The 72,089-nt window shown below is 42.8% G+C and overlaps 1 protein-coding gene across 1 annotated transcript; it reads left to right on the top strand.

Moving 5' to 3' along the window:
• The first annotated feature begins 22,296 nt into the window (after positions 1-22,296).
• Positions 22,297-68,377, top strand: APOB (apolipoprotein B). The gene is made up of 29 exons (XM_080998890.1): positions 22,297-22,428; positions 24,283-24,318; positions 29,004-29,119; positions 29,719-29,864; positions 30,806-30,959; positions 31,147-31,302; positions 32,055-32,179; positions 32,305-32,387; positions 34,130-34,352; positions 35,739-35,966; positions 37,411-37,528; positions 37,655-37,801; positions 38,375-38,586; positions 39,465-39,705; positions 41,120-41,296; positions 41,958-42,149; positions 43,241-43,408; positions 45,068-45,279; positions 45,926-46,108; positions 47,007-47,128; positions 48,123-48,333; positions 48,467-48,642; positions 49,423-49,610; positions 51,920-52,059; positions 53,233-53,606; positions 56,110-63,570; positions 64,446-64,548; positions 65,190-65,373; positions 66,436-68,377. Exons 1-29 carry the CDS (start codon positions 22,374-22,376, stop codon positions 68,191-68,193), a joined length of 13,689 nt encoding a protein of 4,562 aa, XP_080855016.1. The 5' UTR covers positions 22,297-22,373; the 3' UTR covers positions 68,194-68,377.
• The last annotated feature ends 3,712 nt before the right edge of the window (positions 68,378-72,089 follow it).

The following is a 72,089-nucleotide window of genomic DNA, read 5'->3' as shown; positions in this document are numbered from 1 at the left end:
CAAAATACCAAGAATTATATAAATTCTGAAAGAGAGAAGTAAAAAGAAAATGAATGATTATGTCTTACTAGCCACCAAGGCTAGTACCCTCTTAGGTTGCCTCTTATGCTCCAAAACATGCCTCTGTCCTGGGTTGTTAAGAGTGAGCCTGAAGACAGATATATTTTAAATAAATCAAAAGTGGCATAACTGAAGCATTACTACATTTGATGTACTCTTTGTGTGTGTTGTCTTACTGCCACATCGCTGTAGGTTTTAGAAACAATCCCAAACTTCATCAAAGTTGTTTACCAGGTGTGAGATGAGTGTTCAAACCATGAGCACTGATGCCACTCTCATGCAGGGGTGCCAACTTGAATAAAATATCGTTGGGGGCACAGGTAAGCCCTGCCCCACGTAATTGATCACATGGCACGGTGCACACGCAACATTTGAATGGCAATACCCATCAACTTTGTGGGGGCCCAGCCCCCTCAAGTATTTTATTGCGGGGACCAAAGCCTAGGAGTTGGCTCCTACTGTATGTTCTCATGCCACCTTTAATTGTCTATGGTTGGGAAACATTCTATCTAAAACTTGACTATCTTCCTTTTGATCCAGAAGAAATACAGTGAGTATGCAAGCTATACAAGTTGAGCCTCACCACACTTGCTAGGAAATCCCACTGGTTTTAGAAAATGCTTCCTGTTAAGCATGCTTAAGACTGCAACCTTAAAGTTTCACAAAACTCCTCCAGTTGGGATCTTCATTGGGGATTTCCGGCTCACAAAGAGATTTGTGGAGGCAAATGTTTGCTGTTTGCATGGACTTTCATCCGACTGAAGCAAACCCAGAAAAGCCATCACCTTTCCAGAGGCGTATCTTTCATTCTCTATGCCAGAAGTGCAAAATCTTTCCAGCAAGTTCTCCCTTTTAGCTTCAGATTTGGTTGTTTCCTTTGAATTTATCCAATGTCCCTTCATGTATTAGTCACAATGAAAATCCAGTATGTGCAAAAAAAATAACCCAATTGAGTGTATTGACTTAATAATAATAATATTCTTATTGTTTGTACCCCACCCACCTGACTCAGTTGTCGCAGCCACTCTGGGCGGCTTCCAACGTATATAAAACATAATAAAACATTTTATAGTAAAAGGCTTCCCTATACAGGGTTGCCTTCAGACTTTATATAGGTGGTTTAGGGTGACCCTCTGGAGTGCTGCTTTCTATGAAGAATGTTTTCTTCTCGACCCGTGCCCCCTCCCCGAGCAATGATGCATGTGGAAATTCACCTGCTATGATGCAAGTATAAGCTTGTTTTACTGTAAGTTAGTCAGGGCAGGGTGGCTTGGTTTGACTTTCTGGTTACACTCTTCCAAAGTCTCCTTGATCCCCTTACTAACCAAAATTGCCAATGTCAAGTTGTTGCGGCACCTGGAAATGACAGGCCACGTTGACAGTTCTTCAACTCCTTTGCAAGAGGCTGATGAAAAAAAGAATTGGGCCCAGGAAATCAGGGTTGTGTTTATCACGATGAAGCAGAAGTCTCTTGCAGATTTCATAGGGGCACCGTTTTCATGTTTGTGCCCATGTATTACAGTTCCTACTTTTTCACCTGCAGCACCAATAAATTCCAGATGAGCACTGCCTGATCTTAAAAACAGCAACAGTGGCTGTTGTTATTATATTTTAAAAATTAAACTGTAAAATGATCAGATGATAGGATTAGAAATTGATGAGCAGCTGTGAGTATATGATGTTTTGCACACTATCAGAAGCATAGTGGAGGGACTGGGGAGACCATCACCCCGGGCCCAGTTTTTTTTTTTGGGGGGGGGGTATTCCTCATGATGCACTGCCCTGTTGCATCCTTCTCATCTGCCCTCCAGCTGGAGAGTGCTGTGAGAAGGACGTAACAGCTCACGGCGCCCTGCAAGCCCCGTGCCACTTTGAGCCCTGCCTTGTTGCGTCCTTTTAACTTGCCCTCCAGCTGGAGGGCAACTTGTGAAGGATGCAATAGGCATGCACCCTGCCAGCCTTGTGCCGCTTGTGCAAGTGTCGCAAGTAGCGCTGGGATCGCAGGGTGCCGTGAGTGTGCCCCTCAAAGCAGGACGGTGTCGACCACATCAGGTGGCCAGGTCCCTGGCTGCCCGGCTGGGCACGTGGCACAGCGCAACCGTGCTTAGCTCCAGTGGCGCACCATGCACAGCCTGGGTCGCACGTGTGTGCCCCTGGCGCCAGCGATAAACACTCTGCCATTGTGCACTGCAGCTTCAGAAATGCTTCAGACGTCTGAATGATTCCAAATTAAAAGTAGTAATTTTTTATTTATTTTTTACTATTAGTACGGTCCCAGGATAAGTTACAAAAAATAAAATAAAATAAACACAGCATTAAAAAGGTAAAGGGATCCCTGACCATTAGGTCCAGTTGTGGCCAACTCAGGTTGCGGCGCTCATCTCGCTTTATTGGCCAATGGAGCCGGCGTACAGCTTCTGTGTCATGTGGCCAGTATGACTAAGCCGCTTCTGGCGAACCAGAGCAGCGCACGGAAACGCCCTTTACCTTCCCACTGGAGTGGTACCTATTTATCTACTTGCACTTTGATGGGTTTTCGAACTGCTAGGTTGGCAGGAGCAGGGACCGAGCAACAGGAGCCAGTGGCGTAGCGTGGGGGGTGCAGGGGGGGCCGATCGCACCGGGCGCAACATCTGGGGGTTAGGGTTAGGGGGCGCAAATCCACGGGTTAGGGGGCGCAAATCCACGGGTTAGGGGGCACAAATTACTTGCCTTGCCCTGGGTGCTGACAACCCACGCTACGCCACTGACAGGAGCTCACCCCGTCATGGGGATTTGAACCGCCTACCTTCTGATCAGCAAGTCCTAGGCTCTGTGGTTTAACCCACAGCACCACCCACATCCCAACACAGCATTAAAAGCAGTTTAAAACAAATCACAATCAGAAAATAAGGTGGGTCCTAAAAATATACATCTCAGGTGTTGAAAGCCAAGGCAAAGAGGTGAGTCTTCAGCATTTGTCAAAACCTGTAGCAATGGGGCCAGACACCCTCTGTGGGGAGGAAGTTCTGCTATCTAGTGTCTGCCACAGATCATTCTTTCTTGGGACACCACCACTCCAAGCTTCTCAAGAAGACCCCTTCTGCTGATCTTAACTCAAGAGGGTCTGTAGGAAAAGGGAGCAGTCTTTCAGCAGTTACCATGAAGCTGTTACCTATGGAGCTAAGTCCATGTATCCTTTTCTGCCGCCATTATTTGTACTTTATTTGATAGGCTTTATCTGATGGGTGTTGCTACCAACACAGATTTCATCAATACGGCAGACTGAAGGGGTGCTGTTAGACACTTCAATAAACATCTCATGAAAGCGCGACTTTCTGCCAGCCCATTTTTTTCAGAGAATAAGTAGAGGCCGCAGGTTGACGAAGGTGGCTCTACTTTGTTAGCTGTCAGAGAGGAAAAAGCAAATTATAGCAGCAGATCACTCCTGGCATGGTTGGGGAGTTGCCACAAGTCAGAAGAGAACACCAATGTCAGCTGGCCGTAGGATTATTAATGCAAAAAGTGTTGTTTATCCTTGTCATGCCAGAAACAATGGCAAAATGCACAGTTTGTGCACAGAAGCCCACAGAATGATTGAGCTGCACATTAAGGAAAACAAGTAGTTAATGATGAATGCAGCAGTTCGCTCAGTGTGCAAACAGTGTCCACTAAATTAATGTTCAACTAAAATAAATTTGTTCTGGGTTCCCTTCACAGAATTTCCAGGACAATGAAATGTGCACAGAGGTCTTCCCAGTACTCTGTGGTCCCGACATGCTAAACTGAAACTCATGATAATTATACACAAGACCCCATAGCTCCTTGATAAGATTTGTGGTATTGTTGTAGTTGTGGGATGTAAGGTCACAATGTTTATTAATGATATACCTTCACAGAAAGATGGATTAAAAGAGTTGTGATCAGCCACCTGTTAGATCCCTTAAACAAGGGACAGGGTTGTCAGAGAAAAGGAGTGGAAATTACTTATAGTTACTTATGCATCCCATGTCCAGAATGGAAATCAATCCTGTGAATGCAATCTGCATTTGCTGTCTTCGTTTTCTGTCCACGAAAGATACAAAAATGATTATTCCCTATCCCCCCGCTAATTTGCATTGCATTTCCTTTGCACTGCAATGAACGGTTTGGAATTGTAATGCTGATGCAATTTGTTGTTGTTGCTGTTGTTGTTTATTGAATTTATATACCGCCCTATACCCGGGTGTCTCAGGACGGTTCACAGAATAAAATCAAGATATAAAACCACAAAATACCTAATAAAAATAAAAACAACAACCCAATAGCCCCAATAGTTACATAATTAATTACATAACATTCTGCAATCCCAGACAATGCGACCAATAACAAGTTTTGTTGGAAGCGAGACAGCAGCAGAATGGAAACAGTACTGCAAGCAACAAACATGGAGTTGAAACAGAAGTAGATACCTTCTTATATGCCTGACCAAAGATGGAGAAACTGTGCTGTTGGAGATTCTGTTGGAGCACATCCCTGTTTTAAACAATTAATGAATTTGGCCTTTAATCAGGTTTGCCGTACTTTGCTAGCATCTGCAGGAAGCACAGGAAGCACAAAGTGTAGGAAATTTGTTGATGTGTTGGGAAGACATTTCAGTGTAGGGAGCGTTGTGAACAGCAAGGTATGATTGCCCTGACAAAAGTAGATCCTGCTACCAGTGGCGTAGCGTGGGGGGTGCAGGGGGGGCCGGCCGCACCAGGCGCAACATCTGGGGGTTAGGGTTAGGGGGTGCAAATCCACGGGTTAGGGGGCGCAAATCCACGGGTTAGGGGGCACAAATTACTTGCCTTGCCCCAGGTGCTGACAACCCACGCTACGCCACTGCCTGCTACTTAGGCTCAAAGGTCCAGCGCACATACAGAGCTCCTCCAGGAACTGGTTCCTCCATTGACTTCAGAGTGAGGACACAACTTTTGTACTTGGCATAAGGTCTGTATACACTCTACAGCCATGATGCACACATGTGCATGGTGAAGGAGTAAGGTCACCATCTTATGTTTCCATCCTTTATTTAATGTATTTTTAATCTTTTGTTGGAAGCCTCCCAGAGGGAAACCCAACCAGATGGGCGGGGTATAAATAATAAATTATTGTGGTTGTTGTTGTTAGTTCACTTGAATGTATGCATGGAAAAGCAGGGTCTTGGGAGAAGCCAGTGCACTTCTTTGTGCATAGATTCCATGCAAACCTTCAACTGAGCGCAAGTAGCCCCAACCTTCCTTCTGCTCACCACCATATGTTCACTCACCATGGTTATCATGCCATGTGATTAGGGCTACATAAAATGGAAAATTGTAGAATCAAAGAAGTGTAGAGTTGAAATGGACATCAAGGATCATCTAGCTCAACTCCTTGCAATACAGGAATCTTTTGCCCAACAAGGGGCTCAAACTCACAACCCTGAGATTAGGAGTTTCATGCTCTACTGACTGAGCTCCTCTGATGGGGTGGTTCTGTGGTTCTGAAGTTCAGCTGGCCATCACTAAGGATCAAGCTTTTAGTCTGGTGCACCCTGCCCAATGGAGTTTCCTACCAACGGAAACACTCCCTTCCATCTTTCAGATGCCTCTTGGATTTTTTATTTTATTTTTGCTTAGACAAGTCTTTACAACAGGAATTTTCTTTGTACAAGCAACAACTGTTCTGCGCAGGCGTTATGTTCCTGACCCTTGTGTGTGTTGGAAGATGCATAAGCCTGCTCACCTCTCCTGCCCCCTTTTTTGGCCCCTTCTGGGTTGCAGCGATGCGTGTGTGGCTACACATCAACTGGGCAGACGTAAATTGGCCGTTGCCTTTCTGCAACCAGTATTTATTGAAGCTTTTATGTATAGCTTTGTTGGTTTTATTTTTATACGTTGTATCCCACCTTTCTCTATTTACCGTATTTTTTGCTCTATAGGATGCACCCAACCATAGGATGCACCTAGTTTTAGAGGGGGAGAACAAGAAAAAAAATTCTCTCCCTCTCTGTGCAGCGCTCCTTCAGCGAAGCGGCAGGAGAAATGGAGCCACTTCCATTTCTCCTCCCGCTTCACTGAAGGGGCGCTGTGCAGAGAGGGAAAGCTGTGCAGCGCCTCTCCAGCGAAGCGAAGCCAGGAGAGCAAGAGGGATTGGTGTGCACCAACCCCTCTCGCTCTCCAGGCTTCAGCGAAAGCAACGCGAAGCCTCCAGAGTGCAGCGGGAGTCCCGCTACACTTCGGAGGCTTCACGTTGCTTTCGCTGAAGCCATGGAGCCTCTCTCCATAAGCCTCCCTCCATGGAACCATTCACTCCATAAGACGCACACACATTTCCCCTTAATTTTTGAAGGGTAAAAGTGCGTCTTATAGAGTGAAAAATGCGGGGGTTTTTTTAAAACTGTGCATCACAAATCCACAAATAAATAAATATCATTTCTAGGTGCTCACTAGAGCATCGGTGCTCATACAGAGACCATTGATGAAACTGTGTGGTTCTTAATTAATACTTTGATTTGTTGTCGACTATTACGAACAGGATATCTCTGCACATCATTATGTACAAGAGGAATGTGTCCTCAAATCCTGCAGTTTAACTCACACCTCCAACAAAATGAACAAAATTACTTTTTGTTTCACATCCTTCCCAACATCAATCCACAGTTTTTTCCAGACTGCTTACTTAAACTATACAGGGAATAGCTTTTATTTGTTTTATAACCAAAGAGAAGGTTTATTGCTCAGTCATATCTGACAGTCACCGATGGCTCCAGCTGACAAATTTTAGCAAGTCATTAAAAAAAATAATCAATTGAGTAATAATTGGGAGATTGATTGCCTTTTAGCTGAGGGAGGGAAGCCCCTTTAGTGACTCGCCAGGAGAATTTTACTTGACTATCACATCTGAGTTTATGGATTTATTAAAATTAATGTCAAGATAAGTTTTATGTCTCTGTTATCTGCATGCCCGTAGATATCATTTCAATTGCTTTACTTTGTCCTTATTTTTTAGCTCTGCTCCTTATGTATCTGCTTACCTTAACTGAGGTTGGCTGGAGGAGCATATTTATTTATTTATTTAGCAAAATGTATATACTGCTTGATTGTAATAAAACCTATAAGTGGTTTAGCGCTGGGATCTTTTGTTTTATGTGAAGTGTGCTTTCTTAACTGCTGGCAAATGCCCAGCATTGTAGGGCGAGTTTTTGTTTGTTTTTTCTGGAGGGAGGCCATATAAGAGCACACACAGGCCCTTTGAAGTTTCCTGTTAAAGAAGGTGTACACACCATACCTTTAAAGAACCCCTTCCTTTCCCTCAAAGAATTCTGGGCACTATAGTTTACCCCTCACCGAGTTACAATTCCCTGCAATCCTTAACAAACTACAGTGCTCAGAATTCATTGAGGGAAAGAATGTGCTTTGGATGTGCTTCAAAATCTCGGTGTGAACATAGCCAGAGTTGCTTTCACCAGAACAATATCTTCAGGTACTGCACTTTAATTTTTAGCCTAAGAATTAATGGATAATTAATTGGTCAGGGCAGTGCTCTTTTTTCTGGAAAAAAAGGTGGAGGAACTCACCAGAAAGTTTGTTTGTTTGTCTGTTTGTTTGTTTGTTTGTTTGTCTGTTTGTTTGTTTGTTTGTTTGTTGTGGGCCCAGTCAAAGTGCCACACACACACACACACACATGGGCAGTGGCTAAATGTAAGATGTGATTAATAAACTCAAGCAGACAGTGATCTGGATTAGAAATGGCTACAACTTTATTGATTACAGATATAGGCTCAAGCGTTGGGTGTATATCCATTCTAGCTCCAGCCCCAGACCAAAAAAAAATAATTATTTTATTTTTAAAACGTAAGGGAACTCGGTTCCCCCAGGTTCCTGCTCAAAAAATCCCCTGGGTTTGGCTGAGCAGGTGACAACATGTTTTGCAGATACTATCTATTGGGTTGGAATTCTGCTAACCTGTCCTGTCAGTGCAAGGAATGCTGCTAGTGCAACAGCCTCTCTCCTTCCCCGATGTGTGTCCCCCACCCTCCCCAAATCTGCTCCAGAGGGTACAGAGTTAGGGTAGGGGGCACAGAGCAGAGCAAGCAGAATCCTTGCACTTAAGGCCTACTTACTTCACACTATGTTAATCACCACCCTTAGCTTCCTCACACATGGAACTGAGATGGAAGAAAATAATTCGCCCCTCCAAGAATTCAGAACAAGTTAAATGACATAGACATAATTAATGGAGATTTTACTTAAAGACCCTACTCGTATCAAAATGTTATGCAAATGAGAAATCCTCATGTACTAGTTATTATTGTTATTGAATGAATAATAATCTGTTCAGTTCTATCCTATGGTTTTTTGTGCTTGTGTCTTCATAGAAATCACAGAATTGTAGAGTTGGCCTTTTTTGTGGACTTCCCAGAAGTAAAGGCAAAGGACCCCTGGACAGTTAAGCCCAGTCAAAGGCGACTATGGGGTTGCAGTGCTCATCTCGCTTTAAGGCCAAGGGAGCCTGCATTTGTCCACAGACAGCTTTCCGGGTCATGGCCAGCATGATTAAACCGCTTCTGGTGCAACGCAACACTGATGTAAACCAGATCACATGGAAACGCTGTTTACCTTCCTGCTGCAGCGGTACCTATTTGCTTGCACTGGCATGCTTTCAAACTGCTAGGTTGGCAGGAGCTGGGACCAGAGCAACGGGAGCTCACCCTGTCGTGGGGATTTGAACCACCGACCTTCCGATCGGCAAGCCCAAGAGGCTCAGTGGTTTAGACCACTGCACCACCCGTGTCCCAGAAACAGCTGGTTAGCCACTGTGAAAAGAGAATGCTGGACTAGGCAGGTGCTTTCTTTTGTGCTTATGTGAAATACAAGAAGAAGAAGAAGAAGAAGAAGAAGAAGAAGAAGAAGAAGAAGAAGAAATGGATACATTCACTTACATTGGCACACCCAGCCGGTGCCAGCCCAACACATTTTGCTGCCTGAAGCAGAGCCTAACCTGGTCTGCTGGGGCGAACACTTTGTAGGCTTGTTATAATACCATTTGGATGCTAATACATTCAGACAGTGCCACCTAAAGCAGGTCGATTCACCAAGCTTCATGGCAGGGCTGGCTCTCTGCCTCGTTTTGAAAGGATTTCCCAGCATGTGTGCATGACTGAAAGAGCGAGGGAGAGCAAAGAGTGTAAGAGTACTATCACTGGGAAGAACCGAGAGCTCTTGTTGCTTAACAGGACTTGCTGGTCCTTTCGTTCTGGCTTCACGAAGTTTTGCCAACTCTAATTGCTTGTCCTCATTTACAGAACAATATCCAGGTAGCAACCTTATCTTGTTTTCCCACAGGAGAAGGTAGCTTAGGTCCTACCAAGGCGTTACGTATTTTCAGAGAAAACTTATTAAGGTTGGTATCAGTAGGAGTTCAAGGGCCAGGCATAAAAGATGGGCCAATATATAAAGAGCTGATATCGCTGCATGCTATCTCTATTACGTAATAGGAGAAAAGCAGGTTACTGGACTTTATTATAGCCTTGGGACTCCATCAGAAAGAAAGGGTATGTACATTACAAGGAGAAGTAAATCTAATATAAAATAAAAATGGGTGGAGGGGACACACAGAGAATATTTTGGGTCTCTGTTCATGACAGGGTTCCAGTTCTTGGGTTATGCCTCTGAATATCAGAGTTGTGAGTCGAGGACCCGCCACCCACTTGGAGATAAATAAGACACATCTATTTTAGGTTAATGGGCTAAATAAGGTCACAACTTTATTGGTTACAGCATGTGAATGGTATTGGCTTAGGCACTGGATGAAACGATCTCTACATGACTCGACCCCGCTCTGTGGGGGTCATTAGTGGGTTAACAACCAGCGGGAGGAGCTTGTTGATGCAAATACAACTGGAAGCTTCCCCTGATGTCACCGGGGGTCTTGCCATGGCCCTAGCCCCCAGCAGGGCATCGGACAGGATCCACGACCGCCGGATCCCTTTAACGGAATACCCAAAAGGGGAGGGCTAGGTGCTGGCCACAACCTGCCCTCCAACACACAACACATATTCCAATGCCTAACCGCCAATACCCAAAAGTTGTGACGATTTGCTACAAGGTAGGCGAAAAACCAAGAGGCTGGAGCCAATTACCCAAATGGATAAAAATTCCTGCCAGGCTCCTTGGACAACCAAGGCAATCAACCGAGGTCTTGCTGGAATTCACAATTGGAGAGAGAGCTGTTTTCTTCTGCTTTTGGACTTCCTATAGACCAGAGGTTTTCAACTTTTTTGAGTCCATGGCTTCCTTAACCAACTACATCCTTTCTGTGTCACCCCTGTGGGGCTCAGGAGCCCAGTTAGGTCACCCCTTGCCTGCAGAGCTGCCAGCCTCTCACCCTTTTTCAAACACTCCCTTGTGGAGTGTTCCCTCAGCCTCCTCTCCCCTCTCCTTGGGAGTCCTCTGGGCAGCCAATGCTGCTGCTCCCCTGTCCCAAAGAGAGGTGCCTCCTCCCACTGCCCCACAGGGGCCTGGGAAGCACCCTCTGGCCAGCCCCAGAGGCACCATTTGCCTGCGGAGCTTGTAGCTTGTAGTGGAGCTTGCAATAAGCAGGTGTGCAAACCTTTGGGAAGCAGAGACGCAAGAGGGCATCAGAGGATGGTAGAAAGGAAAGAGGGACAGAGGCCAATGTTGCCCTCAGCATCCCTGACCATCTTTCAAGGCACCCCAGGGTGCCATGGCATACTGGTTGAAAACCACTACTATAGACAAAGCCTCTTCTTACATTACTAAGTTCACCTTGTTGTATATAAATTATAGAACTGTAAAGTTGGAAGGGACGCCAAGGGTCATCTAGTCTGCAATGCAGGAATCTCAGCTAAAGCATCCATGACAGATGGCCATCCAACCTCTGTTTAAAAACCTCCGAGGAAGGAGAGTCCACAACCTCCCAAGGGAGACCATTCCACTGTCGAACAGCTCTTACTGTCAGAAAATTGGCTCCAGCATAGTCAGAAGAACCCACAGAAGAACATGTGGGCAGAGGGAGAATTGTTCCATCTGGAAGGCTGATATGCTTGCACATACGGAAGGTTTGCAATAGTGTGGCAGTGAATTTTACCCAGATTATTTCATCCCAGAATAAAGTTGTTGGTTTTTTTTAACATGGAGGAAAAAACCTGTTTTAAAAATGGCCTCTCAGAGTTAACCTAACACATGCACAAGGATCTGGAATTCAATATTATTGCTTTTGCCTATATGCAAGACACACTTTCCAGAGAATATGAAACCATTTTACTTGGGTCAAACCCCTTACTTTATATTTTGTTAAATGTATCCAGTCTTTTCAATCAATCAAACAGATTTTTCAATCAATCAGACAAACAAACAGATTTCTGCATTGGATGCAGAATTCCCTGAGACTTTTGACATTCATAATGAATTCTCCCTCTGTTATTTCATGCGGAAATGTTTAGGTTGGAAAGACCTTACTATGCATTTCAGCAAAGCAAACATACTCTGAGTCTAGTTCTCTGGAGAAGTAGATGGAGAGGTCAACCTGTTTCATGGCCTCACCTGAGGGCTCACATGATTTAAAATCCCTGCATATAGAAAGCAAAATGCCCAGGAGAAAAGTTCTAGTTTACCCTCCTTGCTGACAGGCTAGTTTTCTAGATGCAGGAATACTATTATTATTTTACAACAAGCTTTCACCTGCAGCATGTGGTGATATGGTCATATAAACAGATTTATTTCCTAATAGAATAATAGACTTATAGAGTTGGAAGGGACTGTGAGGGTCATCTAGTCCAACCCCCTGCAATGCAGGAATCATTTGCCCAATGTGGGGCTCAAACCCACAACCCTCAGATTAAGAGTCGCATGCTCTATCAGGAACCAGGTATATGTTGTGAACTAAAGGAACTGCATAACAGCAATTTAATAAAAGCAATTATTCTACATTAGTACAATTGATGGACCATGTAGTAAAGTAGGTTGTGTGTGTGTGTGTGTAAAAAACATGTACTACCTTACTACATGTTCCATCATTTGTAGTAGTGTAGAATAATTGCTTTTATTAAATATATTATTTATAGATATATATATATATATATATTATGTGGGACGCGGGTGGCGCTGTGGGTTAAACCACAGAGCCTAGGACTTGCCAATCAGAAGGTTGGCGGTTCGAATCCCCATGACGGGGGAAGCTCCCGTTGCTCGGTCCCTGCTCCTGCCAACCTAGCAGTTCGAAAGCACGTCAAAGTGCAAGTAGATAAATAGGTACTGCTCTGGCAGGTTCACCAGAAGCGACTTAGTCATGCTGGCCACATGACCTGGAAGCTGTACGCTGGCTCCCTCGGCCAATAAAGTGAGATGAGTGCCACAACCCCAGAGTCGGTCATGACTGGACCTAATGGTCAGGGGTCCCTTTACCTTTACTATACACACACACACACCGCTGTATCATAAAAAAATCACAGCGATTTACAGCAATATAAAAACACAAAACCAAACAATACCATCATAAAAAATTAAAAACAAGTTGAAAGCAAGAAGAAATGTTAAAAAAACACACACCCATAGACCATTGTGAGGGATGTACACTTAATTGCTTGCATAGGCCTGGCAAGCATTGGCAGAGAAGGTGCCTGCCAGCAGTTATCACATGATAACTGAGTGTCTATATTCATAGCACAATTCTTTATATGTCTGCTCAGAAGGAAGCCTGATTACAGATTGGTTATTGGAATCAGCTACATAATACAGTCATACCACAGGGTTACAGAGGCTTCAAGTTGCGTTTTTTCGAGTTACAGACCCACCGAAACCCGGAAGTACTGGAACAGGTTACTTCCGGGTTTTGGAGGTCGCGCATGCACAGAAGCACTAAATCGTGCTTTGCGCATGCACAGAAGTGCTGAATCACAACCCGCACGTGTGCAGACGTGTCGCTGGAGGTTGCAAACGCTGCAGGTTGCGAACGTGCATCCAGCACGGATCACGTTCGCAACCTGAGCGTGCACTGTACATTAAAAGCTGCAGATAGCCTTGGTATTTGGTGGGATTCCTACCTAAAACAGGTACAGTGGTACCTCGGGTTACATACGCTTCAGGTTACAGACTCCGCTAACCCAGAAATATTACCTCGGGTTAAGAACTTTGCTTCAGGATGAGAACAGAAATTGTGCAGCGGTGGCGCAGCGGCAGCAGGAGGCCCCATTAGCTAAAGTGGTGCTTCAGATTAAGAACAGTTTCGGGTTAAGAACGGGCCTCCAGAACGAATTACGTTCTTAACCCGAGGTACCACTGTATTGGGCTTGAGATAAAGTGGGGAGATGACCTATCCTTCCCTAAAAAAATAAAAATAAAAATAAAATACATTCATGTATAAGTTACCTGAAATTCAGTGGTTGAGAACATGGTTTGCAGGCAAATGGTTCCAGTTCAGTTCTTGTTGAGAGATTTCAGAAAATGGGTTATGGAAATATGTTGGAGAGCTGGAGAAAAGTAGACAATTCTGGGCCTAATGGACCAATGGCCTAGTTAAATCAAAACACCTTCACATTATTCATGTGTTTGTTTGTTAGTTGCAATAGTTTCATTATCTGGGGGGAGGGGATGTGATAAGAGAACTCAAAGTACATTCATTTTTACTTATTGAGAAACTCCCTTGCATTAGTCAAGTGAAAATATGCAGAATGACTCAGGGGGGGTATTCCTTGGGCACAGCACCAAAGTCAATAAACCCTTTACAGTATTACACAGTGAGGGCCTCTGTTCTGGTGTACGTTTCTGTGAGCATGTACAAAATGAAATACAAGAAGTTTAGGACATCTACACAGGCAAAGGCAGAATAATCACTGAACTCTTTTCAGCACCTGCTAAAAACATTTTTGCTTCAGACAGCCTACCCAGACATGTATGTTTTAATCTGTCTTTCATTAATTGCTAGCTTTTTCTTCTGAATGTTTTAATGTTTTACTTTTTTTACTGGTAATTTTGTTTTATTCTCTTTGTGAACTTTTTTTTTACATCCAAGAGGTGTATAAATCTTAAGAAATAATAATCAATAATATTGTTTATTGTTTGCCTGTGCTTTGAAGGAGGGAGATAAACTTCTCTAGGCTCCAATCTAGAGTTGAGCCAAAGTATTCTGCCCAGCAATTTTCACAGGTTTTGGGGCAGAGTCACTGGAATGAGGAGGGGGGGAAATGCTATTTTAATTTAATTTTGGCAAACCTTTGTGATCTTGAACAAGTTCATTTGGCTGAAGAGTTCTGCTCTGAAACATCTGACGGGCGTCAAGTAGGGGGAGGGCGACTTAAGGAAAAGCCTTTCAAAACAAAAATGGAAGATTATAATAAGAAGTGAATCAAGCATCCTGTATATATAATATTTTTATTAAATTTTCGACAAAAAACACAATAACAAATACAATAACAACCACAAACAAAGAAAATTGTACACAAAAACAATGTCAAATCCATAAAACAGGATTATCCGAACCTCGTGACTTCCCTCCCCGTGGGGAGTTTTCTTTTCAGCTGCATATCATTTCTACTCCAAATTATTATTATTATTTTACCTCAGATTTCCTGTACTATTTCTAAAAAGTGTTTTTAAAACCCTGCCAATGTATTAACCTGTTTACAATACTTTTGCAAATACATAATAAACATTTCCCATTCTTTTTAAAATTTCTCGTCATCTTGATTTCTGAGCTTTCCAGTTAGTTTTGCCATTTCAGCATAGTCCATTAACTTGGTTTGCCAATCTTCTTTGATCCGGACTTCTTCTTTCCACCTTTGGGCTACCAGTATCCGGGCGAACGTTGTAGCATACATAAACCATTTTTTCTGGTCTTTTGGAATCTCCGCTCCTACAATACCTAATGAAAGGCTTCTGGTTTTTTTTAGCAAAGGTTACTCTAAACATTTTTTCCCCCATTTCATTATAAATAATTTCTCAGTTTTTTAAGCCTCCCTACATTCCCACCATGTATGATAGAACGTACCCTCTGTTTCTTTACATTTCCAACACTCACTAGATCTTGCTCCACTGAATTGAAATTTCAGCCTTCACGACATAGGAAAACAGCCAAGTAAACAACTGTTTTTGTGGAGGAGGGTCAAGATATTAACTGATATGCATGAAATTTCAGATATAGCTATATAATCCCAAGCGTAGTAAAATAAGACCTTTGGAGCAGGCATTTTCAAAAAAAAGGTTTTTTATGAAACGACCTAGTAGGGCAATAATTGTTCCTTGATAATTTGTCAAACCCACACCCCCCCCCATGATGGCACCTGGGGTGGGCTCCCCCGCCCCCCCTTTCCTACGCCCCTGAATGTGAGCCCTGAAAGATAATCTACCAAAGCTATTCCAGACAGGCTTTGCTTGAGGAAGGTATTCTGCTTACCTTCACTAAACTTGTTTCCTAAAGAACAGGGGGTGGAATGAACTGCTAGAAGATTTCCTCCTGTTACTAAATAACATTTGTTTCCTTCACTTCCTTGACACCTGCTGTTATCAGCAGATAATCTCTAACCCAAACTTGCAATCTGGGGATTATCTAAATAATAAAAGAGAGTTGGGACTAACAAAGAAAAACAATTGCGACAAGTCTCTCTGTGTGGACACAAACCAAGAGGCTAACTGCATCTTTGCTCCACTGCCACCACCAGGAATGAAGGCATGAGACATTCATAGTTTCCAGATGACTTGATCACTGAGCATTCATCCTGCTAAACCAACCTAATTTATGCAACTTGAATCCCACCTGAATGCAGCAACGGTCTGGAAGTGGGTGGGAATTACAGCTTTATTACCTTCAACAAGTAGAAAGTCCGTGGATTAGTCCTAAGAATCATTCAGTTCAGGCCCCTGAACTTCAGTTGTATCCAATATTTACAAATTACAGTCGTACCTTGGTTATCAAATGGCTTAATTGCTGAAGAAATCAGTTCCCAAACGCCACAAACCCAGAAGTAAGTGTTCCGGTTTGCAAACTTTTTCGGAAGCTGAACTTCCAATGCGGCTTCTGCTTGAGTGCAAGAAGCTCCACAGACAATCAGAAGCCACACCTTGGTTTTCGAACGTTTCGGGAATCGAACAGACTCCCAGAACAGATTACGTTTGATAACCATGGTACAACTGTACTAATAAGCAATCAATAATTAGTTAGAGAGGATAGAGATTAATTTTGGATGGTGTTCTAAGTTGTTTTTTATTTTTAAAAAATTGTCAGTTGAAGCCAAATCATACAACTACTGCTTAGTAATACTAAATTAAAGTAATTAAAGGTAAAAGACCCCTGGACGGTTAAGTCCAGTCAGAGGCGACTATAGGGTTATGGCACTCATCTTTCTTTTAGGCTGAGGGAGCCGGTGTTTGTCCACAGACAGCTTTCCGGGTCATGTGACCAGCATGACTAAACCGCTTCTGGCAGAATGGAACACGCATGGAAACGCCATTTACTTTCCTGCCTCAGCGGTACCTATTTATTTACTTGCACTGGTGTGCTTTCGAACTGCTGGTTGGCAGGAGCTGGGACAGAGCAACAGGAGGTCACCCCATTGTGGGGATTCGAATTGCTGACCTTCTGATCGGCAAGCCCAAGAGGCTCAGTGGTTTAGACCACAGTGCCACCCATATCCCAAATCAATTATGAGTTCAGTGATACACACACACACTAGTACAGAGGTCGGCAAACTACAGTCCGCAGGCCGGATATGGCCCATGGGGGTCGTTAAACCGGCCCCCAGCCCTTGCCGCCCACTCGGTCAGTCCCCACACGGAGCTAAACTGGTGGGGGAAGAGCAGCTTTTGGAGCCATGGGGGGGTGGTGTCTGCGGCTTCTTATTGGCTGCAGGAGCTTCCTGAAGCCAATAGGAAGCCGTGGCTGTGTCCCAGCAGTCAGTCTCCACACAGAGCAACCAGCACGGTGCGCCGGTTTAGCTCCACGCGGGGACTGACCGAGCAGGCAGAAATGGCTTCCTGTCTTCCGGGATGCAGCCATAGCTTCCTATTGCCTGCAGGAAGCTCCTGCAGCCAATAGGAAGCCACAGACGCCTCCCCCCCCCCATGGCTCCGAAAGCCAGCGGGGAAAGAGCGGCGGGTGTGTGCATATGCGCACGGGTGCGCATGCTCCTACAAGCGTGCAGGCGATCCGGCCCGCTGGTGGAAAAGTTTGCCTACCCCGGCACTAGTAGGTGAGTTTAAGGTTGCAGACTTGGGATATGTGCCAAGTTCATTTCCTCCCGTCCGCTGCATTTCAAGCCACATTTGCACAGTACACATCACAGAGGAGGCGGAGATGTGTTCGCCCAATATGCATGGCCTTTGTGGTTTCCTTGCCCCTGCAGCCACCAATACCCCACACCTTTTCATGAAACTGCCATCTGTGTATGCGCAACCATCTGCACGTGTGTGACAGCTGTCTCAAATGTATGAACTGTTCTTCAGTACAACATGAACACAGCGTAAGTTTGCTAGTCAGATTGAAGCTGCTTTGAAAAACAATGCATCAATCAGCAGGGTTTGCCAAGACACTGTAGGATCAATATGGATTGTGGCTAACATCGTATGAATGTGGCTTCAAAAACCAGAAGTGAAACTGCACTGGATGTGGAGTAAGTGGTAACATGAACAAACACTTAGAAAAGGAAGGGTAAACTGGAGTGGAACAAACGATTAAAAACACACACACACACACACACACACACACACACACACACAATCTGCTTGTCTAAAATGAAACCCAGTTCTGAGCTCTAATGTGTGCATTTGCAAGTAACATGCACAGTCATATCTCGGGTTGAATGTGCTTCGGGATGAGCATGTTCGAGTTGTGCTCCGCAGCAACCCGGAAGTTACGGAGCACATTACTTCCGGGTTTTGCCACTTGCGCATGCACAGACGCTCAAAATGACGTCACACGCATGCGCAGAAGCAGCGAAAAGCGACGTGCGCGTGCGCAGATGTGCCGTCGCTGGTTACGTTTGCTTCTAGATGCGAACGGGGCTCCGGAACGGATCCCGTTCGCATCTAGAGGTACCACTGTAGTTAGCTGCTGAAATTTCTCCCTTTTCTTTGAAAATACAACCACTTGCAAATTAGGTTAGCTGAACACAAAGTTGCCTTTATAAGTCAAGCATTACGATCAAATTTTAAAATAAACAAAGCTTAGTGCTCCACAATTGTGGATAGGTTTTTATTAAGACTTCAGGAATGAGTTTGAAAATCTGGTATTGTATTTTAAATGTTCAAAGTATGTGCTGAATTCTTTTAAAAACTGAAACTGTACCAAACAGTACATCAATCTCTCTTCCACACACACATTTTATATTTTGCTTTCTTCATGTTCTCAAAGTATAATGGAGCATTCATATAGAGAGGAGAGAGCAGGAAAGAGATTAATAATATATATGCTCACAAGCTGCTTTTCTTCAAAAATAAAGCTTTGAGCTACCTGCAATAAACCAAAGCAAAAATGAAATCACAACAAAGGCCCAACACTGTAAAGGTAAAGGGACCCCTGCTATCATTCTCGACAGATGGCAGAAATTACAAGAACTATGGCCTGTGAATAATACTTGTTAGGCTAACAAGTAGATAGAGGGCTGACATGCTCATGTCTAGCTTGTGGACTTCCTCCAAGCATCTTGTTGGCCACCATGAAAACAGGAAGTTGGAGAAGATAGGCCTTTGGCCATTATCACCAGGACTCTACTTATGTGTTCTTAAAGGTAAAGGGACCCCTGACCATTAGGTCCAGTCGCGGACGACTCTGGGGTTGCGGCGCTCATCTCGCTTTATTGGCCGAGGGACCCAGCGTACAGCTTCCGGGTCATGTGGCCAGCATGACTAAGCCACTTCTGGCAAACCAGAGAAGTGCACGGAAACGCCGTTTAACTTCCTGCTGGAGCGGTACCTATTTATCTACTTGCACTTTGATGTGCTTTCGAACTGCTAGGATGGCAGGATCAGGGACCGAGCAATGGGAGCTCACCCCGTCGCAGGGATTCGAACCGCCGACCTTCTAATCGGCAAGTCCTAGGCTCTGTGGTTTAACCTACAGTGCCCACACTGTTGTATATGGTAAACATAAAATAAAGCAGAATAAATATAACTAAAATGACATGAAAACATTCTCATGTAGCAGCATTAGGGTATAACTAATGATGAATTAGTTAATAGGGACACGGGTGGCACTGTGGTCTAAAACACTGAGCCTAGGGCTTGCCGATCGGAAGGTTGGCGGTTTGAATCCCCGCGACGGGGTGACCTCCCTTTGCTCTGTTCCAGCTCCTGCCAACCTAGCAGTTTCAAAGCATGTCAAAGTGCAAGTATATAAATAGGTACCGCTCTGGTGGGAAGGTAAACAGCGTTTCCATGTGCTGCTCTGGTTTTGCCAGAAGCGGCTTAGTCATGCTGGCCACATGACCCAGAAAAACTCTGCAGACAAACGTCAGCTCCCTTGGCCAGGAAAGCAAAATGAGTGCCACAACCCCAGAGTCTTTCGCAACTGGACTTAACTCTCAGGGGTCCTTTACCTTTACGTGTTTAATGATGAATTGTTGTTTCAAATTGATATGTGATTTTTTTTTTTAATAGGATACCCTTAGGTCTGAAATATGGAATAAACATGTATTGAATGAATGAATGAATGGACAAGCCAGCTGAAAATGCCACCAGCAACTTTTAAGAGGCTTCATCTGACAACCAAGGAAACTAAGGCCAAACCAGAGACAATGTTGATCTGTGAGTGCATGTAGGATCTCGCTCCCTCCCCGAAAGCAGACCGGAGGGCAATTTGTGTCAGGCTATGGTGCAAGTGGGAAGCATACAGATCAACCACTCAAGCTGCTATTAACCACAAAGAGAAAAACTTGCAGGGACCCACAGGATGGATCTTTCTCTCCTCCCCCCAGCCTCATGTTTCAATCTATATGTGAACATTCCTAATCCACATCTCTGTTTCTGGTTATCACAAAAACTAAAAATGTAACTGCAACAAATGCTCTTAAAGTACACTGTTTTACTATATATTTTTCAATGTACAGAAACAGACACACACACACAATCTCTTTTTTTGCTCAAAACTGGACATGTGCTTCCACAAAGTCAGACGTGTGAATGTTCAGATTCTTGTCTCTATTAGAAGAAATACTGAGAGCAGTTCAGATGGTTTCAGGGACTGAAAATGCTGTGGAAAAACAACAGAACAAATAGCTGGCTGCAAGGACTGATAAATGCCCAGCGTTTTAAAAGCACATCTTTAACATCATTACAGTGGTACCTCGGGTTAAGTACTTAATTCGTTCTGGAGGTCCGTTCTTAACCTGAAACTGTTCTTAACCTGAAGCACCACTTTAGCTAATGGGGCCTCCTGCTGCCACCGCGCCACCGGAGCACGATTTCTGTTCTCATCCTGAAGCAAAGTTCTTAACCCGAGGTACTATTTATGGGTTAGCAGAGTCTGTAACCTGAAGCGTATGTAATACGACGTACCACTGTATAACCTTACAATCAATCATGTTTCTCTTGGCTGATATGAGATGATGCACTGAACCAGGCCTCGCATGCAACAAGTCACACAATCGTTGCCATGAAAGTGTGATATCTTGATTGTTTGCAATGCATGTGTATTCTAGTCTTATGCAAGGCTGGCACAGGGACTGGTGGTGGGAGGAGAAACAGAGGGAGAAGCTAAGGAAGAGGAACATAGCAGGGACCACAGCCTCCAAAACAGAACATGAGAGCACAAAGAAGATGCCAAGTAGTGCACAGAATATATGACGCTTGCAAAGAGTAGCATCTTCCAGACCATCCAAGTGTCCCTGTTTTCCCGGGACGTCCTTGATTTAGAGAAACCGTCCCAGTTTCTAATTTGTTCCCAGAATGTCCCGCTATTCCTTAGGCTGTCCCTACTTTCACTGGAGAATTGTTAGAGGGTATGGAGTTATCTGACCCCCGAGCCATCTGAAGGCAATTCTGTACAGTGGTAACTCGGGTTAAGAACTGAATTCATTCCGGAGGTCCGTTCTTAACCTGAAACTGTTCTTAACCTGAGGTACCACTTTAGCTAATGGGCCTCCCGCCGCCGCCGTGCCGCCGCCGTGCGATTTCTGTTCTCATCCTGAGGTAAAGTTCTTATCTCAAGGTACTATTTCTGGGTTAGTGGAGTCTGTAACCTGAAGTGTTTGTAACCTGAAGCGTCTGTAACCTGAGGTACCACTGTATAGGGATTTTTTTTAAAAAATGTTTAATGTGTTTTTTATTATGTTTTTATATATGTTGGAAGCTGCTCAGAGTGCTGGGGCAACCCAATAAGATGTGTGGGATATAAATAGTAAAATTATCATTATGGAATGGGACATCCCTAATTTTGTTGGCGAAATGTTGAAGGGTATGAACTTCCTTGAATTCTGTTGAGCACTGATCTCAATTGCAATTCTAAAGTGTTGGCCCAAACAATCTACATTGGCCTAAGGATACCTACACCTGTGATTGTTTGTAGATCAGTTAGGGATAGAAAATGCTTAGCCCTCTAATATTAATCCCAGCCAGTTCAGAGTTTTAGTAGGTGAGGATAATAATAATTTAATAATTATTATATTATTTATATGCCACCCAGACACTCTGGGTGGCTCCCAACCAAATGTTAAAAACACATTAAAACATCAAACATTAAAAAACTTCCCTATACATGGCTGCCTTCAGATGTTTCCTAAAAGTCAAGGATCCTAATTCCTCAAATGTAGTTCTCCACTCGGTTAAGTGGGAAAGGCATAGCTGTCAACCTTCCCTTTTTTTGTGGGAAATTCCCTTATTCCAGCGCCGTTTCCCGCTGCTATCCCGGATTGTTAGATATCCCGTAGACTGTCACCGGGACAGGTAAGGCTGCTGATCCCTTATTTTCAAATCTGAAAGTTGACAGCTATGGGGGAAAGTCCTTTGGGATGCCTAACGCTATCATATTGTCTGTAAAAGATACCCAACATTGTATGCAAAAGATACCCAGGTAAACAGGTGCATTTGTAAGATGGCATATGAATGAACCAGGAAGCTCAGGGGACTGTTTTGCCCTTTCATGCCTTTTGCACACTTCTGCTGCCTGAACCAGCCCAGATGAGCCTCCCACAGCTCTTGCGGAGAGGATCCAGGACTCTAACCTTTGGACCTTTTGTAATTTGCTCTGAACTTCTAAACCGTTTGGCTCAGCTGCTTTCCCACGGACTATTTAAAGGCAGGTCCAAGTGGGGACGCTCAGACTCTCTTTTGACGCTGGACTGGGAGAAGAAGGAGAGGAGAGGGCAGAGCAGCCACAGGGTCAACATGGGACCCCCACAGCTCTGGCTGCTTCTGCTGCTCAGCAGTGCTGCCTTGGCACGTAAGTAGCTTCTGCCATTTAGCGTGGAGGTGGAGCGGAAGGGTCTTCCCTTTTGAAGACAGTCCCTAGATATTGCATTTAATAGAGAAGTGGTGAATAGACTGCAATGGCCCGTTGCTCCCATAAGGGAGGGTTATCTATTGATGAGACTGTGGATCTATGAAAATCTGATCTAGACATGCTCACTTTGCTGGTAAATGCCTGGTTCATTCCACATACCAGGCACTCTGTGTTTTCTGCTTACTTAGCTTTTTACCGCTTTAAGGAGGAGGTTGAGGTTTTGTCAGCTGTGGTGTGACAAGTTAGATGGCATTTGGTGACAGAAATACATGTCTGTTGAAAGTTTCCTTTGTGTCTTCATTAGAGTGCATTCTGCTGTTGTTGTTTTTAAACCAGAGTCTCCAATGTGGCTTATGACATTTATCAAAAAAAGTAAATGGAAAGGAATATGTGTTGGACCATAATAAAAAGCCCGTAATTAATTGGAAAATACCTTTATTTGAAACAACCAAATAGTGAATGAGCTTTCCAAGTTCTACAGTTTAAGAATTAAACCAGCGGTGTAACTCACTGTGTAGAGCATTTGATGAAATATGAAGCTACAATCTTGTCCCAAGGACACACACTGAGGCAACAGTCCTATGCACACTTTCTGAGAAGAGTATGCCCCCTTTGGACCTTTCAGGACCTGTTCCAGAATTAAACATGCATGGGACTGGGCCATCAGGCTGTTGCAATCCTAAACACATTTACCAAGGTGCAAGACCCACTAGGATCAGAACAAACACAGAAAGACTTGGGCTTCAGTCCTAACAAGGGTATTGCCCAACCGTTGCTTTTGGAGAGCTTTCCCCTTGAATGAACTAACACTGCTACCTTTGCTTTTTAAAGTCCCATTTAAGTCAGTGGCTTCAAACAAATGGAACTGGGTTCAGGACTGCAGGCTGGCATCCTGATCCCAAACACATTTTTCCAGATGAAACCTCTGTGGATTTCAGTTGACCTCAAAGTAAGGCTATGACCAATCACCTGGGAATTTCGAACACACACAATGTACTCAGTGGGGCTTACTTCTGAGCAGGATTGCTCTGTCAGCATGCTTCAGACTGGGATGTAAAGTTGCTTCAGTAGTCCCATTGTTTGGAGGAAAACAGTGATGTTCTTGCCTCTGGGTTCAGTTTCCCTTTCTGCTTGGTGGACCTGCATTCTTCAGAAAGTGGGACTGCATCTAATACCTTTGCATTCTTCTTCACTCACTAAAGAAAATAGCACTTTAGCAGGATCAGGTTCTCCACTGGGTTTGGGTGCTCAGTGTAACTCAATGCTTTCTCTGGATCAACAACGGGGATTCATCAGCTATTTGATATGCATGTTACGCTACACAAATGGATCTTTTCAACATTTCAGACAGAGAAGCATATGGCAAATCACATACTCATTCTCATAGCAAAACAGCCTTTGGAAAGGAAGCATATTTTAGCAGCACTTACCCTTTCAAAGCTGACAGTTGTCTAAGCAGCCTGAGGCAGAATGTATATTTTGATGGAGAACAGTTATTGACGAGGACAATTTGCAATAAATTCATTTACCAGCCATGTTGCTCTTGAAGGTCTGTATTTTTCAGACTGAAGTATTATCCCTCACCAGCACACTAAATTGTCTACTTGTTAGCAAAGACAAAAATCAGAGTCAACACAGCTTTATCATTCAATCCACAAACTGCTTGAGTGAACATTTCTGCTCAAGTGGGTCAACAGCAATAAACAGCATGTTTATAAGGCGACTGTACTGTATTTTGTTCCTCTGGTATATAATTGGAACTGAAGTTGTCCTTTGTTTAAATTTATTTTACAGAAGATGGGCCAGAAAATTCAAATCCAGGCTGTTCAAGTAAGCAATTTTTATCTGGTCTTTTATGCTCTTCTTCTCTTCCTGGTTTCTTAAAACTTCTGCCCAATGAATTCTTGGGTTTGGGTTTCATATGATGCAAACAAACTGGCTAGAAAGGGATGATAGCAGTGGCTACTAACCATTCACCTCCCCAAAGCAGTATTTCTAGCTTTAATTGATACTGGGGTTTGGGGGTCAGGAAGTGGGGAGGATGACAAATATAGACAAAATGCATAAATGTGTGTGATGTGCTTCCAAAATTGTAAAGATCGACAGCCTATCCGAAACATGAAATGGGGGTCAATAGAGACAATCGAATCAGGCTGTTATTGGGTGGTGGTTGTTTTTATTTTGATTATGTATTTTGTGGTTTTATATTCTGATTGTATTCTGTGAACCACCCTGAGAGCTGTGGGTATATAAATTCAATAAAATCAATCAATATTTTTTCTTTGCTGGCTCTTATACCTGCCAAATATGTTGTGAAACGGGTTTGTGTGCATGGAGGGGGGATTACATGCGTGCCTATATGCCTTCCTGATCCCTTCCTCTAAAACAGCGGTCACCAGCATGGTGCCTGCAGGCACACATATGATCTCAGAGGCTTTCTGTGGCTCTTCAATGCCTCCTTCCACTGCTGAAGTTAGCTTGAAAGAAGCACTTTTCTGTAGCCTACAGAACAGGTTGTTCTGTGTTCTTGGTTGTGGCGAGTGTGTGGTATATCTACAACAGTTTCTCTGCTTTGCAAGTGGGCTCATGGGACCCCTGCTGTAAAACATGACCCCAAAATGATACCATTATATTACGGGATCCTTACTTGTGCAAAACTCTTTTGCATTTAGAAACTGTAAAGGAGAAATAGCTTCCAAAATGGTTGTGAAAGGCAGCAGTTTTTGTTCTGACTTTTAAACATGGGTTCCCTTTGTCTTGCCTTGCTTCTTGTCAGCTGACTTTTCATTTCTTTATGTTGGAGTGGGGGTTACAGGTGTGGATCTGAGAAATTATGTCTATATTATCCAAGATATACAAATGACGGAACTCTTTGTCTACTTCTTAGCTAGCGTTACCTCAAATATCAGAATGTACCAACGTGTCTTGGCGAATGTCTGAAATGAGATGTGTTTTTGACATTCATATGCAAATTCCATCAATCTCAGACAACATTTCTGAATGCCTGAAAACTCAGTGAATGTTGGCAGTCAGTAGCCTTCCTTTGACTGTCACCATTGCCTTGCAAATGTCCCAAATCACAGACACTCCTTAAAATGTATATAGTGTTTGCTGAAAAATAAAACATTGGCGTGGGTAGCCTGAAAATGACAGGGTCAAGGGATCAGGAAGTGTTTATGAGCAACCTTTGTAAAGTACTTTGTTTGTCCTGAACTCCTTGGCTAGATACTTGATGTTCATTTTGAGGGTCAAAGTATCTGATGAGTTGGTGTTTTTCTCGCTGTCCCTTGATAAGCTCTGCTTTCCTAATGTGGTATTTTAGCACCGTCTGCAGAGACTCATGACTTAGGCTGCAATCATAACCCCACTTACCTGGAAATAGGCCCCATGGAATCCAGTAGGCCCTACCGGGGTGAACTTTGGTAATCTTTCATAATGGGGGCCCTGTGCTAGGCCAAAAATTGATGCCCCCAAATGGATCTTCTCAATTATGGATCTTCACAATTTTGTGTCCTCTGGGCTTGGTGCCCTGTGCAGGAGAGCTGTCCACACTCCCTAAATCTGGTGCCGGGACAAACTTCTGGATAGACCTAGTTAGGATTGCTGCCAAACTTACTTTTTCAACCCAGCTAAGAAACTGTTACGCATTTTGCAGCATTTCTCAGTTTTATCTTGTTTTGTGTATATACCTTCATAAAAACAAAGTTTTTACAGGTGTTGTATCTAAATTTAATAGTACATAGGAATTAGTAAAGTAAATACTAATTCTCTCCTGAATAGCTCAGTGGTTTAGTGAGCATAGGAAAAAGTTGTTCTTGGGTGGCGATCAACTATGTTTTACTCAGAGTAAGCCCACTGACATTAATGGACATGATTAAGTTAGGTCCATTGATTTTAATAGGTTTACTCTGAGTAAAATTTAGCTGTGCTTGTGTAAAATGTAGGGCTCATTTAGATTTTGTTTTGTGCTGTGCTTCCCAGTGTTTTTGAGTGGGTTTTGGGGTTCTTTTGGTCTTGGTTCTTTCCCCCAGGAAAGCTCGCATATTACCACTGAATTGGAGCAAACTCCAATCTGCAGAAACCTAATTGCCATTTGCTCCAATTCAGTGGTAATACCTGGGTTTTCCCAGGGAAAGTACTGGGACAAAACCCCCCACAAACACTCAGACATGGACATTTGAAGCTCAGACTTCAGCACAAAAGGCAGTCTGGATGAGCCAGTTGAGCAAGAGTACAGGAGTAGATATGGTTAAATGTCAGTTTGTGGCTGAAACACTAATAGTTGATTGGTTTCACTTAGTCATCCATATGTACCAAGTGGTTTGTTGGCAGAGGCCTGGAATCAGAGATCCTCTTACTTAACTGCAGTGGGCTGCAAAGTAATTGCAATGAACAAAAATCTGTGCAGATGAACAAACGGTTGGAGCTGTTAGCACCGATCGCTTGTTGCAGAGAAAGGGATTGTCTGGAATGAGTTTTCCCCAACAATTCAGCTGCACTTTTAGAACTCAGTGTGCTGGCCATCTTTTCAATATTGTGTTCATGCAGCAAACGTCCAGTGCTCACAGGTCTGGGTGCAGTAGGTACTCTATTTTTGACCCATCCCTCGGGATCCAGACCTCAGGACCCCTGTTCATGTGAGAGCACATTCAGGACCCCAGTTAACATGCAGGTGTTTGTATCTCTCTTGCTTGAAAATACTGGTTCTGTTTTGTATTATGCTAGCATGTTAACAAATTTAAAAAACACACCTCAGCAAATTCCAAAAGTTCAATGGGGGGGGGCAGTTACATTTATTCACTCTGAAGGGATACCTTCACTTTGCTGTCCTTGTCTCTGTATAATCATAGTGAAATGGTGTTGAATTTTGTCTGGTTTCCATTTCTCGACTGATAGGGAAAGAAAGGTGCCCTGAAAGTTGTGAAGAGCCCAGAACAGTGGTTTGAAATCTATTTCTGGATGATGTGGTATATGCTGTCTGTGGTGTTGAGGGTGGATGGATGAGACAGTCCAAAACCAGTTACACAAAGGTTGTTCTGTGCCACCTACTACAGTGGTGTCTTGGTTCTCAAATTTAGTCTGTTCCAGAAGTGTGTTCCAAATCCAAGGCATGCTTTCCCAGCAAAAGTAATGCAAAACAGATTAATCCGTTCCAGACTTTAAAAACAACAACCCCTAAAACAGCCATTTAACATGAATTTTACTAACTAACGAGACCATTGATGCATAAAATGAAAGCAATAATCAATGTACTATACTATAAAGTAAATAAGACAGTATTGTAGGTGATAAAAATTTAAATTATTATTTTTTCTTACCTGCACTGATGACAGCCATTGTTTGGATGTGGGGCTTTTATCCATTTTCGCAGTCACACAATCAATCAATCAGTAGCTGAACTGGGTTCCACACAGTAACAAAAACAAATTAACCGAAAAAGCCTCAAAAACAAAAACACAAATTAAATAGCAAAAACAAAAGCGCCAAACGTAATCCGTTCCGGAAGTCCTTTTGACTTCTGAAATGTTTGAAAACCAAGGCACAGCTTCTGATTAGTGCAGGTGCCCTGGAAACAATAGCCGACAGCCACATCGGATGTTCAGCTTCCCAAAAACGTTCGAAAACCACAACACTTACTTCTGGGTTTTTGGCATTTGAGAACCAAGGCGTTTGAGAACCAAGGTACTACTGTATCTATATAATGCAGTTGTTCCAAAATAAAAAATAAAAAATTGGGGATGTGCAATAAATTTCAATCACAGAACATGAATTGGTTGCAGCATTCCAAAGCGTGATTCACTTTATAAACTGGCACAAGCAGCAAAAAGGACTGCATTTATGAAGCTTACTTGTTATCGCTTGCAGTTTCTCTAAGGAGATTGGAGACAATATACATAGATCTTCTTCCATTTTATCACAACAGTCCTGTGAGGTAGTTTAGGTAAAGGGGTGTTCACCGGTCCAAAGTTAGCCAGTGAGTTTCACAGCTGCATAGGATTTGAACCAGTGTCTCTCCAGTACTAATCCGACCCAGCAACCACAACACTACACTTGACTATCTTTCAGTCTAATCCACCTCAGAAGGTTGTTGTGAGATTAAAAGAGACAAGAAAGGTTAAATCGGTCACACAGTGAAAGTTCTATGGAAATTCTTATAATACTAATACTGTTGATACCTTGCTTGTTAAATTTGTCATTTCTCTGCCATATACTCTAGTTTCTGGACAATCCATCAATTAATTAAAACACTTTCACATCACTCCTAAAAGTTCATTGCATTTTACCACACCACCCAGAGCCATTTAACTAATTCATAACAAATACTGAAGTGTGATACAAATAGATAGATTGTTTCCTATATCGAGCACTGATAATTTATTTCCATTTCCTCATTCAAGTTTCTGACTGCAGTCAAAGGAACTTTCAGTGTGAAAGAGAATACCTCAGTGTTTTTACACCTATGTAGATGTATGCAAAAATTAATAAAAATCTACTTCCTCATGTACGCCTTGTAGGAGACACAACCAGATTTAAGCACTTGAGGCAATATGTCTATAACTATGAAGCGGACACAGCAAGCGGAGTAACAGGAACGGCAGATTCACACACTGGCTCCAAAATTCAGTGTAAGGTAAGAAGGAAGAAGGAACAATGCCAATTAGAAATATTTAAGAAAGACACATGAACAATGACAAGGGTCTCTGTGGCAAAGTACGTACAAATAGTACTGTGGTTAGTGGAAATTTAATATTTGGAGGTGAAGACAGTTGCTCCCCAAAATCTGCTTGGGAAGATGGCTGGCTGCAGTTATTGACTCTAGGCCTCGACTGCATTTTTAGACAAAAACAAGCAGGTTATGTTCTTTGGTAACAAGCTTTACTTATTGGTAGAAGCCTGAGAATACTTCTGAATCTCTATTACATCAATCTCTATTATTTATTTTCTTGACCCCAGGCCCTTGAATATATAGCCCCTAACACCAGCCTCTCTCATTTCCACCATCTGGGAATGACAAGCTTGCCCATTTGATTTGGATTCCAAACCATTCCTGCTTATATGCTAGTTTATTTGCCCCAAGCCACCTGCATCATTTCTGCTGACACTGCATAGCCATTCACCCGAAACTAAGAGAACATTATCACTGGTTAATAAGAATCCCTCAACCTGCAGTTCATTTACTTGGTTGCAGAAATTCTTGTGTCGGATTATATCGCACTCTTTCTGTTTCAGGTTGAGCTGGAAGTCCCACAACTATGCAATTTCATACTCAGGACAAGCCACTGTTCCCTCCGGGAGGTGTCGGGAATTGACCCTGAGGGAAGGCCTATACTGAAGAAGTCAAGGAACTTGGATAAGTTTGCTGCTGACATGTCCCAGTAAGAAAAACTGCCTTAAATGATATTTAATGAGCCCTAAGAACACATTAAATGATATTTAATGAGCCCTAAGAACACATTAAATGATATTTAATGAGCCCTAAGATGCGGGTGGCGCTGTGGGTTAAACCACAGAGCCTAGGACTTGCCAATCAGAAGGCTGGCGGTTCGAATCCCCGTGACAGGGTGAACTCCCATTGCTCGGTCCCAGCTCCTACCAACCTAGCAGTTCGAAAGCACGTAAAGTGCAAGTAGATAAATAGGTACCGCTCCGGCGGGAAGGTAAACGGTGTTTCCGTGCACTGCTCTGGTCCGCCAGAAGCGGCTTAGTCATGCTGGCCACATGACCCGGAAGCTGTATGCCGGCTCCCTCGGCCAATAAAGCGAGATGAGCGCCGCAACCCCAGAGTCGGCCACGACTGGACCTAATGGTCAGGGGTCCCTTTACCTTTAAGAACACATAAGTAGAGTCCTGGTGATAATGGCCAAAGGCCTATCTTCTCCAACTTCCTGTTTTCATGGTGGCCAACAAGATGCTTGGAGGAAGTCCACAAGCTAGACATGAGCATGTCAGCCCTCTATCTACTTGTTAGCCTAACAAGTATTATTCAGAGGCCATAGTTCTTGTAATTTCTGCCATCTGTCGAGAATGATAGCAGCTACACAGAGCAGTGGTGTCTCCAAGATGCAACTAGAGAGTGAATTGTTAATTTTAAAACACAAGATACTGGAGCAAATCTAAATGCTCACCTCTTAGTTATCTCTTTAGGATTTTTGAAATCATATTTTTGGACACAATCACAGAGCTGTCAGGAGGGGAGAGGAAATGGAATGGAGTAGAATAGAGTGTCCCAAAGTGCCACCACAATTGAAAAGAATATTGACAAGCTGGAACATCTGCATTTCTTCCCCTAAAGGTTGTTTTTATTTGTTTTGCACAGGTATGCGCTGAAATTCAGTGTTCAAGATGGGAAGAATTTCCAGCTGTACCCTGAGGACAATGAACCTATGCACATACTCAACATCAAGAGAGGAATAATCTCGGCTCTCATGGCACCCATGGAGACAGACGCCAATTCCCAAACACTCTCTATGGTAAATTTCATAGTCATGCATCACTTTATTTTCCTTTCATCTATGTAGTGAAACCTAGCTGAATGGCCAAGACGAAAGGACCTTCTCCCAATGGAAAAGCCAACCTTGGATCATCAGGGAAGTCTCTCAGTTAGGCCTCAAATGATGTTGGAGACAGCAAACAATATGTATATTTCCCTCCCCTTAGGATACTGTATATGGGAAATGCGACAGCGACATTGAAATAAGAAGCAGAAAAGGCAGCAACGCGGCAGACATTGCAGTCAGAAGAAACCTGAAATCCTGTGAAAACTTCAGCCCCATCAGAAATTATGTCAGCCCACTTGCCCTCGTTAAAGGCTTGGTAAGGAGCATGAAATGAGAATTAGACTAGCCTGTATTTCTGATACTACCAGCATCCGGATATTATTATCATCACAGGCAAAGCTTGACTTCCAGCTTATCAATATACTGGAAACCAGTCTTTCCCAACCCTAGAGTGGTAAAACAATTTTATTATATGACCAAGATTCACAATGCGAAAGCATGTTTGTAAGTTACCAATAACTCTCCCTCAGGCTGGATATTAAATTAAAAAGAAAAGAAGGAAAGTATTTTTATGATGTTAAATCCTCTCTGTAGGTTGCTTCATTCTTAGGTAGGAGAAATGGCCCTCACCGAAATAATGAGGTGAGCCTAAGCCTTATGCAGAAAAACACAGGTTAAACTGAGGCATGATGGGTTGGGGGCAAGGAGGAGAAGAAATAGAGGCCCTCCATTTGGAAAAAGAAAATCCAACCATTAGATGATTCTGCCTCTGGAATTAGATTGTGTATGTGTTATTGACACCTGGACATTTGTAAAGTGTTAACTTATTACATTGTACATTTAACTGCTTGGCTAGCATGATCCTGCCATGCAATGAGGAGCATTTTTACCTGATCAGAGACGCACCTGATCAGAAATACAGGGAAGCAGACAAGTGGCCAGTCCCCCTTGCCACACTTAGCAGGCCAATATAGGTGACAGTACAGCTGGGGGAGGGGAATGGCTACAGTGCAATTTGTTTTGTTAGGGCAAACAGTAAGTTAACTCTACCACCCTTGTGTTTTGCAGAATACGCCAATGTCCACCCTGATAAGCAGCAAACAGCACTGTGAGTACACCATCGATGCAGTGAAGAAGCATGTAGCTGAGGCAACCTGCACGGAAGAGCACTTATTCCTCCCTTCATCGTACAAGTAGGTTCCATGTCGTGTCTCTCTTGACCCCTTCCCGATTAGGGTTATAGGCTGTGGTTGAAACATGCGTGTTGTATACAACTTTGCATTTTAAAATGTTTCTTTTCCCCCTTATTGCCCACTAGACAACAGTATGGCATGTTGTCCAAAGTCAAACAGTTTCTGAAACTTGAAAACACCGTGCAAACCAACAACAGAGACATAGATGGTAAGGCTTACGAAATCTCTCTCGGATTGATCTGTTTCCTATGGGGCTTATGTAATGCAAGGAATTTTAAGTGTTCAAACTCACAGATGTAGAGAAAGGCTAAGCACCGGCTACATGCAATTTCCCAATATATAAAGAAAAAAGGAGAAACCTATGCTATGTTTGTGGTGTGTACAGCTGGGTGTGACGAAGGCATGTTCCTGGATCCGTCTATGTTTAAAATCCCAACCTATCAGGCAAAGGGGTTTCACATAACAGTGATAATATGAATGAACTGAGACCGTACCCATCAGATGAGCACCACACAATGTAGGGCTTCTGAAAAGACAACCAGGGAACTTCATGCTAACTCAAAGTTTCCATTTTTTGTAAGGTTGTTTTGAAGGGCTCGGAAGGCCAGAAATTACTTGACATTTTGTCACAATGAGGCTATTTTTTACTGGGGAGCATGAAGGTTTTGCTGTTTCACAACCTGATAATTTGAACTCTTTGAAAATGGTAGTTATATAAAAAAATAACCCCCATAACCAATACAAGCTGATTTCATCACAGAAACACTGAGAATGTATGGATGAGTTGTTTATTCAAAAATGATCATAGAATCATAGAACTGTAGAGTTGGAAACGGATCACGAGGGTCATCTAGTCCAACCCCCAGCAATGCAGGAATCTTTTGCCCAACATGGGGCTTGAACCCGCAGCCCTCAGATTAACAGTCTCATGCTCTCTTGACAGAGCTATCCCAGGGGTGTATGTAAGATCAAGATGAAAGGTTGTATCCAATGGTGACTTTTCTCCAGTAGAAAGCAATGCCACTGGCACAAGAAAAAGCATATAATTTTTGCCAGTGGTCTCTACCTACGCCCACCCTCCATGCCATTGCCTGTAGTGATTGAGAGGGTCTCTCAACTCTGAAAAGCAGAGCCCATGTATGGATGAGTTGTTTATTCAAAAATGATCATAGAATCATAGAACTGTAGAGTTGGAAACGGATAGGTTGGTCAACAAAAACAGATTATCCCATGCCAGTGTTTTCCATTGGCACTAAGTCACTGTGGAATACAGCCTAGGGCAGCATGTTCATATTTTGGAAGGCATTATGTTTTGGGGGGTGTAGAGGGTGTCCCAGAAATGCAAACATACAGCATCCTTCTGATAACATGCATTTCTTGGGATATGATTTACAATGAATTGAAAAAAACTGTTCAAATATACTTTCCCAAAAAAACCAGAAGCCTTTTTGCTGGGGTTGATAGGAGATGAAATAAGAAAAGCAGATCAGAGATTATTCATGTACGCTACGACTGCTGCCAGAATCTTAGTAGCCCCAAAATGGAAAACTCAGGAAATACCAACATTAATGGAATGGCAGACAAAAAATGGTTGAATATATGGAATTAGCAAAACTGACCCACAGAATCCGTAACCAAGAGGAAGCACAGTTCAGAAGTGAAGGGAGTAAATTTGTGGAGTATATACGTAATAATTGCAGAAGTTTAAAGACTGTAGTAGGATTAAAATAAATCTTATGACATGGACAGGAGGATGTGAAGAATCTGTGAAAAAAGGAAAGATTAATATGAAAACCTCTGAAGGGAGGGAGGGAAGTCCGGGCTAGATAGTGAGTTGAAAAATAAGTATACATAAGATTGTAGAACATTAGTGTATTTCTTTTGTTTTGTTTGTGTTAAAGAAAACTCAATATTTTTTTTAAAAAATATATAACATGCATTTCTTTATAGTCAATGGTCTGGTAAAGAGAGGCTTGTCCTCAGAGAGTGTGGAGGCCAAATCCCACAGGCATGGCGATGCTGTTCTGAGAGTCCTTCAAGAACTGCAGAAACTGTCCGTCTCCCAGCAGAACCAGAAAAGAGCCAGCCTCTTCTACAGATTTGTGACCGGACTGAGAGGCTTGCACAATGCTACTCTGGGTCCTCTGGTGCCAAAGATGATGGAAACTTCCAGGTATTTTATCAACAGGAACTGAGTAAATATGGAAGAAGTCACAGTGAAAGCAGCTCTCTAGTTGTTTGGTCAAAAGCTTTGTTGCAATAGTCCACTGTTCAGGTGTTGCAATGGGAAGACAGAAGTCGAGAGTATGCACCATGGAAAAGTGTGGGAGAAAGAATATTGGCCAACATGGTTTTGCAGAGGTCCCAAGGACAACAATTAAACATTTACCTTCCATCCGATAGTCTAATTTACTCATTGTCCTATTCGTTGGCAAAATCTATTCGTTAGCAGCTATACACCCATGATCCAGAATGAAACCTTTCTTCTCGGTATCAAAATTCAAGAGGCCACTGAGTTCATGACAGAGGTGAAAATAAAATTAGGGACTTCCTGATTTGGGTCAGATACCACTTATAAAACATCTTTAATATAGTCTCCTTAATCAAACAGCAAGCCGAAAAAATTATCATTCTATTCCGTAACTTCTCCCAAGCCGAGAATTAAATATTATGTCCAATATCTGATGACCAGTGTATAATCACAGCCTTAGCTAGCTCATCTTTAGTTTCCCATTCTAACAAGATTTTATATAATTTCGATATTAATTTTTTGTTATTCCCCAATATGGCTTTCCCCCTCCAAATTCTGACCACCACCCCTTGATACATCCTCTCTCTTTGTCCTTCATGAAAATCTCATTCACTTGAAAACACTGAAACTGATCTGTAACTATTCTTCACCTTTTAAAAGTCTTATAATTAAATTAAAAGTCTTCGAATTCAAGGAGATCTTTGGGTGTTCCCCAATTTCACCCCCATGTTTAATTTTTTAACTGCCTCCACTGGGCATAGCCAACATGGCGGTCTTCCTTTCTCAAAGTTCTTCATATCTTGCCCAAACATTATAGAGGCTCTTCCTGATCACATGATTAAAGACTCCCTTGTGCACTTTAGTCTTATTGTAGTACAGGTAGCTATGCCATCCAAATGCTTGGTTGTATCCTTCTAAGTCCCAAACTCCTGCATCTTTCCATTCTACCTACTCCTTCATCCATCCCAAACACGCTGCCTCCACCAAACCCCATTTCCATTAGGCTGGGGAGGGTTGGTTGGAGGCAAAATGTCACACAACACTGGCGCAGCATTCCCCATTCTACCCACCAAATGTATTGGCAGGCATCTGCTGTGTTTTGATAATTTAGTGTGTGTACACAAATGGTCATTGTTTTTCATTTATCGGCACATTTCCATAGAGTGGTGGGTACATATAAAAGTTAACAGGAGCAGAAGTACCAGAAATAACAATAAATGGCTGTGAATGGATGACGTAACGATGGTGCCATGATGGTGTCAAATCCTTTACGTCGGGTTTGAAATTTGTTGGTTTGTTTCCCTTCAGTTCGATCACAATACAGGCTCTGACTCAGTGCGGTACCCCAGAGTGCTTTGGTGCGATCCTCCAAGTCCTGCGGACAGGCAACGTCGATTCACTTGTACTGGATGCTGTCACATACAGCCTGGCGCTGCTGCCTTCACCCTGCACGAAAAGGATACGGGAGATCCTCAACACAGCCCAGTATCGCCCAAGCCGAGCTTCTTTTTATGCCTTGAGTCACGCCGTCAACAGGTATGTGGCACCTGGGTGCGTTTATGACCTGAAATTGATTTTTTAAGGAATGTAATGTGGTTGCAGCATTGTCTAAAAGACCTTTAGCCAACTAGCTGGTTGGTAAAGCTAAAGGTACCCCTGACCGTTAGGTCTAGTCGTGGACAACTCTGGGGTTGCGCGCTCATCTCGCTCTATAGGCCGAAGGAGCTGGCATTTGTCTGCAGACAGCTTCCAGGTCATGTGGCCAGCATGACTAAACCGCTTCTGGCGAACCGGAGAAGCGCACAGAAATGCTGCTTACCTTTCCGCTGAAGGGATACCTATTTATTTACTTGCACTTTGACGTGCTTTCAAACTGCTAGGTGGGCAGGAGCAGGGACCGAACAATGGGAGCTCACCCCATCATGGGGATTTGAACCGTGACCTTCTGATCAGAAAGCCCTAGGCTCTGTGGTTTAACCCACAGCACCACCCGCGTCCCTACTAGCTGGTTGACAGCAGTGCTATTGTCAGGGACCGTGCTGAGGTGGGCTGCACTGAGGAGGAATGGGGGGAGCCCCCCCCTGCTCCAGATCCGGATCCTGAGTCTTCCCAGGAGCAGGAGGACAGTATAGATTTGGATCAGTGGTTTGCAGAGGGGCATAGTTCAGAAGGCAGAAGCTGGGAAATACTGGATGGGGAACAGCTAGGAGAAGAAGCACTGGGAGAGAGAGAGTTAACAGATTCACTGTCTCTGGAAAGCATTCATCCGCTTTCTCCAAAATCAAGAAGAGCTGAGAAAGTGGCAGAACAGAAAGCACAGAGGGTACAAACTCAGGTTACAAGACGTAGGAGTGACGTGGGTGACTAGGGACGTAAGGGGGTGTGATCCTTAATTGGGAGCACCACCATTCCTAGGAAATGGGTTCTTTGTTCTCTCGCTGTGATCATTAAAGTTTCTAACTGGTAAGAAGACTCCTTTTCCTTTGTTCTGCTTATCTACTGCCAAGGCAGGGGCTGGGGGGCTGGGGTGGGGGAGGAAGCCAATTCCTGAAGCATGACAGCTATGGTTGCTGTGAGGAAATTCCATGGCAGAGCTACCACTCTTTCTAAGCCCTACCAGCTTGGTGCAATGGCTTTTCCTTGCTCTTTTTTTTGGGGGGGGGGTATTTATCCCTCTCCCCTTGCAGTCAATGGAATGGAATACACCAGCTCCATAATCACTCACTGTGTAAAAATAAAGAATATGTGCTTTTCCCATGAAAGCTATTGTTCATATGCAAGTTTCAGTGTATAGGTTGAATTGATTAATTTTACTGAATTACTGATAGGCTGTCAGCCATATAAATACAGTTTGTATTTAATAGCACATATTTAACCAGATACGGCAGAAGAAAAATAATAATTGTGATCTACAAAATCGGGGAGAAATCTGAGGCTTAGCAGCTTTAAAAATATTTGATACAATTTCCCTTTCTTCCAGATTCTATGACAGCAACAGGATAGTGACAGAAGAAATAAATGATGTTGCTAATTTTATGGTGTCACAGATCAGCAATGAATGCTCTGGAGATGAGGAACTCACCTACCTGACCCTGAGGGTATTTTTTTTTTTTTTTTTGTATTTTAGTTTAAAAATGCATCATTTGCCCTTGTTTGCATGCTAATATTCCCTGGCTGGGAGAGGGAAGCCCCTATATTCACCTTTTTTTTAATGTGATCCACAGGCCATTGGCAATATGGGAAAAGTGATAGAAGAAGCCAATCCCAATGTGAAACAGTCTCTGAAAATGTGTATTAGAAGTAATGTAGCATCACCTGCAGTCCAGAAAGCAGCCATTCAGGCACTGAGAAAAATGAGCATCACTGCTGAGGTAAACAGAATGTATTGCATGTTCCCCGCCCTTCCATAAAATTATGCTTTAAGCAATCAAACAAACCACATTTTGTTTCTTAGTAACTGGGCAGACCTTGTGTAAATTAGCACCAGTGGAATCTAATTATATATTAAATGTAGCGATGTCAGAGATTATTATTATTATTATTATTATTATTATTATTATTACAGTGGTACCTCTGGTTACGAACATAATTTGTTCCGGAGGTCCGTTCTTAACCTGAAACCGTTCTTAACCTGAGGTACCACTTTAGCTAATGGGGCCTCATGCTGCCACCGTGCAATTTCTGTTCTCATCCAGAGGTAAAGTTCTTAACCTGAGGTACACTCCTAATTAAAAGTAGGAAGCTCATTGAATCATACTGGTGATCATATTGCAGATAACCTTCACAGCTGTGATCGACCTCAAACAGTGTCACTCATTATTAAAATAAACGTTGTGTGCGGAAACGAGGAGAACCGAAACTCAAATGTTTCCTAAACCAGAAGTTAAGCCATTTCTAGTTGCCATTTTTTGTTCTTTAACTTTACTTTGTTCATCTTGTTACAGGACCAAGGGGTTCTAGTCAAGGTCTTCCAGGAGGCTTCTTCACCAGTTGAGAAACGTCTGTCAGCTTATCTCATGCTGATGAGAAACCCTTCCTCATCTGACATTTCCAAGGTCATTAAAAGTCTTCAAAAGGACAAGAATGAACAAGTGAAAAGCTTTGTAGCCTCCCACATTGCCAACATCTTAGACTCAACAGACCCTTACACTGAATTGTAAGTAATTGTTTTGGAATCTGTTGATGTAGCTTCAAATTTTTACCTACGATTAATGGAATAATCGTATTAAATCAGGACTCCATAAGGCAGATATTTACATAGGCTAGTAAGAGCCAGCTTCTTCATCTTGGGGGACCAGGCTATCCCTGACTAAGGTGCAGGGCTTTTTTCCAGCCAGAGCTAACTGGAGCTCAGCTCTGGCACCTCTCAGGTAGGCGCCATTGCCATGACCCATGATATTAAGAGACTCATGCTCTACCAACTGAGCTATAGGTTTATAAGAGAACAATGGAGGAGTTCATGGTGAGTTCCGGCACTTCTTTTCCTAGAAAAATAGTACTTCTAAGTGTGTATGAGAGCTAGAATGCCCCCCTCTCCAGCCATGTTGTAATCAAAGGGATAATGGCACAAATTGCTAACAATTTTTGTGGTCTGTGGTGCTGCTGAATTAGAAGTGAATCAGCTATATTGGAAGAAGGAAGACTCTCACTAAATTTCAAGTAAGGGGACCAGATTGGGCTAGTGGGCTGCCATTTTAGCCTTTTTTGAACCATCACCAGAATTGCAATATAATTTGGCTCCCAGCACCAAAACCCCATTTTACATGTGGCAACATGTGAGGGTGCTTTATATTTTGGGTCCTGTGCAGCTGACATTTCAAGCTCTTTGTGAGATTCCTGTTAGTCCCATTGGTTTTTGCTGAGGTCAGGCACCAGAACTCTAAGCCACTAAGTATAATGTTCCCTAAAGAGATGTGAATAAAAAAAATATTAAATGGAGTTTTTCTGCCAGAAACCTACCATAGCTGAATTCTACCTGAATATTGTACAAAATATTGTATTAATAATTTTGCCGCTCTATTTTAATGTCATCAGGCTCAGAGGAAAAATTAATGAGGCCCTTAAAGGAGCCCAGGTTCCACCAGCCAAGGATTTCCGGAGATTTTCACAAAATTATCAGGCTTCCAAGACTCTGTCTCTGCCATGGACCAATGGTCCAATTTCAGGAAAACTGGAAGGAGACCTGCTGTTTGATTCAAGCAGCTATGTACCTAAGGAATCCATGCTAAGAACTACACTGCAGTTGACTGGACTGCATCCTATAGATGTGTTTGAGGTACAACAGTTTTCTTAGCATTTACTTCAGTCTGCTTGCTATTATTGACTTCAGCGTATTCATGTATCTGTACAGTGGTACCTTGGTTTTCTAACGGAATGCGTTCGACACCTGGAACCATTCAGAAACCAAAGTGTGGCTTCTGATTGACTGCAGGAGCATCCTGCAGCCAATTGAAAGCCACGGAAGCCACGCTGGACGTTCAGCTTCTGAAAATCGTTCAAAAACCAGAACACTCACTTCCAGGTTTCAATTGTTTGGGAGCCAATTTGATCGGGAGCCAAGGCATTTGGCTCCTAGGGTACTACTCTATTATATTATGTGCTACTATTTTCTATACGATGCTTTTTCAGCCTTAAAGCAGTGTACAAAGGTTAAAAATTCAAAATAACAGCAACGTGATGAAATTAGAAATCATGTGCACACTCACAAGATCTCAGCTATCAAAAGGTGCAAGAAATGACAGGGTGCCAGTCGTCAATTGGAGCAAGAATAAAAATGAAAAAATATGGCCAATATGCATGATGGCCTATATGTTTACTTGCAGTATGAAAGGCAGTATGTCTCTGAATACAAATCACTGGGGGAAAACAGTGAAGGAGGACTATCACCCTCACAACCACCTTTTGAGCTTCTCACATGCAGCAGATTGGTCAAGTAGAAGGCTAGATGCTGAATTAGATAGACTTTTGCTCTAAGCCTTAAAAGGGAGCTGGTGGCACTGTGGTCTAAACCACTGAGCCTCTTGGGCTTGCCGATCGGAAAGTCGGCAGTTCGAATCCCCGCGATGGGGTGAGCTCCCATTGCTCTGTCCCAGCTCCTGCCAACCTAGCAGATCGAAAGCACGCCAGTGCAAGTAGATAAATAGGTACTGTTGCGGTGGGAAGGTAAACAGCATTTCTGTGCGCTCTGGCGTCTGTCACAGTCCTCCATGCTCCAGTAGCGGTTTAGTCATGCTGGCCACATGACTCAGAAAACTGTCTGTGGACAAACGCCGGCTCCCTCGGCCTGAAAGTGAGATGAGCTCCGCACCCCACAGTCGCCTTTGCCTGGACTTAACCGTCCAGGGGTCCTTTACCTTTTTTACCTTTACCTTGATCTGACCCAGCAAGGCTCCTCTTATGTCTTGCTAACATCTTGATATCAGAAGACAAGGCTCATGAGTGCAACGACCTAGCATAACAGCAGCACATGATTAGTGTTACGTCCAAAAACACACAACTGAGGGGAAGTTAAGTGACAGCATTACCTGCAAGCTAGACCCTTGCTTGCTCATTCAACTCTCTATTTTATGCATTTGCAGCTTGCCTGTAGAATTTCCCCCTTCCAATTAACTTGGAGTTCTCAAGTGAAAAAAAATACTCTTCTATTACTCACTCTGCTTTGTTTTATTTATTTTTTTCATTTCCATCAGATCGGCTTGGATGGGAAAAGCTTTGAGCCAACACTAGAAGCCATGTTCGGACCGAATGGGTTTTTCCCTGACAGTGCCACAAAAGCTTTGTATTGGGTAGATGGCAAGGTGCCAGATGAAGTTTCTCAAGCGCTTTTCAAATATTTTGGATACTCCAAGGATGGAACACAAGATCAGGTATACCACAGTTTTCTAGATGAAATGGTGCTGTTGGCTTTTTAAAACAAACCCTTCAATCCTGTAGCAATGTTTGAATACGTTTTGTGGGGGGCAGTGGTTGAAAACCACATTTTATCCTAAGACAGTACAGTGGACCCTCTAGATACGAATTTAATTTGTTCCGGGGGTCCGTGCGCACCCTGAAAAATCCGTATCCAGAGGCACCGCTTCTGCGCACGCGTACGGCAAGATAGAGCGCTTCTGCGCATGCGCATGGCGCACAGAGCGCTTCTGCACATGCACGAGCGGTGAAACCTGGAAAATTACTTCTGGGTTTGCTGCTTTCACAGCCCAAAGTTTACGTTACTCGAGAGTAACATAACCCGAGGGTCTACTGTACATGGAGCTGCTCTCAAAAATGAAAATGACAAGAAGCACCAAAAGTATATGGAAAACACAAAAAAAAAATAATTATTATTTTTAAAAAGGAAATTTGGTTCCTGCTCAGAGTAAGAAATGTTGCCATCATATTGACGGCCATTTTGGGCAGAGATCCCTCTTTAAGATGAGATCGTCCATTCCACACGGGCTTTGCTAGCCATCAGTACCTCGTGTGATCCTAGAGGGTTATGACAGTGGTTGATGTTTTACTTGTTGCCTTCTTTAAAACATTTTTCAGGATCCCATGAAAGGAATCATGCTTAATTTTGAGAAAATGATCAGAGAAATCACCTCCAAAGAAACACCTGAAGCCAGAGCCTACCTGAGAATGTTTGGGGAAGAGCTTGGCTACTTGAAACTCAGTGACTTCAAGCTACTTGGAAATCTAATTCGGAAAAGCCTCCTCTCGCTTCAGACTGTGCCCGAGAAGGTATATTTTCAAAATGCTGAAAACCACCTTGTGCATGTTTCTGTCTCCTTCATTTAAAAGAGAACGTAACTCTTGGCCTCTCCTACTGAGGTCCTGGTGCAAAGTGGGGGGCCTGGCCTGCTATTTTCATTGGGACACAGACTACCATTGAATGGGAGAATTCTTCCAAAAGCATTGCACCCTGATCTGGATTAGGACTGCAGTGGGGAGAGCACCAAAGAGTTGGAATGTATTCATCCAAACTGTGCTCCCCGAGACACTTTTTTAAAAACAACAACAACATTCGTACGAGACCGCTCACCTTTCTTGGTGGGTGCCATTGTGAACTGGCATTTCCTCATTTCCATAATCTGACAGGGGGAGCCCCTTGGGCAGTTTCTTGGGAAACAAAGGAGGTCCCTGGGCTGAGCTTGCTGCTGGAGAAGTAGATCCCACCTGCTCACTCAATTGGGGGATCAATTGTGAGTGGGCATGGGGACGGGCCATTCTTAAGGGGTGGGTTCAGGTATATAATGAAGGCCTGTGGCTTGCACTGCAGCCACTTCTTCATTAAATCAGATGCTTGAAATAATTTCCCATACATCTTCGAAGCATTATTATTATTATTATTATTATTATTATAATACCAATTCTGTAGCAAAGTGCCACTTGCATGAATATCACAGGACACAGAGACAATGATGATCATCATCTTTTCCCCCTATAATTTTTATTAAATTTTCTGTTTTACATTTTAGAATATTCATTTAAACAACCTTAAAATATCAATGACTTCCCTTCTTCTCTTTCCATGGTTCATTTTGCATGACATAAATCCCTGCATATTTTATATAAACTAAACCATTCAGTATTCAATTATTTCATCCATCAAAACTTATTTACACCGTTGAATTTATCTTAATGCTGCCCATGTTTTCAAATGTACACAATTCCCCCCATATATTCAATAAACATTTTCCAATATTCTTTAAACGTCTGTTCTTTGAAGAACGAAAAAGATGACCATCATCTTTATCATCACCGTCCTCCGAATTACTTTGGGAAAGTATGTGATAATCATTTAACAAATTATTTCATCTTTTTGCCCATAGATCGCCCAAGCCATCTCAGGGGGGATTGATAACGATCTCTTTGTTCACTACATCTTCATGGACAATGAATTTGAGTTGCCTACCGGTGCAGGATTGCCATTAAAGGTTGCTTTCTCTGGAGTAGCCACTCCCGGAGCCAAGGCTAAAGTGAAAATTTTACAGAGGACTGTGAGTCTTAGCTTGCTTACAACTTATTGTAGAAGCTGGCAAGTAACGCATGTGGTGTTCTGAGGCTGTTAAGCTAATACGCAGCAGTGCACCACTTTACAAGTGGTGCAATTTCCTGACTCCCCCCCCCCATTGACCCCTTAGCTAAGGTTTTGGGAAGGGTGTGAGGGTATAGTGTAGGGGTCAGAAAACTTTTTCAGCAGGGGTCCAGTCCACTGTCCCTCAGACCTTGTGGGGGGCAGACTATTTTTTTGGGGGGGGAGAATTCCTATGCCCCACAAATAACCCAGAGATGCATTTTAAATAAAAGCACACATTCTACTCATGTAAAAACACACGGATTCCTGGACTGTCCGCGGGCCAGATTTCAAAGGTGATTGGGCCAGATCTGGCCCCTGGGTCTTAGTTTGCCTACCCATGGTGTAGTAATTTAGATAAAACTGGGGGAGGGAGGTCAGGGCTTGCGGATTTCATCAGATATGCTCATCTCCCCAGTGCCCTGCTAAGAATTCAAGGCCTGTTAAAAAGTTATAAAACATTACTTTAGAATGACAATGAGGATGCAGGTGGGCATTCAGACTTAAATTTATGCAAGAGTTGAGCCTCAAGGTAAATTCTTTTTGTGTGTGTGGTTACCTTAGTTGCAATTCCACATATGAGGATGCACAGCTGCATGTCAAACTGCAGGACACAGTTTGTGAGACAAGCCACACACACACACCCCGTCTGAGACTCGGGAGTTGCCCATCAGGGTAGATGATACTGGGCTGGAGAAGCCAATGGTCTGGTTCCATTTAAGGCTCCCTTGGCTGCAGGGATGGCCACCAACTTGGATTGCTTTAAAAGAGGATTTTATGGAACATATGGCTATTAATGGCTACTAAACATGATGATTCTGCTCTGTCTCCACATTCTTCTGAATACCAGTTGCAGAAAACCACAGGGTGGGAGAGTGCAACTGGAGTTCTATTGTGTACATAGCGCTCAAGTTCCCTCAAAGACTTTATTGGAATGGACCACACAGCGTCCTTTTGCATCTTGCAGAGCTGACCTAGTAGAGCAGTGGTTCTCAACCTTCGGTCCCCAGATGTTTTTGGCCTACATCTCCCATGATCCCTAGTTCACAGGACCAGTGGTCAGGGATGATGGGAGTTGTAGGCCAGAAACATCTGGGGACCCAAGGTTGAGAAAGGCTGTAGTAGAGAATGATACACAGGGGTGTGTGTATGTGTGTGTCACATGGGTGCAGCAAAGCATCTTGGTCTCATGTTTGCTCTGGTTCTTGAAATGTCATCAGAAAGCTGTGTTCCAAACATGTTGATGAACAGATCATATCCACACATCCTTTGGGCGTGTGGTTCCGGGCTCTACCAACACAACTGGCTGAAAAGCCATCCATCTGTGGGGAAGCCTATGTACAGAAGTAGCATGGCATGGCAAAATCAATTTGATAGCCAGTCCCCATCCCCCAGTGCATTGCTGGTTTGGCATTGCGCCCGAGGAGCCAAAGTTTATTTTCTAACCGACCAGTTAGGAGAATGCACTGCCAATCTGCCCATCACCAGGAATAGAAAGGGATTGTTCTCCTATTTACCGTATCAAAAAGAAAACTTCTGTGATAGAAATAAATATTTTTTGTATTTTGTGTCCACCCTCTAGATACAAGCAGAACTGGTTGCAAAACCATCCGTGGCAGTTGAATTTGTGACTCACATAGGAGTGAACATCCCTGTGTTTGCTAGAAACGGCGTGCAGATGAACACCAACATATACCATGAGTCCGGAATCGAAGCCCACATCGGACTGAAAGCTGGGCAGCTGAAGGTCAGCATTCCTGCACCAAAGACTCCAACCAAGCTCCTCAGTATCAGGTACCGTTGGAGGGATTTGAGTTCTGTGAGCATCTCTGCTATTGCCCTCAAACTGTAAAATATGTGCTGCCTTTTCCATGCTCACGAGAAAGGTAACTGGTGGGTAGGCTTGCTATGCAATGCCCAGCAACCATTGCTACAGTTGTGAAGGCTGCAGCCTTCACAAAACAAGCTCCTGGCTGAAAGCATTATCCACTGGTTCAGACATTGTCTTTCTCTGCATGGGAGTATTCCCAAGGCGAAATGCATTACGTGAATCAGTTTAAATATTAGGGTATCTGCCGTGTAATGAACATTTCTAGCACTTTTAAATTTCTCTGGTGCTAAAGCTAAATAGTTGGGATAGTTTGCAGTTTAGGGATGAGATGAGAAGGTGCTTTGAGATCCCATAATAAGCCTGCAATCCTATGCCTACTTAAGGTGGGAGTAAGCCCTACCGAAATCCCTTTCCTCTGCACAGACATACAGGTTTGCACTGTGAAAGTTATTGGGGGTTTTTTCCTTGTAAATAATAAGAATAATTTGCTTATCAGGTGCATTGCTACAGATTTCTGGTTAAATCCAAATGAGCAGTATTCACAGGCTCTTCTTTTCACCCACTGCCTAATCCTAGACCATGAAATAAACATTCCATTTTCTTTTGAAGCAACGTCTTGACCTTGGTCACCCCAACCCGAACAGAAGTGATTCCTCCTCTGATTGAGAACAGAGAGTCCCGGACAACTTGCGCGTCTTTCTTTGCTGGTCTTAGTTACTGTACCCGAGTAGAATACTCCAATGCCAGCTCAACAGAGACAGCACCTTACTACCCACTCACTGGGGAAACCAGGTAAGTTGGTTCTCTGTACATATGCAGCACATATGCCTTTTCTGCTGCCTCAGCCTCAGCCGGATCCTGCACCAAGAGTAGTCAGATTCTGTGACTGTATAAAGCATGCAAATGTTCATATATCTGTTTCTTTCACGTCATTTATTCTGCTTCCAGGAGTTGTGGAAAGCTCTGTCTTTTGACCAGCACCTCCCCTGTGGCTGTGCAGGTTTCAGGCATCACACACACACACTGAGGTTCCTCTTTACCTTCCCGAGGGCTAGAAAGAAAGAAAATGGATATTCTTAGCATATTAAGTTCCTTGTCCAACACTATATCTTATATTTGCATGATGAATTTTTAGAATACAGTGTCCTGACTACAGCTATGTTTATAGGTGTGTGTGTGCGTGCCATCTTCTTTATTTCTGATTTTTTTTCCCAGAAGAAAGTATAATATATATGTGCAACTAACTAGTCCAGGCTTCCTCAAACTCGGCCCTCCAGATGTTTTTGGCCTACAACTCCCATGATCCCTAGCTAGCAGGACCAGTGGTCAGGGATGATGGGAACTGTAGTCTCAAAACATCTGGAGGGCCAAGTTTGAGGAAGCCTGAACTAGTCTCTATGCTTATATGGCTACCATTTTGCTGACTCCTAGCATATTTTTGTAACATGGCCAGAGCCAATGCTAAGGAGTTTGCATGTGAGGAGGTGATTCCATGGTGTTTTTTTGTATTGTGTCAAATACATCTTATTTTTGGGGGGGGGGGGGGGAAACAAAACAAAACTCTTAGAGCTGAACTATTTGGCCCCAATACCTAATTAGTGAAGTGCTTTCCTCTAGTGAACTATGATTGTTTTTCATTATTTACAATTATTTACAATGACAGATGATATTTCCATTTTGACATCATTAGGTATGAAATTGAACTGCAGCCAACAGGGGAAGTAAAGGAATATATAGCAAGTGCTAATTATGAAGTAAGCAAAGAGGAGGAGGACTTGGTTGACACCTTGAAATTCATGGCTCAAGCGGCAGGTAAGAGGCTGTGCAATTAGTGATGCATGTGAAAGTTACAAAGATTTGCAAAAGCGTCCAAGTCTCTTCACTGTCAAAATAAAATAAAATAAAATAAAATAAAAAATCTCTGTCCTAGCTCCCATGCCAATAAATCACCTTGAAAGATCAGAAGGTCAATCTTCACCTGTTTTGATGAAATGAATATGTATAAAACAAGGTGAACTTGAGCTAGACGGCTCTTTCTAGGGTGAATCTCTCCAAGTGATGGTAGATTTAACACCTCAGATAGAACTTTGATATAAGCCATGTTCAGGGCTTTAAAGTTTGTGTCAGCTGTCAGTCATCAAGGATAGAGAGACCGAGTGTTGTACATTCATGAGTGATTTAGCCCAGAGATTGGTTAGAAGGTAAGGGTTGTTTTATAATTAAGAACCACAATCCAGAGAACCACTCAGTTGCTTAGTTGTTTTGGGAGGCCTAATATTTTCAGTTATCACAACTGCTTTACTACTACTACTACTACTACTACTACTAATAATAATAATAACAACAACAATAAATTATTATTTATACCCTGCCCATCTGGCTGGGTTTCCCCAGCCACTCTGGGCAGCTTCCAACTGAATATTAAAAACAATACAGCATCAGAAATTAAAAACTTCCCTAAACAGGGCCGCCTTCAGTTGTCTTTTAAAAGTAAAATAGTTGTTTATTGCCTTGACATCTGCTGGGAGGGCGTTCCACAGGGCAGGCGCCACTACTGAGAAGGCCCTCTGCCTGGTTCCCTGTAACCTCACTTCTTGCAGCAAGGGAACCACCAGAAGGCCCTCAGTGCTGGACCTCAGTGTGCAGGCTGGATGATGGGGGTGGAGATGCTCCTTCAGGTATACAGGACCGAGGCCATTTAGGGCTTTGAAGGTCAGCACCAACACTTTGAATTGTGCTCAGAAACGTACATAGCAATCTATGTTAATTCTGTTTGCAAACTATTTGTTGTCGCTGCTTCTTTCAGGTGCAAAACAATGTGAAGCCACACTGATCTTCAGGTACAATCGAGGCAAAAAGATTTTTACCAGTGACCTCCAGGTTCCCAGTTTCAACGTTGATTTGGGTACCAACTTCAGACTTACTGACTATTCCACTCAGGAAAGGAGCGCTTACAGCTTTATCTTAGACATCAACAACAAGAAAATTCCCGAAGTTACTCTTACGGGACGCATAGGGTAAGCCACAAGCTTTTCTCATTTTTGCAGATATTGTAGTGTTAGTAGGAGATAGTTAGACTTCTGCCCCTCTGGAATTTCTAAGGGTAGATTTTTGCTAAACCAGGAGTCTTTTCGTTGTGTGTTTTTCCAGATACAGCGCTGGGACAGAGTCAGCAGTGGAAGCTTCCATCTCCATTCCTCGCCTGAGGACACAAGCAAAAACAGATGTATTACTGCAACAGTCACAGAATGGGCTGACATTCCAGATTGACAGTTCAGCTACAAGTCACGGCTCCTCAATTTCGGAGAGAATTGTCTTGGGATACGGTAGGATCATGTGTCAATGTGAAACACCTTTTCTGCCACCAATATGTGGTGAAGGATCAGAATTCCACTTATCACACTCCAAACCTTGGGACCCTTCAGTATCCACCCACACAGGGCCAGCCTTATGCAGAGTGAGACAGCTGCCTCAGGCAGCAGATGTTGAGGGGAAGGGGAAGTAGCCAGAGGTACAAGTGACATGTGGCCTGCCCTGTACCCACTACACAAGCCTGCTGCCATCAGGTGCAATGAAAGACATTGTCCTTTTACAAGAATAAGATTCAACTACCAGTCCAACTGGCCTCTGTATGTGCCTTGGGAGAAAGGGCCATCTTGTCTGTTGCCTCGGGCAGCAAAATGATTTGAGCCGGCCCTGAATCAACAAGGCTACACAATTGCATAGCCATCTATGTGAATTCTCTTTGGAAGAGCCCAAACCATGCAGGCCTGAATTGCACATCCTGTATGCCATAAAATGGCTTTGCTCAGAGGTAGCACAGTTGCTTTCCAAGCAAAAAGCACCACTTCCTTGCATATCCAACTAGGGCTTAGAAACACGTCTATATGGGACCCTGGGCAGTTGCCTCCTGCCAGTATGGACAATGTTGAATTAGATGGACCAATGACCAGTCTCACTATAAGGCAGTTTGGGTTTTTATGGTTTGGGTTCCCTACATGTCCCTCCACCACATGTCAGTGGAGGGTTTTGATGTTGGTTTTTTCCAACTTTGCAAACTGGATTCCATGGGAAATAATAAGGTGACATTTGTCATTCTGCCTTAGATAATGAGAAGATCGAAGTGCAGTGGAAATCAGGCCAGAGTGCAGCCCTGAAGAAAATGTCAGCCACGCTACCCATAGACTTTGCAGATTATTCAAAGACTTTGCAGAAGCATGCCAACGATCTCTTGGACCACCGAGTAGCCAATACAGATATGACAGTCCGGCATATTTTTTCAAACTTTATAGTAGTAAGTGGAGTTATTTGTCATAGAACATACTTTTCATGTGGCTCTGAATCATGCTGATAAGAGATGTAGGTGATTCCAGTGAGAACTACCTATGAGTACATGATTAATTGGTTTGGGAGAAGCAAAGACCAGGTAAGAAAAAAGATCCAGTAATTTCAAATGCTCGGAAAGCATGAAGGCATCAAGTTCTGTTCCAACCTGCATTCAATCAGTGCTGTTTCTGTTCTGCTGCAGTTTGGTTTCCACCAAATACTACATTATTTGTTTCACTGTCTGGTATTTTTACGTAAGTTATTTATGCAACGTAAGTTCATTTCAGTGTAAAGGAAATGTCAGAACGATGTAAAAAGAGGCATCAATTAGGAATCATTTGAGAACTTAAAAAAACAACAACGATATGAACAAGTGCCAGTCATATTGGCTTGACCGATTTCCATTCTTGACCACAGATGGACCAGCAAACTACTGAGATTTTGTCAGAGTTCTCTAGCAACCATAGCAAAGACCCAGGGGCATGTAACTCTAGTAGCGTTGGGATCTCTGCAGCACAGCTCTTTACTGTGCCTCCAAGTTACAGAAAGTCAGGGAGAACATGCCACAGCTCTTCCCCATGCCAAGGGCATCTCAATTTTTTGAGGCACTGGTGTGAGGAGAACAGCAATACAAGCCCTTCGCATGTGCTTCAAGGGTTCTCCCATGATGTAAGGCAGTACAGGCAAGCCCCCATTTACACGTGTTCAATATGTGTGCGGCCACGCACACGCACGTCACGCCAAACCTGGAAGCGACACCCAAAGTCACAAAAACATCACCAAAAGGGACGGAATGGGGCGGGGTGGAATGGGGTGCCTGAAGGCTTTCCCAATGGTGTTTCAAATAAGTGCAATTTCATTGATGCGTGCAGTGCCTCAGAACGTAACCCTCGTGTAAATCGGGGTTTGTGTGTGTGTGTGTGTGTTTGCCTGTATGTTTGGGGGGGGGGGGTGATGCTACTACTGCAGCAGCTCTAACACCACCAAGATGTGGGGCTAGAACAGGGTGGGCAAACTTTTTCAGCAGGGGGCCGGTCCACTGTCCCTCAGACCTTGTGGGGGGCCGGACTATATTTTGAAGGGGAAAAATGAACAAATTCCCACAAATTACCCAGAGATGTATTTTAAATAAAAGGACACAGCATTCTATGCAAGAGCACCAGGCAGGCCCCACAAATAACCCAGAGAGGCATTTTAAATAAAAAGACACATTCCACTCAGATAAGCCACCCCCCCGACTCTCCCTGCCTTCTCCACAGGACTGGATGAGCCCCAGTGACTGCTTACCCGTGTCTTGCGAGCAGCAGGGGCTGGCAGTAGCGGGACGATGAGCGGTGCACGAAAGGGCTCCAGAGAGGGGCTGGCAGCAACAAAGACCGAATCGAGCCTGCTTACAATGGTGGCCGCTGAAGCCCTAACGCTGCTGCTGCTGCTGCTGCTGCTGCTGCTGCTGGCACCAACAAAGCCCAGCCCCCTTCCTCTTGGCTCTAGGCAGGGCGAGGAGAAGTCAGGAGGAGGGAGGGAGGGAGGATGCGCCGCCGAACGCGTGTGCGCTGGTACAGCCCGAACGATCAGATCCACGCTGATCCATGCAGTGATTCCCAGACCGTCCACGGGCCAGATCCAGAAGGCAACTGGGCTGGATCTGGCCCCCAGGCCTTAGTTTGCTGACCCATGAGCTAGAATGTGACTGCTTGCATTGTGTTTCAGTACTAGGGGTACTAGGCAGGTGGGTTAGGGTGGGTTAGGGTACCTACGGGACTGCCTCTCCTGGTATACCTCTGGGAGGACCTTAAGGTCCACAAATGACAACATTTTGGAGGTCCCAGGTTGCAAGGTGGTTAGATTGGTCTCAACTAGGGCCTAGGGCCTTTTCAGTACTGGCCCCGACTTGGTGGAACGCTCTGTCACAAGAGACTAGGGCCCTGCGGGACTTGACATCTTTCCGCAGGGCCTGCAAGACAGAGCTGTTCTGCCTGGCCTTTGGTTTGGACTCAGTCTGACCCTTATGTTTCCCTCCCCTTATGGTTTTGATCTATGGGCTACTTTTAAAACGAGGCTGTGTTTTAAATTGCATTTTAACCTGTATTTTAAATTGGTCCGCCCCCCCCCCCCTTATGTTTTTACTGTAATTTCACTGGCCGGGGAGGGCGGGGTATAAATAAATTTTATTATTATTATTATTATTATTATTATTATTATTATTATTGCTTGCTCATTTCAACTTTTCTGATCACAAGGCTCTTTGTCGCTTGATATTTCACTCTGATCTTGCAGGCAACCAATACCTGGTTACAGCAGGCATCCAAGAACGTTCCTTATGCGAAAAATCTACAGGATAAATTAAGCAGACTCCAGGAGCTCAATTTTCAGAACATGGAACTTTTTGCCATCCCAGAGGAGCTTTTCTTGAAGAGGTAAAGCGAAAGATGACATGTCTTATTTGGTGCTGACAAGGACCCTTTGTGGCCTTGAAGCCGAGCCTCATTACTAAGGGCAAATTGTTCCTCCACAAGATACACTGGTGTAAGATGCAGTTTACGACAAATGCCTGAATCAGAACCATGTTTCTAGAAAAAATATTGCAACGGTGGTCACCCATTGTCTTGCGCTTTGATCGCTCTTGTCAGCTTTCTGCTAAAATTAGCACATTTAGTATAAGGGGAGTATAGAAGGGGAGTGCAATCTGGAATTTGGGAAGGGACAATAGCTCAGGGCAGATAACATGTTTTTTATCTCAGGTTCAAGCCCTAGCATCTCCAGTTACAATGATCCCAGATAGCACCTTATAGGAAAGACTCTCTGCCAGAGATCCCAGAGAGTATTGGTTAAATTATTTATTTTATTTTATTTTATTTTATTTTATTTTATTTTATTTTATTTTATTTTATTTTATTTTATTTTATTTTATAAAAATTCAGTTTTACACTACATATTTGAATTCAAACATTAAACATAATCATTAACATTTAGGATTCCCCGAATCCTTTGACTTCCCTCCATCCTTCCATGGTTTCCATTTTCAATATTTTTCAACTACATCATATATTTTCTCTGTTTTTCTTAAAATAATCCATTTTTACCGAAGTCTATAGTACATTACAAGCATTACTCAAACCGCGCCAAAGTTTTCAGATTGTTTACAGTGTTCTCTTAGGTAATTTGTCAGTTTCTCCCATTCCTTATTAAAGCTCCTCTCTCCCTGCTTTCTGATTTTCCCGGTCATTTTCGCCATTTCAGCGTAGTCCATCATCTTCATCAGCCATTCATCTGTGGTTGGGACTTTATCTCCTTTACAGTACCAGGCCACTGGTATCCGTGCTGCTGTCGCTGCATCCATGAATGATCGTTTCTGCTTCTTTGATATCTCTGCACCTAAAATTCCTAGTAAAAAAACCTTCTGGTTAAATTTATGTACCACCTTTCATCCGAAGATTTCAGGACAGTTTACAGGATAAAAATACAGGGGATACAGGGGTGGATGAAGAAAAAATCCAACCTAGAATAGGGCAGCTTCCTAGGCAAAGTGCAACCATTTGTTATTTTGTGGACTTTGTGGGATCTTAATTATGGGTAACTTTTTATTGCAGTGATGGCCAGATCAAATACATTTGGAACAAAGAGAGTACTGTCATTACCATTCCGCTGCCGTTTGGTGGCAGGTCATCCTACGACATGAGAGTGCCTAAGATTCTGGAAATGTCTCAAATGGCAATGCAGTCAATGGGAGGAAACATGGCTTCTCAAGAGTACAGGCTTCCTCGTTTCACCATCCCAGAGTCATACACGCTTCGGGTGCCTTTGCTGGGCACCTTCGAGATCTCTTCCAATATGTACAGCAATTACTACAACTGGTCAGGTTCCTACTCCTTGGCGAACACCACAAAGGATGTCTACAGCCTAAGAACAAACTACTTTGTGAGAGCTGACTCTGTTCTGGAACTACTTTCATATAATGTACAAGGTAAGAATCTCTTCCGGAGGTGGTGGTGGAGATTATGAGCATATTACGTAATTAATCGTGTGTTGTGTTTTCTTGTCGGTTCAATACTTTTTACTAGAAATATGTCACAGGCTCATTTCTCTGTGCATCAAGAGTTAATATGATAAAATTAATAACTCATATTTGGCCAAGCCTCCTCTTGAGTTTGATAAAGCTCAAGCTCACAAGGCTCCTTGTGAATATATGATACCAGGGACTTACTCAATATTGTGACAGTTCATGCAAGGAATTATGGCAGCCTGATCATATTCTCCCATGTGCATTAATCTACCTAATGTGTTATACTAAACATGCAACACTATGAAGAAAAAATCCTATGCAATAGTCACATAGCAGTTTTGTTTTGCAATGTTGTCCGCAGTCTTCTTTGTGTTTGCCTTTAGAACAATGTTGAGAGAAACGGGTCACTGTTATTCAGCTGGGGAACTGAGGCTGAGATGTCACACCCAAGACTACTTAATGGCTGAGTTCTGATACTAAACCACAGCTTAATATTCCATAGATGAGTTTCGGTCTCAGGAGCTTCTGTCCAGCTGCAAAAAGATCAGAAACTTTTGCTTCTGTTTTCAACTGACTGTGATTTATTATGTACAAACCTAGAACTATGGTTTAGGGACGCGAGTGGCGCTGTGGGTTAAACCACTGAGCTTAGGGCTTGCCGATCAGAAGGTCGGCGGTTCGAATCCCCGCGAAGGGGTGAGCTCCCGTTGCTCGGTCCCTGCTCCTGCCAACCTAGCAGTTCGAAAGCACTTCAAAGTGCAAGTAGATAAATAGGTACCGCTGCGGCGGGAAGGTAAATGGCGTTTCTGTGCGTTGCTCTGGTTTCGTCAGAAGCGGCTTAGTCATGCTGGCCACATGACCCAGAAGCTGTACGCCAGCTCCCTTGGCAAATAAAGTGAGATGAGCGACGCAACCCCAGAGTCGGCCACGACAGAACCTAATGGTCAGGGGTCCCTTTACCTTTACCTAGAACTATGGTTTAAGGCAGGGACGCGGGTGGCGCTGTGGGTAAAACCTCAGCGCCTAGGACTTGCCGATCGCATGGTCGGCGGTTCGAATCCCCGCGGCGGTGGGGTGCGCTCCCGTCCTTCGGTCCCAGCGCCTGCCAACCTAGCAGTTCGAAAGCACCCCCGAGTGCAAGTAGATAAATAGGGACCGCTTACCAGCGGGAAGGTAAACGGCGTTCCGTGTGCTGCGCTGGCTCGCCAGATGGAGCTTGTCACGTTGGCCACGTGACCCGGAAGTGTCTGCGGACAGCGCTGGCTCCCGGCCTATAGAGTGAGATGAGCACACAACCCTAGAGTCTGGCAAGACTGGCCTGAACGGGCAGGGGTACCTTTACCTTTACCTTTATGGTTTAAGGCAGTAATCCCAAACTTGGATCTCCAGCTGTTTGTTTTTTTACTACAATTCCCATCATCCCTGACCACTGGTGTTGCTAGCTAGGGATAGTGGGAGTTGTAGTTCAAAAAGAACTGGAGACACAAGTTTGGGAAACACTGGTTTAAGGCCACAAGCTGTGATAAGAAACCATAGTTTGAACTTGGTTTATTTTCCTAAACCAGTCAGTTTGCATACAACATAAAGTGTAATTAGGTAAAATGAAAACAAAAGCTTTCAGTACCCTTAGGCCATGACACAGGGGGGGAAGGGAGGGTTTGCAAGTCTAAGGCACATTCCTGTAAAGCTAAAATCTGTTTTAGTAGTATGTCCAAATGCAATTCAAGTCCAGCCCATTATCCATTGTACCACACTTTAAGTCTGTATGTTGTTGTGGCCTTTCCCCTTCCTTTACATTAAAATATTTTCATGAAAGTGCAAAAGAGACTCCATTTGAAAGGCACAAGCATTTCTATATCATCAGCTTCCATTATCTAAAAACCAAACCAAGCCAAAAAAAACCCAAACAAACCTCTGGTGAGAAAGTAAATTGTACAGTTACTTCCATCAGTAAATTCTACAGTTGCTTCCATTGGTGGTGTCTACAGCCAGAACCTAGTTAAACCTTAAATGCAAACTGAATGACAGTCTGGTTGCTAAATTGACAAACCCCACATATAATCTGTGTCTTAAAGGCTTCAATGGAATAATCCAAAACATGTCAGTACAGAAGCAAGCTATACCCAACTGAGCTCAATAAACCTTACTTTTAATGTAAGTCTTCATAGGATTGCAGGCTAAAATCCAAATGTTTGCTTTTAACTATGGTGGGCTTTAAGTTCCATTCAAGTCAATTCAACACACCTTTCCCAGTAAGTTCCATCAAAGTGGAACTTAACTTCTAGGTAAACATGCAGTAGTGTATATTTCTTGAATTTGGCTTGCAGGACCTATGAATGTAGAAGGGTGTGCAGTATATTCCAGCAAGGCACAGTAGCTCAAGTTATTTAGTTGTTGTTGTTGTTGTTGTTGTTGTTGTTGTTAAAAAATTTGATTGTACTTTTCTCTTCTCTCTCCACCCCAGGTCAGGGAGAAGCAAGTTTTGATGGGAACAACATGGCTTGTAATTATGAAAGTTCACTGCAACACAAACTGCTTAATTCAAATTTTAGATATAGCGAAACAGGCAATTTTGAACCCACTCCTGTGGCCAGGAGGACCCTCACACTGGTAACATCCAGCCCGCTGGGTACTCGGTTTTCCCTGTCTTATGCTGAAGATGTCGAAATGAGTAACAACTTGCTTCTTCAGAACATAAACGTGGAAGGACAACTGAATGTCGCTTCAGCCTTTGCTAAAACCACAGGCACACTGTCAAGCACCTTTGATGTGAACCAACTCGTTTGGGCAGGAGAATCCAATCTGAAGTTTGACTCTTCCTTGCTTCAGGCTACTAACCAGATGACTGCCAGGTTTACAGGTGGCCCATGGACAGTCAAGTCCATCTCGAATGTACAGAATGGTTTTCTGACTAACACGGCTTCCTTGAAGTATGAAAACAGCCAGCTGAAGTTTTCCTCTGAGACCGCTGGAAACCACAGAAGCTTTGCGGTTGCCAACAAGTTTGACTTCTCTGTGGACAGAAAGGGAGCTGCGCTTCGCTCCGAGTACCAGGCCAATTACGCAGAAAACCAATGCTATGCCCTGATTTCGAGCTCTGTTAACGGCCAAGGTGTCGAGCTGATTAGCCACATATCTGGGAAAGGTGAAAGACTCAAAGCTGAGCACAAGTCTACATTAGGTGTTAACCTCGATGGCCTGGCAAGCACTGCAACAACAAACCTGCAGTTTAATCCATTGAAACTGGAGAACGAAATGAATGCCCGGATTGGTGTCGCTGGGGCTTCCGTGAAGATCAACACAGGAGGACACTTTGGGAAACACAATGCAAAATTTGATTTGGATGGAAGAGTGGCTCCCACAGAAATCGTGCTTACAAGTGTATATCAAGGCAGCATTTTGGATGCAGACAGCAAGAACACCTTAACCTTCAGAGTGAACAAGGGGGGACTGAGGTTTGCAAACAGCTTGATCGGGTCATACAAAGGAATGAAGCTGGAAAACACTCATGACCTGAACATCGTGGGCTTGTCTTTGACTTACGCTTCCAATTTAGACCACACCATCAGTCCGGGCAAGTCCCACAAACACCACTTGGACTTCCAGCTGCAACCCTATTCTCTCACAGCCAACGTGAACAACGACTTGAAATTCGGCAGTGCTGATCTAAACAACAACGCACGTTTACAACTTGAGCCCCTGAAGGTTAATCTGGATGGCAATGTGAAAGGTGCCTACAGTGGCGATGAAGTAAAGCATGCCTATACCTTTACCTATGCAGATCTGGTGGCGCATGTTAAGACCGACACAGTAGCGAGTATTCGAGGTGCAGCTCTCACCCACAGAGTTAACTTGGATGTTGCAGGTCTCTCTTCATCAGTCGTCATCAACACAAACTGTGACTCAAAATCCCTAACCTTTTCCAATGCAATACGATCTGTTGCAGCCCCATTTACTGTCACTGTTGACATGCATACAAATGGGGATGGAAGACTCTCAATCTTGGGAGAGCAGTCAGGACAGCTGTACAGCAAATTCCTGCTAAAAGTCGAACCCCTTGCTTTCTCACTTTCTCATGATTATCGGGGATCCACTGGCCACAACTTCAATTCTGAGAAAAGATACAAGACATTACTGGAGAACAAGGTCACTGCTCTTTTTACGCCATCTGAGCAAAGAAGTACATGGAAGATGAAGAGCCAGCTGAACAATAATGTGTACACTCAAGATTTTAGTGCTTTTAATGATGCAGAAACTATTGGGGTGGAGCTGGATGGAAAAACCTTAGCAGACCTTTCTGTACTGGACTTTCCTATAACTATACCATTCACAAACCGGGGGAGAGTCAATTTAATTGATGTTTTGGATTTAAGGGAAAATGTAGCCCAGACTCAAGAGTTTGGTCTTGCTCTTTCCGTGAAGTATGATAAGAATGAGAACATGCATGTCATCAATCTGCCCTTCTTGGAAAAGCTACCAGCTTACTATGAGCAAATGAGGCAGTCCATCCTAGCTGTACTCAAATCTATTCAGAAGAACCTAAAGGGTGTAAATATAGATCAGGTTGTGAGAAAATATAGGGCAGCATTAGATAAAATCCCCCAGCAGGTTAATAACTATGTGAAGACATTCGATCTGGAAAGCAAAGTGAACAACCTGAAAGAGAAACTGGATGCATTTGCAAAGGATTACAGCATAAGTGTGGATGACCTTGAACTTGCTTTGGAAAATGCCAAAACTAATCTCCAGGCAGCTTTGTCTAAACTGCAGGTTTTCCTGGTTGAAACTGAAAGGTATATAAGGAGCAATTATGACTTAAAGGCAGCTGTTGTGCAACTTATTGAGCAGATTATTGAAAAAATGAAAGTTATAGACAGACAATATGAAATCAGTAAAAAAATGATTGACACTATTCATCAACTGCAATCTGCCATCTCTCAGTATGACTTTAACCAGATAGGAAGCAGTGCTGCTGCTTGGGTTCAAAATATAGATGCTGAGTACAAAATCAAAGCTCGAGTGCAAGAAAAACTAGATCAACTGAAGAAACAGATACAGAATATAGATGCCCAACGCATTGCAGAGAGTTTGAAGCAGCAAGTGGAGGCAATTGATATTAGAACACTTATAGAGAAGCTGAACGTGTCCTTTCCCATTCAAAAACTTAATCAAATTCTGGAGCAAATTAAAGATCTTCTTCTAAATTATATGGAGGACTACAAAGTGACTGAGAAGATCAATATACTTCGGAACAAAATGCATGAACTTATCGTGAACTATGGAGTTGATCAGCAGGTCAAAGTTCTAATGGACAAAATAGTTGAGTTGTATAACCAACAGAAAATTGGAGAGACAATCCAGAAATTAACCCTCTCTCTGAAAAAAATTGACATAAAATCATTCTTCAACCAAGTACTGAAATTCATTGATGATGCTGTTAGGCAGCTCCAATCATTTGATTACACAAATCTGGTGGATGAAGTCAACAACTTTCTTGATTTTGTTATCAAGAAGCTGAAGTCATTTGATTACAACAAATTTGTAGATGAAACAAACAATAAAATCCGGGAAACAACACAGAAAATCAATGATGAAATCAAAGCCTTGGAGCTACCTCAGAAAATGGAAGCTACAAAACAATACATCAAAGATATCGCTGCTGTGGTTTCTCAGAACATACAGAAACTAAAAGACACTAGACTTGCCATCATCGTTAACTGGCTTAGTGATCTCCTAAGCTCAACAGCATTAAGTGAACTGAAAAGTAAAGCTTCTGAGTACCTGGAAGATGCACGTGAGAGAATTTATCAAATGGATATCCCATTAGAAATCCGGGGATACCTTGAGAAGGTCAGCCAGCTCTACAGCACCATAATCACCTTCCTAGATGATCAATGGAAAACTGTCTCAAAGAAGATTACCCTTTTAGCTGAGCAATACAATGTAAAAACTATGGCTGACAGTTTCAACCACTTTGTTGAAACTGGTTTCAAAGTTCCTGAGATCAGAGCAGGCATAATCAACATACCAGCTTTTGAAGTCAGTCTCCGGGTCTTGCGGGAAGCCACCTTTCAAACTCCAGATTTCCTTATTCCACTAACTGACCTGCGTGTCCCATCTTATCAGGTAAACCTCAAGAAATTGAAAGAAATCAGAATTCCAGTCAGATTTACTACTCCTGAGTTCACCATTCTAAATACATTCAAGGTGCCATCTTATACAATTGATTTGAATGACATCAAGCTGAAGATTGTGAAGACGATTGACCAGATCATGTCGAGTGACTTTCAGCTGCCAACTGCTGATGTGTATTTCCAAGATATAAAGATGAAAGATATGTATTTTTCTGACTATTCTTTCCCAGAAATGAATTTCCCTGAGCTCCAAATACCTGAATTACTGATCCCAAAACTAAATTTGAATGAATTCCAGTTCCCAGAGATCCAAATTCCAGAATTCCAGCTGCCCCGCATTCCACACTCTGTGATGGTCCCTACATTTGGAACATTGTCTGGCGCTTTCAAAGTAACCTCTCCCTTCTTCACGTTGACTACTAATGGTGCTTTTAAGAACACAACAGCTTTTGCCCACAGCCCAGAATTTTTGGGGTCTATTTCAGCAGTAGCAACATCCAAAATCAACTGCCTTGCTTTTGAAATGACTGCAGATACAAGTCTCTCTGCTCCCGAGATGCAGCAGTTAATCCTAAGAGACAACCTGAAGTTCTCCCACGTGTACATTGATGCTATTCATGCAGGTGAAATAACATTTTTGGGGACTTCTGTTCGGGGAAATGCAGAAACTACAGCAAAATTCCATACTGAGCGTAACTCTATAGATCTGTACAACCAATTAACAGGCAGCCTCCAGAAGAAGATTTCCTTAGAGAGCAGGACAACCTACAGACACAGGCTATATATTCCAAATTTCAGCAGCCAAGCAGAATTAAGTAATGAAATAAAAACAGCACTAGAAGCAGGACGCATATCAGCTACTTCCATTGGCAGAGGAGACTGGAAATGGACAGCCTTTGATTACTCTGGTGAAGGAACCCATGAATCAAGTGTCAGCTTCGGTTTAGGGGGATCTGTAGCTTCATTCGTAGCACAAAACAAGATCAATGATAAGTACTTGAGAGTCGACCAAAGAGTGGCATATGAATATAATCTACCAAGTTCTGCAAGGCTTGAAGTTCAATCTGTAGTAGAATCTCCACAGCTGGGACGTAGTGACTTAAATGTGCAAGGCACAGGGAATCTTGCAGAGCTCAAAACAGAACTGAGGGGCACACACAATGCTAAGTTGAACGGACGCATATCTGGGACTATAAATAATGATGTGAACTTCTTGGTGCAGCCCTTTGAACTGAGCACATCAACAAATAATAACATGAATGTAAAAGTTAGCTTCCCAATGAAAATTGTTGGCAAAATTGAGCTCGTGAATAATTATATACTGGCACTGAGTCCCTCCACTCAACAAGTCAGCTGGGCAGCTGAGGGCAGATTTAATCAATACAGATACGTCCATAACATGTCTGCTGGTAACAACGAAGAAAATATTGAAGCTTCTGTGTCCATGAATGGTGATGCTAACTTGGAGTTCCTAAAAAATCCCCTCTCGTTTCCTGAACAATCTATCATGGGCATCAAGACACCCCCCATGCAAGGATACTCTCTGTGGGAGGACTCAGGGCTGAAGAATTTACTGAAGACTACAAAGCAATCATTTGATTTAAACCTGAAAGCTCAGTACAAGAAGAACAAAAATATGCACTCGTTTCAAATTCCTTTGGATGGAGTACATCAAGCCCTGAATCAGTACATTGCAACCTTCAACAGGCACTTTGAGAAAGGTAGAGACAACACCTTAGCGTTCCTGACCGAGTCCTATAACCAAGCCAAGACCAAGTTTGACAAGTACAAAATAGATACTTCAGTTAACAAAGTCCCACAGACATTCAGGATTCCAGGGTACACTGTTCCAGTGGTCAACATTGAGGTATCTCCTTTTACTGCTGAGCTCCCAGCTTTTGGCTATGTGATCCCTAAAGAAATGAGCACTCCAAGTTTCACTGTCCCACTTGTTGGGTTTTCAGTGCCATCCTATACATTGGTCCTTCCATCATTGGAGTTACCAGTCCTTCATGTTCCCCAAGGTCTGCAGACTCTTAAGCTTCCCAGCTATCGAGCACACTCGCCTTTAAACAGAATCTACATTCCAGCCATGGGAAATATTACCTATGAATTTTCATTCAAATCTAGTGTGATTACCCTGAACACAAATGCTGGCCTTTTTAACCAATCTGATATCATTGCTCGCTTGAGTTCATCCTCCACTTCTGTGATTGATGCCCTGCAATATAAATTGGACGGAACAACCAGCCTCACAAGGAAAAGAGGGTTGAAGCTAGCGACTGCATTATCCCTGAACAACAAATTCATAGTGGGAAACCACGACAGCACCATCAGTCTCACCAGGAGAAATATAGAAGCTTCAGTGATTACCACAGCAAAAAGCAGCATGCCAGGCTTGAACATGAATTTTAGGCAGGAGCTTAAGGGAAATGCTAAATCAAAGCCAGTCATTTCCTCAGCTATTAATCTAAACTACGCTCTTGACACTCGTGGTGCCACTGCTGAAGGAGCAATTGTCCACAAGGCCACCTTGGAAAGCATTGTATCTTATATATCTGTAGATACTTCAACCAATGCTTTCATCAACGGAGTGCTTCACAAGAGAAAACCATTTTCTGGAAAGTTGGTTCATGAAGCAGATGCCTACCTAAATGCTAAAGGTGCTCGTTCCTCAGTCAAATTTGAGACCAGCTCTGACATTGATGGAATTTGGAAGTTTGACACAAAAGAAAATGTTGCCATTGAAGCATCCACTCGTCGTCTTTATGCATTATGGGACCACAATGGAGAAAATCATCTGAAATATTATCCAATTGTCAGAACTGAAGGACATCAGAACTGCAAAGTGACTTTAGAAGTAGAGCCTGGAAGTATGTCCATGCGTCTTCAGATACAAGCTAGCCAACCAAATAATTTCTTCGGTGAGACTTCAGTTAATCAAGACTTTTCCGTTGCCACCAACAGTGAGAATCAGAAGATTGAGTGGAAGATCGAAGGCCAAACCCTCTCCCTCTTCCTTGGACATCACTTGCAGTTATCGAATGACAACACAGAAGCTCATTTTGACCTGTCCAGTTCTTTGGGAGGTCATGTAGCTTTCCTCAGAGGTCTTGTGCTGCCAGTTTATGACAAGAGCTTATGGCAGATCTTGAAATTAGATGACACCACTAGTCCTGGAGAAAGGCAATACTTAAATGTGTCAACATCCTTCGTATACACAAAAAATGAAGATGGGTACTTTATCCCCATAAATGTCAACCAGCTGACGGATGGATTTACATTCACAATTCCTGAAATTAACTTACGGGATATCAAAATCCCCCAAAGACTGACCACCACGCCATTTCACATTGGATTTCCATCACTTCCAAAAATTCAGTTTCCTCAGTACGATGTAGTGACCAGCTTGAAAGAATATAAAATTCCCTACTTTGAGGTGACTATACCTGAGAAGCTATTAACTGTATCTGAATATACTCTTCCAAAGACCCTTTCTCTGGGTAAAATCTTTGTGGACTTCAGCGCTGCAGCCAAGAAGATAGCTGACTTTGAGTTGCCTACGATTACTATTCCTGAACAGCAGATTGAAATCCCAGCCATTAAAATCTCCTTCCCTGCTGGAATCTACATCCCCACTTTTGGAGCTTTAGGTGTTTCTTTCAAAGCTGCTTCACCATTGTACAGTACCACCTGGAAAATAGATTTCAAGAACCATAAAGACTCTTTCAACCATTCCATTGATTTTACTGCATATTCACCACTGCAGTTCCTGGCCTATGATCTAAAAGGTAAGATATTAGATATAGATATAGATATAGATATAGATATAGATATAGATATAGATATAGATATAGATATAGATATAGATATAGATATAAGTTTTAGGTGTCTTGGATCCTGAGGGAAGTTCTTTTCAAGGGAAGTGTGTCCCATCCTCTCCATTGTGGAAGGAAAATGAAAGAGTGTGCTAGGAATCTGATACTTCAGGCAGAATCTGAAGTAATAGGAATTATACTTCAATTTTTAAAAGAGTTTCACCAATATTTCAGTAATATTTTCAGCTGTCCCACAAGGCAGACTAACATTATTATGTAATCACATATTGCTGTTGGAGGTGGCCAGGGACCAAATATGAAAGGTCAACTAGGTAGTTTAAGGCTAGAGGAAGATTTTGACTCATAGAGGGACATTTGAACCAGGAATATCCATTGTTCTCCTCCGAGTCACTGCCTTTTGCACTTTCCCCTTCCTCAAAACACATTTTCTTATGCCCTCTCCTTTTTGGAGTATCTCTGGTATGGAGATACTCCAAAAAGGATCCTCCATGGAGAGGAAAAAGTGTGGGAATGCCATGATTTTGAGGAGCACCTCATATGGACAAAGATGGAGGTACAGGAAGCTTTCTATCCCCATTAAGCAACACCTATAGATGAGCCCCTAGTTTACAGATGAGTCTGTGCAGTAGACCAGCTCTCTATAATAGCTGCAGCAGATCCTGTAAAATGTAGAAACCAGTGACAAAAACTTCTGCATTCAGTGCAGCAATTTATTATTTAATGGAAAAGTGAGATGTTGAGTACACATTATCTCAGCCCTAGACTTTCAATGCAGGGTCCATTTACGTTAGCTGTAATTTCACCTGTGTGGAACCTTTTCTTCATAGGTGTGTGGATCTACAAAGGTAACAACATTGAAGGAAACAGCCATTTTGTGCATCGTGACCTGAGTGCAGAATATAAAGAGCGTCTCACTGTACTAGAAAATGGGTAAGGACTTGTTTTCATCAACCTAAACGGCACACTCTATAGGGAATCCCAGTTCAATGAGCTATGGCCATTATAAAATGTGTGCTAAATGTTGTCCTTTCACTTAGTGTGCTCCTAACAACCCTCTCTCCCCCCAAAATGGGAGAAGGGAGGGAATGACATCCAAGGAAACATGTCTGAAGGCGCCATCTGCTCTCCTTTGAGATTTGAAGACCTTGCGTGATAGTCAACTAAGTCATATTCAGTGGGTTTACTCTGTGTTTGACAAAATTGCCTATCACGCAAGGTCTTTTTGTGGATTCCATCACCAGATATGATACTTTATTCCAAAGTGGGGCAGAATCACTTCACTGGTTTCCTGGCAGCTGGGTCTTCTGCTGCTTGCTGGGAGGGAGAGTGGGGTGTTGGCAACCACACCAGCGGCAAAGCCAATATGGTGCTTCTAACTGTGCATTTGAGTTTTTGTGAAGGGCAGGGGACAAATATTTATTATAAACAAATGAGTGCCTGGATAGCTCAGTTGGCAAGAACATCTATGATTCTAAGTCTTCTGAGATAAACAGTCATTTAAAACCAACTGTATTTTTAAATTAATAACAATTAATAATTACCTTTTCTCTGATTGATTCTGCCTGCTTTAGAACCACTGACTACACGATATATCTGGATGTCACCAGCCCAACCTTCACTGATGTTCAAGTGCGTTTCCATGAACAGACCGCAAGAGTTGCTACCTCAATATCTTCATCTTCAGCTGGAACCCTTGGCTCTCTCATCAGTCTGGATATGGATACTTTCAAGGGCGAGGTTTTCTACCGAACTCTGGTAAGCATGGCCAGAATTAGGCCTTGTGCTCTTGCTTAAAGGATCATGAACTTACTACTGGCACAGTGCCCATCTTTATGATAGATGGGTTTGAAGGCAGAAGAGGGGGAAGTCAAGTTTTATTGTGACAGTCCTGTATTGTGAGGTCCCTGTTAACTGAGTTGGACTGGTTCACACCAGGAACAGAGGTGCGGTGAGAACAGGATGCTCTGTGACAAAGGGAAATGCCACTTCTGGGGTCTATCTTTCCATTTGCCTCAGCATAGTTGCTCTGCTTCCCTCTTTCGCCTCCTCAGCGTAAACTGAGTTTTTCAGAATTTGAATATGTCGCCAGACTTCTAGCAGTACCATGAGGGGAAGACTAAGATGTGTGTTTTCTAAGGCCACTTTTAACTTATTTGTAGATGTTAGCCGAATGCAGGCTTCTCCTACCTGTTGCCCCCTCACCCCCAACTTGTTAGACTACAACTCCCATCATCCCTGATAGTTGGCTATTGGATTTTTAAAGTATAAATGATTACTGCAGAAGGAAGCTATATCTATGCACCGGGTCATATTCATATTTCATGTTACTTTTTATTTCCCATATTTTAGTGTCCTTGGGTTGACTAAAATTATTTAATAATTTGGATAGGCTTAGAATTTAAGTGTGTTAGGAAAGAATTTAAGATGTTTAAAGACAAATCTGAAAGAATGAAAGATGTCAAGTGACTAAGTTAAATTTTATGAGAAAATTGAGTTTGGAATGATATATAATGAAATTCAACCAAGAGGATTTGAGGAAGTCACTAAATAATGTTACCAAGATTTAAATAGGATGTATGTTTGTGTGTGTGTGTGTTTGTTTGTTTGTTTGTGTGTTTGTGTTTTAAAAATCTTTGGAAAATTAATAAAAATGTTGAAGAAGAAAAAATTAATAATTTAGGAAGGGCAGGCAAACAGGCACAAGCCATAACCACAGATATGATAAACATTTTCTATTAGTGGAAAACGTGTCTTGGGCTTTTCTTGGCAAAGTAGTGGGTGAGTGACAGTTCCTAAAAATGTGTTTTGCATTTGCAGTCTAACCCTCAGGAAGACGTCAATGTCTTTAAAAGCGAGATATCATTCCGAAATCCTGAACTGATTCAAGTCAAAGCCAACTGGAAAGAGGATGCTGCCATAGACCTACTTGAAGGCTTAAAAGAGAAGGTGCCTAAAATAGCCGGTGCTTTGTACAACTGTGTTAACAAGTACCACCATGAGCATATGGGTATTGAGATCAACACTGCCACCTTGAAGCTGAAGGACAACCTGAAACATAATGCTGACACGGCTTACAGAGGTACTTTAAGCACTATCAACGAACTGGAACAGGGGCTGCATGGCATAACTAAACAGGTCACTGGGGAATATGAAATCTTGAGGAAGAAAGCCAAGACGCTGTACCACCAAGCTGCAGATCAAGCCAACCAGATGGACTATGACCAAATCAGAGCCCAGTTTTTTGAAGCCACCATGAATATAATCGCAGAATACCATAAAAGGGTGAAGCGTCTTATTGATTCTGCCATAGAATTCTTGAAGGTAACAAAATTCCAGGTGCCAGGAGTAGACGGAGAGCACACTGGTGAAGAACTTTATGTGATGGCCACTGAGAAGTTAGCAAACACCGCAGAGCTCTGCATCACAAAAATGCAGGAATATTTTGATGACCTGAATGCATATGCGAATGAACTAGAGGTTAAACTTCCAATTTCCGGCCAGACCCTCAAAGTTCGTGACATACTTGATGAAATTAAGGTCTTTCTAACACATGTTAGAAATAGAGTCAGTAACCTGTTTCTTGCCCTTGAAAAGATTGACTTCACACAATATCTAAGGGAGCTCAAGGAAGTCACTCAGCAAGTTTTCAAAGCAGCAGAAGATCTGATTGCAAATTTGAAAGCCCAAAACTATGAACATTTAAAAGCCCAGGCAAGACAATTCTCAGTCAAGATCCGGCAAGGACTCAATGAGTTAGCAAACAATATAGGATACTTCGCTCAGCAGGTTGGAAAGTTTATCCAGCAGACTTTGCAGGTTAGTTCCGTGGAGATAGAGCGTTTGCTGCAAAGCATCAAAGCCCTGCGGGAGGAATATTTTGACCCAAGCATTGTTGGGTGGTCTGTCAAATATTACGAAGTGGAAGAGAAGGTGTTGGCTTGGCTGAAGGGTCTGATCAATGATGTGGTAGAATGGCATGCCAAATGGATCAGTGGGGCTTCTGACATGGTTGCACACCTGACAGATCAAGTGAAAGATTTTTTGGAGAACTATGAAACTGAATTCTCCAAGTCGGCTCATGACAAGATTCTCTATTGGTCGGAAGCTGCTAAGAAGAGTGCTGCAGAACAAAACCAAAAAGTCAAGGCAAAGGTAAATGAGGCATACGAGCACCTGTCTGATTCCTATGCAAGGCTTATCGCTAACACTAAGACCCTGATAGACCTGACAATAGAAAACTATACTGCATTCCTCCGGTACCTCCAACAGCTTCTGGATCAGTTTGAACAAGCGACAGCTGACACACTGAGGCCCTATGTCGTTGTCCGCCAAGGAGAGCTCAGGATAGACATCCCAAAACCATTTGACTTGCCAACCATTTATCAGATGAGCCAGCTCAGTGAGGAAGATATGAGAAAGAAACTGGAAATAACGCGGGAACTGATTCAGCAAGGTGTCGAACAAAGCTCCAGGAAATGGGAAGATCTGCAATATTTCATTGATCAGCAGATCAGCGCTGGGCAACTGACCATGCAACAGATCAAGGAAAATGTACAGAAGCGCTTGCAATCTTGAACGGACAAAGAGAAAGAAAGGTAGTGCAAGCTTTTACCACGCCATATTTAAAGCCAGCGGCAATCATTGCTCTTGGAACATCAGAAAGCTATTTGTTTGAATTTGGCATTTGTAAATGAAAACGGAATAATTTGTGGGTTAGTCTAATGCTTTTCAAAAGCCAATAAATTAATTCTTTGTGACATTTTAGTGTCCTTTCATTGAAACCAGTTTTCTTTTAGGTCATAGGTCATAATCCAGTATTTTTTAATGGAAGCCTTTTCAGAGGCTTCAGATGGAACAAGGCCAGAACCCACATTGAGCAAAACGTTTTGAAAATTGCTTCAATGGAAGATGAGAACCCAATGGAACAAGAAGTAGCATGTGATGAAAAAGTCAGCCTAAGAACCCAGCTTAAGAATGTGAACTATAAATAAATTTTAATTAGGCAAGTAACAGGAGGAAAGTAGGCAGAAGCGTACGTGTTGGGTTGGAATGTGCATTCTCCATAAAACGAAACAAAGGCATCATCAGTGAATAAAATTGATCTGTCTACAAAGTTAAACATTAAGTTTCTTTTGTGCCCTAAATAGTCCTCTAACCAGTCAAGGGTCAAGCACTGTACTTGTCAACATAGTTTCCCTTTTTTCCGTCAACCGTATTAGTATTTTCTGGTTTGTAGAACCATTATTTTTATATTTCTATTTTAATTGTTGAATATTTTATTTTTGTTTCAATCCAAGGCCCACCATTGTTTCAGGCAATCTTCAGCTTAAACTGAGGTTGTCAGCTCCTTGTTCTGAAGCAGGCTGGTGTCCCACTGTTTTTACTCTGCCAGTACTACTTAAATAGGCAAAATGCTGAAATTTCTGAAAGCAAAATATTTGGGCCTAATAATTTATTTGGTTTTATATTTAGCCATTAGAACACACTGTACATATCAGAGATCAGACTAATAGGATTCCCACCCTTTCCCGTTCCCTTCTTGCTTTTCTCAGAACAAACTTGTTTTGCAATGTCAGTAGAAAAGTTGTGTATATGTATCCTTTAATTAAACAGTTTACTCTGCTAGCTTTTGTATTTTTTTCCCCTTACCTTGTTAATTTATGAAAGGAGGTTTGTTCTGTTTCGTTTTCTTTGAATCATATTCTTTTCATTCTCTTTTCCTGGGAGACTTTTTGGGCTCGTTACAAAGGGATTTTGCAAGTGTGTTCTAAGTCTGTCAGAGATCTTTGGAAAACGATTCTCATTATTGGAAGCTAAACCTTTGGCAGAGGAACCAAAGAATTTCAAGAATAGCCCTATCAACTCCATCCCATCATGGTTTCTCCATTTTGTTTATGGGGTTTTGCTCACAGGATGCTTTGGCTAGGGTCAGTGAAGAGTCTGTGACTCTGTTGGGTAGGAGGCAGCCCGTCCTTCTCACCCGCTTGAAATGGTTTACATATACAAAACCAATTGTGAGGCCTACACTTTGATGAGCAGCTCAATAGTCATGGGCTTTCACTGCTTCCAGAAGGTCTGGGTCCGGGCAAGTCTAAAAAAGAAGAGAATTAAGAGAGGCCTCTCTGCAGCCTTGGTGTTTTGACTTAGCACACAGATAGTAAGCTGAAGAGGGCATTCCTCATTGATCTTAAAAAGTTGAGGTGGGACTAGAGGCTGTTGGTCATCATCAGCACTGAGTTAAGCCTGGAAGAAAGTGGTGCAGATACCAGTGTCCCAATGCCATGTGATCCTGGCAACCCTTCAGGTGGGCCACATTGCAGTTTGCATTACCTTGCACAGCTTTCAAACTGTGACCCTTGACAATGCCAGTGATGTGACATGTCCTACGCAGCTTTTCCAAATGTTCTGCTATTGCTCTAAGTAACGGTATACATAAGGGACCCTCCTCGATGGGAACGAAAGCTCTCAGGTGAAATGCTTCTAGGCAGTCAGATGGTGGCACTATGCACAAAGTTCCACTGGGGGCCGTTCTGGGCTCATTAAAATGTGTGTTATGCTGCTCATTGTCTCGTTCTCATTCTCTGCTCTGATTTCCCCTTGGTTACCTAGTTGGAAACTGTACCCCTGATAATTCATACACACACACACACGGACAACCTCTAACAAATGTTGCTAAGTGAGGAACTGCTACCTGTTAAGAATCTATGGTTTGGGGATTCACTGAAGTGTGCGGTTTTCCCACACTAGTATTTTAAAAGGTTATAGATCATGTGTGCATAATAGGCAGAACATTAGGTCACTTGTCTCACTTACAACAATAATCCATTTTGATATGGGTCAGGTTGACACAAAGAATCTACCCATACCAGGTCTATTGATGAAACTGATCCCCTTTCCCCCCAAACTAATGAAATTTTCAACTAATGGGTACTTAAGTTAATAAAGTGTGCCACACATCTGTTAGGAGCCATTTGTAAAAGAAACCATTGGGAGTTCAGCTCTGAGATCACTGATATAACGTTTGAATGGCATCCCACTGGGAAACAGCATGGTATCAAATTAAGGAAAGTAACACAATAAATGTGTGAGAAATAACATTAGTGCATAAACAGTAAGGAAGAGAAGAGAGCTTGAGGGGGGATGACTGCCACTGGGTGTCCACAAAACTACTACTAATAAATTATCAGGGCAAATCCTTATCCCCTACTGGTGGCTTTGGCATTGACTTAAATGAATCATTTTCAGAACAAAAACCACATCAAAATAATAATGATGAATTGATAAATTATTTTACAGTGATAATAATAATTTACACACACCTACAAAAAATACACTACACACAGTGTACCCATCATAATTCTTTGTACATAATTATTTTACTAAACTCTTATCACAAGAATATTATTCTCCAGCTTCTTGCTGCATTAATACTTAGTGATTGACAACCTCAGAATTTTGTTCTTCTTATCATCCCAATTTAACTTATCCCTCTTACACTCCACCAGTTTAATAATCTCTCTCCACATATTGGCAGCATTTTCACTTCACATTTCACACATCATTGTGCAGCCCATAGAAATAATGACAAGAAAAAATCTATAATAATGTGTGTGTGTTTTAAAGCCCATTCATTGCTACTTAGAGAGTCAAAACATAGATGGATGATGGATAGATGATGATAGATATAGATAGATAGATAGATAGATAGATAGAGATAGATAGATAGATAGATAGATAGATAGATAGATAGATAGATAGATTAGATAGATAGATAGATAGATAGATGATAGATAGATAGATGAGAGATAGATAGATATAGATAGATAGATAGATAGATAGATAGATAGATAGATAGATAGATGATAGATGATAGATGATAGATGATAGATGATAGATAGCTAGATAGCTAGATAGATAGATGACAGATAGTTGTATGCCCCCCATCTCCCAAGTGGTGCAAGATTTCAAGAGTTCCAGGCCACAAACTATTAACAATATCATGATAACAATGGTACTGCCCCAAATGAAAATGATTCACATACATTTGAGCTGACCATGTTAGAATTATAAATACAAATTTAGTTTTTGTTCCTTGCCACCATGCAGCCAAGAAGTGCCTCGAGACATTAGGTATTAAAATAGGGAATTCAATATACATAGATTGGCTCATCAGAGCATTCTAGTAGGACAGAACTTGAACCATTCCTTCAATGTCTTCCAATAATGCAAAAACTTTGCATGACTTTTTACTCTTGCCCTGTCTCTCTGCTCTCATATCCTACCCACAGCTTTTGCCCCTCCAGACCCAGTACATTCAGCTGCCCAAAGGTGTCCTACTCCCTCAAACAACTTGGTCCATTCTTCTCTTGCTACTTGGGACATGCCTTCCAATCCACCTGCATGATGCTTTCACCTCTTCAAATTGGTCCTCAAAGAAGATGTAATTGACATAATTGGGGTAATAAGACGTT

The sequence above is a fragment of the Podarcis pityusensis genome, assembly GCF_964106645.2.
Source record: "Podarcis pityusensis genome assembly, chromosome: 3".
Classification (NCBI taxonomy): Eukaryota; Metazoa; Chordata; class Lepidosauria; order Squamata; family Lacertidae; genus Podarcis; species Podarcis pityusensis.
This window is presented reverse-complemented; position numbering and strand designations above follow the sequence as displayed.

What these genes read in the sequence shown, in the direction of transcription:
- APOB (XM_080998890.1), top strand. Translation starts at nt 22,374, where the DNA reads ATGGGACCCCCACAGCTCTGGCTGCTTCTGCTGCTCAGCAGTGCTGCC. An exon ending in AAATGAGCATCACTGCTGAG is followed by an intron (nt 37,802 to 38,374) that starts GTAAACAGAATG and finishes ATCTTGTTACAG; the next exon opens with GACCAAGGGGTTCTAGTCAA. An exon ending in AGGTTTTCTACCGAACTCTG is followed by an intron (nt 65,374 to 66,435) that starts GTAAGCATGGCC and finishes TTGCATTTGCAG; the next exon opens with TCTAACCCTCAGGAAGACGT.